Genomic DNA, 72,089 nt, shown 5'->3' on the forward strand with positions numbered 1-72,089 from the left:
GGGAAGAAAATGTGGCATTTGAGGAAGTGATTGTCTGTTTCCAAGATGCATATGAATAAACGTAGATTTTACTTTTTGCCCTAAGAATTTAAGTCTATTATTTTCAGCTTATTATATAAAATTCACTGGCAACTGCCTTTTAATATATAAAAATGTAAAGACTTCTGATGGAGCATGTTCCAGGACTCCCCAGATGGAGTGAACTCGGTGGGGGAGAGGGGAGGAGTATACTGTTTGTAAAGAGGATGTACAATTCTAAGTTTGCTATGCTATTTTCGTATCGTTTTGTTTTTGATCTTTGATTTAAAAATTGGAATACACTGAAATTATTGATAAATTTCAGACTTCTTTACATAGCCCATAATGGAATTTTGACACTGATTTCTTTGAGAATCTTTTTTGTTTACGTATAGCCTAATAACATTAAGTAAGGATCTTTGTTAATGTAAGTTACTTATTTTCTCAGGATAATTTATGACCATTTGACAAATACCTCTTCAACTCGTAGATTATTTTTGGGAAGAAAATTATAATTTTAAAATTTTTTACTTTCTGAAAATGATTTGTTAAGCACTGGTAGATGGGTACTATTGGTTTAAAAAATGTTCTACCATTAATGTTAAGTACTTACAAAATATTTTCAACTGCATTTAGATAACATGGTTGCCATTGGAACCATTAATAATCCACAATCCATTTATTTTATGATTAGGTACCATTCTGAGTTAAGACAGAAAATGCTGGTAATACTTAGCAGACCAGGCAGCATCTGTGGAGAGAAAAGCAGATTTGACTTTTCAGATCCTATGTTTTTTTCATCATTTTCACATGGCTGTAGAATTGGATTTTTTTTTTGTTGAAATTAGTTATGTTCAGATTCCAACTACAAGAATGTTTTCATATTTGAAAGAATTGCTTAATTATATAATTGTCACATCACATTCATTATATTTATCCATATTTCATTGTTTCAAAGTTGTTAGTTAACATGACTTTTTCATTAAAATAGGCCTTGTTAAAAATTGTGGTTTAGTGATGAAACTTTGTCAGCTCATCATCTGTATATATAATTGGAGATGTTAACCACTTGTTTAACCATATTATGCAATTCAAGGATATGATCTCAAATAGTGTAACTTTAGACTGTCTGATTTATTACCACTCATGAGTGTCAACCTGCAGAAATGTTGGGCTTTCACATTGAATTGAATGGTTGGATGCTTTATGTTAAGCTTCATCTTTTCATGATCACATGAAGATGCCTAAACCTGCAACTCTTCTGCCACCTTTGTGAGCCAGGTCTTCACTCAGATGTGGCATGTCACGTGTCTCAAGTAACTGAACCTCAACAGTGTGAGCATCAGCATCATTTTCCTTCTCTGTCACTTGCAACCTCCTGGTGCAACAAAATGGATGACTCCCCACCAACATCTCAGAAAGTAGTGCTGGCCCAGGCGGGAGGCGCAGGGATAACCCAGCTGCTGAATCAGGTTGTGTGCTGGGCCCTGTGACCGCACGCCGAGCAGATGGAGGCGCCAGATGCCCTAGTCCGCACCTGCGCAGTCGCCTGCCCCGCCGGCAACAGAAGGGCCGGGTGAGACGTAGCGCCCCCTCCTGGCCGGCCCAAGAGCCTCGTTCTCACACGCCTGGCCACAATTCTCGCGAGAATACACTGAGGGTGCTGATGCAACATGAACTATTCCCATTGTTACACCAATGCCCCCCCTTGTTAACCACCTCTGGCAGAAATGGGACTGCTAATGGTGGGCAATAACCTCGAAGTTTGGAGGAATTGCCCTGAAAGTAATGCTCAACTCTGCTCTCTATTGGACAATAGTCCCCTATGCAAATAAAGCACGCACGTCACTTCCGTTCTTTCTCGGTCGCCATTTTGGCCAGGGAAGGCTCAGTGAATTATTGTCGGCGAGGCTGAATGTTCGCCCCCCCGTCCCCCCTCGCCGCTCGCCCGTCAGAAACTTGTCGCTCCCCAAAAAAGTTCGCTCGGTCGCCTTGAGGCTTTTTTTCTTTTTAAAATCCGGGCAGCCGCTGAGGTCCGGCGACGTCCAGTTGTCTTTTGTTTGCCCCCCTTCTCCTCCCTCCCGCCCGCCCCCCTCCTCCCCTCTCTCTGCCGCTGAGGAAACAGCTCCCTCTCTCCGCGGCCGCTGGAAGCACCGCCGCCCGGGCTGGCGCTCAGGAGACTGAAGCGGCGGCGGCAGCACGGAGGGAGGCCCTTTGTTTGCGGCTCCGCGCTTCTTCTCACTGCTGCCGCTCCGGCCGGCCGGCTCCCGCTCACCTCCGCCAGTCAGACCAAATAAGAAACAAAAACCACAAGGTGAGGACGTTTCTCTTTTTTTTCTTCTTAACAAGTTTTATCTACATCTATAAAACCCGAGATTTTTTTTCCTGCGAACACAAAATAGTCCAAAAGGGAAGAAGGGGGAAAAAAACCACACCGATTCTAAAATGGGTTTAGAAAAAAAAAGCTGGAATAGTGTGTGTGATGCATGCAAGTAGTTCTCCTTTATCTTCAGCAATTGGCACTTTATTTGTGGACAAAGATGAATCGACCTAAGGTAGAGATCCAGCTGCAACGATTGCTTTATCCTATTTTCTATGGTGCCTATTCGCATGATTAAAAAAAATGCATTAACGCCCGGATTTTTGGTTAATTTGCCAAATGCACAATTTCTTAGCAAACACCAGTTGTACTAATCAATCATTTATAATTGTCAATCATTTGTGTGTTTACTGTACTTCAAAGTTAGGTGGGGATTCAGATATTAGTATAATTTACTATGTATCGATTTGATGTATATATGATAGGTCAAGTCACCCAATCGATGTTAGTGTTACCTTTCTTAATTGTGGATTACAATATTACCTAAAAGTCTTTCTCAAAGCTGGGTGGATAAGGTATTTTAGTTTTTTTAAAAGGAGGCTCCTGTGTTTCGAGGTTGTTTGATCTATGGGTAAATTAGTTCAGTTCATTTCGAGCTCCCTCAAAATCAGCGCTATTCTAGACATTCAAAATATAAAATAGTAATTGTTACCGGTTATTCTCTATGAGGCATCAGTCGTGATTCTGATCGAACATTTGTTTACACGTTTGCTCAATACCTTTTCTAGTGCTCTATGGTCTTTAGACAGCATGTTCAACCAATCCAGACAGCAAGGAACGCCCTAGACAGAAGACGGGGTGGATGGAAACTGTGATTTAATTTATTTGTTAATTTACATATAAGTATTCACGTGAGTTCACTCGGTGACAGTTCTGCATATTTTATGATGCTGATAATATTAGGGATGGGATAAGTTGACGATGATAATGTTAAAATGTGCACCTCTGGACTGGTTGCCGGCTGTGACGTTGCTGTAAAATGGCGCGAGTACTGCTCCACTGCAGACATGAATAGATCTAGGGATCCCCAGTTTTGTAATTGCTTAAGTAGAAATGTTTAGCACGTGTTCTTTGGAGAAATCTTATCGTGATCCAACCGTTATCAGGTCCAGAATGATGCAAAACACAGGACCAGTGTTCAGGAAAAGGCATTTAGAACTGTTAAGCATCAAATAAAATAGTTCATTTTTCTTCTGGGTCTTGTGTGTTTTCATATCCATTGCAGTTATAGTGTTTTCTGTGCAATCTGATGGCAAAACAATTTTCCCATTCTTGCGTGCATAGCCGCCCCCACCCATGTTGTAATGCAGCCATGCAGAAAATGAAAATCAATACTGGGTGCAGCAGGAGGCGCTCTTCAGGAGCTGGTTTGGAGGCTCCAGATGCAGGATGAGGAGTGATCAGGGAAAGAAATGCTGTGTGAGGAATAGGTTGGCGCTCCCAGGACAGCGCCACCTGTAGCTTCAATGCCGAAAATGGTGACTGAATACTTTGGGTTGCATATAAAGCACAGTCTGACATGTGGATTGCAAGAATGCATTTAATTCAACAAGACCTCACCAGATAACGTTTTCACGTCCATTTTCTGGAATGCACAATGATTTACTTATGACCAAGCTCCATATTGAATGTGTCCATATTATTGACACCATGTCTTTGTATAACTGGATGCATTTGATGACAATCAGTACAAGGCAAAATATGCCTTAGTGAAAAATGATGACGGTGAAATTGAGTTTTTGGGTATTACAGATTAACTACTAGCTGTGATTTGTCAACTCAGTCGAGCTGTTTGGTTACTCCCATTGTCCAATCAAAGAGTGATCATGTGAGTTGGATGTTTCAAAAGATGTTTTGCAGTTTTAAATTCATTGATGTAGTGATATATCAGCAGTAATCAAGTGTGTTCTGCCCCTGTATATTTGTGTGCCACAGCAGGAGCAAAAGTATTATTTTGATAGCCCTCTACACTACTCTGTCAACTTAAATAAGACACATCGTCTGAGTTATTTTTCAGGGAATCAACTAGTTTCAGGTAACAGTTTGGTTATCTAAATTTTGAACCATGCAATCTATTTGATTTTTGTCATGAACCAATTTTGCAGAATAATATGTGATCCCATCAAATATCTTGAATCTATTGTATTTGGTGTGGCTCTGTGAGAGAACGTGATATATTAGAATTGTCCACCAACTATTGGAAATGCTGATGGTTTTTATAGTTTGCCATTGGATCCTTTATCTAGGAAGTGAAAGTTTTTATATAGAAATTAGGATTTGGATTGTAAATACATGTTTAGTGAATGCTAAGGTGTAGCTGGATGCCATTTATCTTCAGCCCAATTCAGTCTTTAGTAGCTATGAACATGGTTTTTGTTCTCCCCACCCACTTTTCACTATATGTTTCCAGAGTCGAGAGTTTCTGTGAGGAAAGTCTTTGTAGTTTTTTTTAAGTTATACATTTCTATTTGTTTTGCAACAGGCTTTTCTCTCTTTTGCTTTTGTGGCTTGGGCTAAGCTTTACAAGATTGTCTGGCTTTCCGTATCTCAGCCAAATGGCTAATGAACTTGGCTATACAATTCTAAATCCAGTAACTTGCAAAGATTCATCTTATTGGCAGCTGATATCACTTTTCATGTACTTTCCAACAGAGATTACTGGAAAGTAACTACCCCCAACCCCTCAACCATCAGAGTGAAATAATGGGAAAAGCTCCATTAATGCCTTACTGAGAATAGCTGACTGGTCATCTGTTTGCCATCAAAATAATATGCCACTTGTCTGTGTGTGTATACCTCAATCACACAAATTTACCAACTGAACTATTGTGTGGGCTGAAGAGCTAATTCTTAAATTCCATGTATGCATTATTTTTAACCATTGGACTACTGGCAGCCCAGGAAATTGCAAGGATCCTGGTTACTTTGTTGCTTAATTAGTTTGTGATGGCAGAATGAATCTCAAATAAACAATTAAGAATCTATTCTGTTTGGTAAAAAATTTACTGCTAAATTTTTTTCTGTATTCTCCCCTTCTTTATTCAGTAACATTCTTTTAATTCAATTTAAAGCAATGCAGAAATTTTGAGAGGTGTGTTTACTGTTCAAAACCTTTTAATAACAACTGACTGAAGTGATAGGCTGAAACAAATTTGTGTTGTTTCAGCCTATCACTTCATTATTGGGCATTAATTGGCTGCTGCCAGAGAAATCATATTGTTGGCTCTTGAGATTTTCAACCATTAGATGTGGATATGGCAGTGAAATTTCACCCTGACTAAAATAGTTAGTATTCTCAGGATTGCACAAATGAGCTTAATGGAAACAATTTTATGACCTCTGCTCTTTTAAATTCCAAAAATTAAGCTCACTTATGTGAGTACTAAATTTCTGCTTAAATTATTTCTAACCTTTATCTTGGGCTCAGATAAAGACTTGGATTAAGTTTCCCTTGTGTACTATGCTTCCAGTGTTCTCCTGGAGCATTGTGGCAATCATCAGAAAATGATACCCCTTTAAAATAAGACTTTGTCTTGGTTCTTTCACTTATGACAGGGAAGGATTACTGTAATATTTCCTGTATCAATGTTCTTCGGAGGAATGCAAGATGTGGTATTGTTGGCTTGTGAAGATGTATCAATGTGAGTTTGTACTGATCTGATTAGATCAATGTTGGCAGTGGAACTCAGTGTCAATATAATTGTGGAACTTTTCAAAAGTCCATTTAAAAAAAAATGAGATTGATCCCTTGAACAGTTATTCCAGTGCAGCTTAGTTTATTATGTTGGCCACATTGTTTATGGGCAAAGGCTTTGTTTCCTTTTCAAATCTTAAAATTCTTGAAGGCTATATAGCAAGTCCCGGCAATTAATATGGTTGGAATACGAAAGACTACATTTGTGAAAATAGGGGAAATACAAATGGAGTCCATGATTGGCTGCTGTTTGGCAATTGCACGGTTTGTAGTCTTTACCATAAACTTTGGTAGAATTTAAAGTCCTCAAAAAGGAAGTGAGATCTTATACAGTGTATACTTTCTGCTGGCATTTTGTCAGTACAGGTAGCGATTGTCACTGTAAGTTATCATTGAACTTGAGGTCAATACTTTAGCTTCCTAGGAAGAAACTTAGTATTTTCATTGTTGTGTAAATGAATGTCTAAAGATTTAAATTAGACATTTGTAGGAAAGCTTTACCTACACTTAAAGTAACCAATTTTCATATTCTGAGGAGGTGCTAATGTACACATTCCCAGAGATTTTGAAGACTTTATTAATTTGAGCATAATCTGCATGACAAATCAGTACAAAGCATAAATCAAGAATGTAAGTGGAATGTAACAATCTGAGTGTGCCAATGTGAATCTTTCAATGACTGAAGTCCCTATTTTGATCCCTACTTTATACCACACGAGGTATTTAAAAGTTGCCCTAACTGCTTTAGAAAAGGGTGGGAAGATTTTTGGTTAAATTCCTGATTCAGTGCATTTACTCAGTTTACATGTACATGTATGGCAAAAGGTGAGCTGGTGTTTAGCTTGTGTTTCTGCTCTTGATCCATTGAATCCTCAAGGAAGATGGCAGAATATGGATCTTGGTGAGGTTAAAAACAACCTTTACTCTAATAGTCCTGTGGTTTATTTTGTGACAGGCTGATCATCTGTCATGGTGCCAAAGGATTGCTTCAAAGGACTCCTTAACTTTTCTTTAATTAGTCCATTTGAGGTAGTGACATGGCCATTGGAAGAGACTGCATCTAATCTGTGTAGCATTCAGGGAGAAAAGGTGTTAGAAACTAGCAATGATACCAGAGAATTAGAAATATGCTGGGATAGGGAAGTAACATGGAGATATCTGATAGATGGCACTGTATGCATTGTAAATATTCTAATATGGCATACTTCTTAAGAAGACTACATTGCCTGGGGGAGGAGAGAAGGTTGGGCTGTAGTGTGAAATCTGGAGACGGTCCAGCAAGTTCAAAACCTTGGCCCTGTTGACTTCCATTATTTTAAATGATTTGTGTTAAAATGCATTGTTTTTGAGGTTCAGTTGTAATGCTTTTGCAAATTGAATATATCACATTAGGTGCAAATTGGTCAGTTTCAGATACCTGGTGCTGTGGAGTAGGAATTAAAGTGAAGCATTGATTCCTTGTGTGCTCGGGTTGCAATTGCAGTGAAGGAATTTATAATTTGGAGCTCACATCAGGCTATGATTACTTTCATAGAATAGACTGAGAAAACTTTTAACACTGAAGAAAGCAGTTTGGTCCATTGTTGCTGTCCTGCACAATTCCACCTTCTGGCACTAACTAGGTCATTTAGCCCTGCAGGTCGCAGCTCTTCAGGTACACATCTAAGTACTTGTTAATTGTGATGAGGGTCTTTCTATCCACCACCCTTACACAGAATGAGCCCAAACTTTGGATGATTTTTTTCCCCAGTGTCCAATATTTTGAATCTATGCCCACTGGTTCTTGACCACTCTGCCAAGGTAAATGGGACTTTTCTATTTGCTCTATCTCTACCCTTCAGAATTATGTATGTCTCAAGTAAGCCTCCTGTTCCAAAAACCTTATTTAACCTTTCCTCGGCTAAAATTTTCCAGTCCTGTCTATGTATTTGTTAGTTTCCCCTGCCGTCTAGTGCAATCGAGTCTTTCCTGTAATGTGATTAGAACTTTACATGGTACTCAAAACTGTGGTTCAACGTAACCTAGCAGTTCCCTGCTTTATATTCAATTCTTCGGCTAATAAAGAAAATCATCACTTAAGCATTTATGACCACTTTATTAACCTGTCCTGCTACCTTTGCAGATTTGTGGATGTAAGCTCCAAGATTCCTTTGTTCCACCATATCATTTTGTTCTCCCATTTGTGTGTTTTCCCCATTCCCCCATGCACTTCTCCGGATTAAATTTCATTTGCCACTTTTCTGTTCAATTGACCAGCTCACCACTATCTTCCTGCAGTCTAAAATGTTCCTCCTTGCTGTTAGACACGTGGCTAGCTTTCATATCATGCTGCCTATATTTTAAGTGTGAATTATTGTATATTATGAAAAAACACGAATAGTCCTGGTAATAGCCTTTTGGTTACAAAAACACATCAATTACCTTATAAAAGCTCAAGTTAAAACATGTAAAAATGTACTCTATAGACTTGGCAAAATTTAAGAGTTCATTCTACAGATTTAATTATAAGCCCTTATCTACTTTAAATTACATTATTAATCAATCAGTGATACCTCTAAATTAAAAAAAACCCAGTTACAGGTTGTTCCTGGGTTAGGAACACCCAAATGGACACCCCTACATACGATCGAGCTCCCATAATGTTACTAAATTCAAAAGTCTGATTATATACTTGCATTTGTTCCTATGAACAACAGAACTAGTTTTCTCTCTCCACTTCTAGTAATTATTCTTTTCATTCTTGTGCTTTTGCTGCCATTCATTATAGTACTTGGAGGTGTGGTTAGCATATTGAGCAATTTCCCTGTATTTTCTGACCTGTGGATGTCCGTAACAATGGAACGCGTTCATTACCTGGGGACAGCCTGTATTTTAAAATTTATGTCCTATATTGTTTGCATGTATTACCTAGAATTTTGATTCATTTCTACATGTGGTAAAATATTTGATTTTTTTTTCTCCTTGGGGTGGAGGGGTTTGTATATGTGTGTAAGAGAGATTGTGTGGGGGGAGGAGGAGAGGGATTAAATGGCCCAGTTACTTCATAATAAAAAAAATGTATGTCTAATTTATTTGTTGGCTTTTGCAATTGAGCTTGTCCCTAATCTAATGACTTTCTACAAAGTGGTAAAAATGAGATTCTGCTTTACAGGCAAATCAAAGTTAATTTTTTTTGAACAGCTAACTGGCAAAGGAAGTCTGACCAAAATAAGTCAAGTGGATCTGTAACTGCAAAGCCACTGGGATAGCATGAACTACAGGAATTAAAATATTTAACTTCTGGGGTGTGGTTTAACCTAGTACAAGTCATCTCTGGGTTACAAACACCTGCCTTATGGATACCCCTGCATATGAATGAGCTCCCATAATATTAAATTTAAAAGTCTGACATAAATACTTGCATTTATTCCTATGAACAACAGAACTAGTTTCCTTTCTTCACTATTGGTAATTGTTCTTGTTAGTCTTTTGATATCATTCATTACAATATTGTGGAGGTATGCTTACCATATTGAGTGAGTTTTGTGTATTTTCTGACTTGTGGGCAAAATCGACCTGTGGACGTCTGTAAGAACGGACCCGTTCGTTACCCAGGGACAGCCTAGAGTGTAGAACAGTGGTGTACAACTTTTGCAGGAAAGGCCACCTTGACAATCCAAATTGCATCTGAAGCTTGCTTAGGTGAAATGTTTTAATTCAACCGTACAAAGCCAGAAACTGATATTTGGTTGTATATATGAATATTTACATAATAGAATTCATTAACAAATTTATTTTTTGTTCACAAATTTATTTTTTGGTCAGGTTGCCACTGAACAAACCATTAATCGTTTCATTTCTTAAAGAAAAATACTGCTAATTGGGACATATTTTGGGCTTAACAGCATAATTTTCTTGAAATCAGTTTTGGCCTTGGTCAGCCAGGAGGCTCCGTGGCCAAACATTGTCTTAGAAATCCAACTGAAAAGAACTGGCACGGCACAGATTAAAATCACATAACATGTTGATCAATTTTGCCCATGTTTCTGCGTGTTATTGCCAGGTATTAATAAGGCATGAACATATGAGTGCAATTATTTTGTATATTCTAGCACTTTTTTTGGTGTCCAGCTCAACCACATAACATTAAAGCCCAGGCTCAAAATGAATGTTATACAAAGGTCGGATACACCTCTCTTAAAGTCATAGGCAGACCTGTACAAGACTGCCAAATAAGCCTCGAGTAGATAGACCCAAACTGGGTCCCCAGCTGGTTTCAGTAGCTAGAAATGCCAGAAGAAATCTTGCATATAAACAAGTTTTTACATTTATCACAGAAGTTAGTTTACAAAACAACTGGAGAAAGACTGGTGATTAAAAAGGATAAGAATTATAGCGGGTAATTTCTAGGGAAGTGTCAAATGGCATATGGCCTTCTTGAATACCTACACTTTTGAGAGCAGAATGCTCCTTCTGGCATGTGCAAAAGTCGCATCAAAAATAGATTCCCAGTTTTTCTTGATTTTTGCCATGTATTAGTGAACAGCAATGTGTTACATATGGCATATCTTGGTAAAGGCAGCCTACAAGGATTCTGAGGTGTGCTTGCTAACAGGGTGACCCTAACTCTGACTTGTAGTATAGTATATGCTGAGGTAGTATAGTATATGCTGATCTCCATGACTATTTCCTGCCATATGGTATCTTTGCACTGAGACTGTCTTCTGTGTGAACTGTTTCACCACCTTGTGGAGGTTCCTCTGCACTCTCCCCACCCACCTATTGCCTGAGAGGATTCTGCTTCTCCCTTCATAGCTTGCATTCATTCCAATCTGAAAGAATGCTGGTTGTATTATGTTGTGACTCCTAAGGGCTGCTTCCTGAAGTTAGCTGTGAGGAAAAAGTGTTACGTGGGATATTCACCCTGGCATCCATTTTCTTTTACATGGGAGGAAGTTGCTCAGTGGTGTTTTAGAACTGGTACTATTGAATTTTTTTAAGAGCTTTTTGAGTGCATTAAGGGCTCTGACCATAACCCATTCCCAAATTAAGCTGCACAAAATACTGAACTTATCAAGTAAATAACATTTCTTTTTACGAAGCGCTGAATATTTTATCCTTCCCATCCTAATCTGCGCACCCTTTTCTTAATAATTTCACGTTGAGATTTCTGCACTTGATTCAGCAAGCTTAAAAATGGGTTGACAGAATGAGGGGAAACTAAACATGTACAGGTCTGCTGAGTTCTGCCAACATTTTGTGTGTGTTGCTCCAGATTTCTAGAAACTGCAATCTCTCTTGTACCTCTATAATTCTGAGCCCTTTTGTTTTCGCTAAAGGGGATAGTTTTCTTCCGTTAGCTTCAATCAGTCATGATTTTGTTCATCTCTAGTTAATTTGTTAACGTAATTCTCCTTGCACAATTTTCTTAGTGCTTCCAGCCATCTGTATAAATGTGGTTGCAAGGTAGTGGTTGGCTGGTAAAATGTGCTGTGCCTCTGCTGTAGGTGGTAGTTAAACTTAAATGAATAGTTACGTTTTTGTTGGAGCATTTAAAGTTCAGCATTCATGTAGAAAGCAGCTGATCTGATGAGTAGAACTTCCTATCTATCTGGTGTTTATGCCATGTTGCAGGATCTGGAGAAAGCTGGGAAGAGAGATCTTGCTGGTTGGATGAGACATAGGTAGGATGTTGAACACCACTAGCACTGACCGGCTATACGTTTGCAAAAAGGAAGGCACTGTGATTCGTTCATTTGTGCAGTTTAATTAACAGAAATCTGATTTGGTCATCATATCATGTACCTGATGCTTCACTGTTATTTTAGGAAAGTTGATCTGAACAGTAAAGTGATTAAAAATGGATGAAAATCTCTTGGTACTTGTGATCATTTTCTATTTCATAGGATTGTGCCTCCATTTTGTTATGAAGGAAGCCATTATTTAGTGGACAGATTTTTTTTCAGGTCACAAAGCTAATATATATATTTGGGAAGAAATTATTTTAAACTTAGAGCAAATCAACTGTTTGTGATAAGAGGTTAAGTAGAAACCAATATTATCCTGATGTTGTTTGTAAAGTATGTCCATCTATTAAAAAAATTCATTTATCTAAATTTTATATTGTGCTTATAATGCAAAGCAACCATTGAAAAATTGAGGAGTGAATAAATTTGCTAAAATTTCCCACTGACAGCAGAAAAAACATTGCATGTATGATTGATAGTAACAAGATAGGGCCAAATTTACATGTCTTTCTTTAGTTTGGACAATCTTTTAGAAAATTTTACATTCTATAAATAGATTGGCATGGTTATAAAAGGTATATATAGTTGTTAGGCAACAGATCTTCAAACTGCTCCCTGAGGTGGTAATGATTTATTTATGACTTTTACTTTAAATATGATTAATTTGAAATGGAGATTTTCAATCATTTTTTTAAGGTGATGAAAACACAAATTAAGGAAGTGGTAATGTTCATAAATCCTTATGTTTGTACACATCTAAGTATACAATAGAAATTTGTTTTGATATAAATTGCAGATAATAGTGCAGCTGAATCATTGAGATGTCTGTTGTGTTTTAAATGTATATTTGTGTTTCAGTGTAATTTTATCAGAATTATTCTGGGATTAGGGATATTCGAATTTTGATAAATGATATTTCATTCATGTGTTCCAAAAATAGATAAAAATGCATTGATAAAATCCATTGTAAAGCCACTTGCCATATGCATGATTTTAACATGGGAGCAAATAAAGCTGAGCAAATAAAATAAAGATTGTCACTGACATCAGACATGATGGTGACAATCCTTATTTTCACTAGGGTGCTTTTGCCTCCACAGATGCTTCTTGACAATTCCTCCAGCAGTTTTTTTTTTTCACTTCCATGTTGAGTTATATTGAGGTGAAGTTTCTTGCACTCCATAACACTGTTGTAATCCACATTTTGGCAATCCATTATAGTAATATGCAGTTTTAAGATTGGTGAAAGAATTTATGCTTTTAAGTATGGACAACTTCGAGAGCTGATTTTTGCAGAAAGGGTAAGATGAACCTTAACGTCTCCATAAGCTTAGTTTTGAACTTTACACAGCATTAAGTTTGCCATTTTGCAAATCTTTTGTGGATAACTGAGGCTTTAAATGTTCTGTATTTGGAACATACCTGCACTTTGAATATCACTCTAAACTATGCTGGAAAACATAATTTGATTTACTTAGGAAAAGTATTATTAAGATGTTTTTAAATGACTGAATTGAAATCTCCGTTAATTTAAATATTGTGCCAATAAATAGTATCAGATATCAAATTTGTTTTAATACACTTGTATGCTGGGAATAATAGCATCAATTTTTACGAATGTATAGAAAAACACCTCAAGTTACTTAGAGATACTGAAAATCTGCCAAAGAGAAAGGAAAGTGGACCAAAAGCTAGGCTTAAATTAAAAGCTTTAAGGACATGGCTATACAAGATGTTGATATTACGATTAAGACTGAGTAATCAAAAAAGACATTTTGGGGATGGTGAGTGAAATGTGACAAAGAAAAATTTTAACGATAGGATTAAAAAGTAAATTTGAGGGAGTTGGGGGTTGGTGGCGTGCTGACATATGATGCTAGGGATTAGAATGTCACCTGAACTTTACATGGAATAGTGTATGGTTAATGAACTATAATATGCTGAAATTAACTGCTAATTTGAGGCAGAGGTATGGGGGAAGGTGTCTTACTAAGGTGGAAGTAAACCAGTAATATAGATCGCAACAATGCTTTAAGAGACAATCAGGTTAATACCAAGATGGTGATTAGTTAAGGCAGTTAGTGAGAGTAGAAATTTGTAGCGATGGTCGAAGCCTGTTACTTTGATTCTCCTACTATATAGTTGGAAGAAATTATTTCTCATCAAGGTTGCATGATTATAGTAATAGAATTGGAAGGTTTAGAGATAGTAGAAGTTGAAACCAATGTTGCTGGGAAAAAAAGCAGAAACTTCTATAAAGTTTTGACAGGTCATGCAACATCTTTGGAGGGAGCAATGGTTGATGTTTTCAGTTGATCTTTCATCAGAACTGCAAAAAGTCGCAAGGAAAAGCTGTTGCGAAATAGAGTAGATCCACGATGGGGTGAAAACTAGAATGCTGGACGTATAATTTATAAGGGTGGAATGGCTGATTTTATTTGAAGTTGTTGAATTCGCTCTCAAGTCTGGAAGGCAATGGTATGTCTACTTAGAAGAACAACCTTTTCCACAAGCTCATTTTGAGTCTCATTGGAATGAGGAGCCATAAGCAGTAGGTCTGCATGGGAGTTGGATGGAGAATTAAAGTGACAGGCAATAGGAAACTCAGGGTCACTCTTGTTGACTTGAATGGGGGTCCTCTGCAAAATGGTCAACCAATCTGCTTTTGGTTTCCTCGACAGGGAGGAGGCCACATGGTCTTTCAATGTTCATCATAAGACACAGGAGCAGAATTAGGCCTTTCTGCCTATTGAGTCTGCTCCGCTATTCGATCATGGTTAATTTATTTAATTTATTATTCCCTCTCAACCCCGTTCTCCTGTCTTCTCCCTGCAACCTTTGACACCCTTACTAATCAAGAACCTATAAGCCTTTGCTTTAAATATACCCAATGTCTTGGCCTCCACAGCGCTCTGTGGTAATGAATTCCACAAATTCACCACTCTCTGGCTAAAGAAATTCTTCCTCATCTCTGTTCTAAAGGAACATCCTTTTATTCTGAAGTTGTGCCCCCTGGTCCTAGACTATCCCACTAATGGAAACATCCTCTCCACGTCCACTCTATCAATATTCAGTAGGTTTCAATGAGGAGATCCTCTCATTCTTCTGAACTCCAGTGAGTACAGGCCCAGAACCATCAAATGCTCCTCATAATATATTGACTCTTTCATCCTTGGGATCATTCTCGTAAAACCTGCTCTGGATTCTCTTCAAAGCCATCCTTAGATATGGGGCCCAAAACTTCTCTCAATACTCCAAATGTGGTCTTACCAACCCCTGATAAAGCCTCAGCATTATATCCTTGCTTTTATATTCTAATTCTTTCAAAATGAATGCTAACATTGCATTTGCCTTCCTTACTACCGACTCAACCTGCAAGTTAACCGTTAGGGAAAAGACTCTCTGCTTCCTAAACACTACCTGCCCCACCACCTATCTTTGTATTATCCGCAAACTTGGCCACAAAGCCATCAATTCCATCATCCAGATCATTAACGTATAACGCGAGAAGTAGCAGACCCCACACTGACCCCTGAGGAACACCACTAGTCAGTGGCAGCCAACCATAAAAGGACCCCTTTATTCCCACTCTTCGCATTCTGCCAGTCAGCTAATCTTCAATCCATGCTAGTACCTTTCCTCTAATACCATGGGCTCCTATCTTGTTTAGCGGCCTCATGTATGGGACCTTGTCAAAGCCCTTATGAAAATCCAAGTAAACAACATCCACCAACTCTTCTTTGTATATCCTGCTTGTTACATCCTCGAAGAATTCCAATAGATTTGTCAGGCAGGATCTTACTGTAAGGATACCATGTTGACTTTGACCTACTTTATCATGTGCTTCCAAGTATCCCAAAACCTCATCCTTAATAATGGACTTCGGAATCTTACCAACCACTGAAGTCAGGCTAACCAGCCTATAATTTCCTGTCTTTTGCCTCCCTCCCTCCTTAAAAAGTGCAGTGACATTAGTGATTTTCCAGTCCTCTGGAACCATGCCTGACTCTAGTGAATTTGAAAGATCCCTGCTAATGCCTCCACAATCTCTTCAGCTACCTCTTTCAGATCCCTGGGGTGTTGTCCCATCTGGTCCAGGTGACTTATCCATCTTCAGACCTTTCAGCTTCCCAAGCACCAGCTTAGTAATAGCGACTACACTCACTTCTGCTCCCTGACTCTCTTGAATCTCTGGCATATTGCTGATGTCTTCCACAATGAAGACTGACACAAAATACTTTAATCAGTTCATCTGTCATTTCTTTGTTCCCAATTACTACTCCAGTGATATTTTCCAGCGGTCCAATGTCCACTCTTGCCTCTCTCTTACTATTTATATAAAAGTAAAAAAACTTTTGGTATCTTCTTTTATATTATTAACTAGCTTACTTTCATATTTCACCTTTTCTCCCCTTACTGCTTTTTTAGTTGCCTTCTGTTGTTGTTTCAAAGCTTCTCAGTCCTCTAGCTTCATGCTAGTTTTTGCAGTATTGCATGCCCTCTCTTTTAAAAAGGTTTACTGAATTGGCAAAAGAACAAGTATATTGTTGCTTCAGCTGGAAACGGTGGTTGGGTTCTTGGAAGGTGGAAATGGAGAGGATAAAAGCATGCATTTTGCATCTCCTGCAGTTGCTTGGGAAGGTGCTATGTGATCATAGCTGTATAGCCATTAATGTTGCTAAGGAAAGGCATGTGAATGAAGAAATGAAAGGTGAGTGAGGAGAGTTTCAAGAATGGATCCTAGAGGAAATCTGAAGATGACCTATTATATTTTAAATTGTTTGGACAATGCTGATTTACAATATTGTTTTTAGAAAACAAAACAGCACAAGCAGATTGAACACACAGCTGCTGAAGCTGATCTACTGAAGAAAACAAGCTCCAAGTAACATTGCAGATTTTAATTTTATAATTTTAATTACAGCGTGGTAACAGGCCCTTCCGGCCCGAGTCCGCGATGCCCATTTTAAACCCCAAATTAACCTACCCGTACGTCTTTAGAATGTGGGAGGGAACCGGAGCACCTGGCGGAAACCCACGCAAACACGGGAGAACGTACAAACTCCTTACAGACAGCGATGGGAATCAAACCCCGATCGCTGGCGCCGTAATAGCATTGCACTAACCGCTACGCTACCGTGCCGAACTGTACGTGTTTGAACTTGGAGAACTTTTTGCTACTCAGAGAACTTTAATCTCTAATCTCTAGTTTTTAAAATGACCTGTCAGATTATAGACATTTCAAAATGAAATGTTCATGTAAAAAAACATGCTGTTTGTCCCGATAATTCTATTAGCATTTTTCCTCTAAACCCATTATTCCACTCTACTGTTTCAAGTAGTTACCTCTGTCACTTTCCTGATAATTAACTTCAAGGCAATCCTACTTCCAAACCCTCCAGCATGTTGGTTCTAGTATTTGAATGAAAGCAGATAATTTTGCAAGCCAAGGTCCCCAAAAAGAAGTGATCGTTTATATAGTGGCACTTGATACATTTACCGGTTGTGAAATGAATATTGTAGAATTAAACAAGGGTTGGGAATCTTTTAGGTCTTTGCTTTAGCACTCTTTGATGCAGGCACTTTTTTTAGAAAATGAGTTCGAAAAGAATTTTGCTGTAAATAGTGTTTGGTTTATGATTTTAATGACACAGACCATTCAACCTATTGAGTATACAAGCTGTAAGAGCATTCTCATCAGTCCCATTATCCCACTTACTTGCCTGTAGCTTATTCTCTCATTTGTCCATCAACTATTTCTTGCACCCCCTAATTCTCCTGCCACCCACCTACACTAGGGGCATTTTACCGTAGTGAATTGATGTACCAGCATGTCTTTGGGCAGACAGCATCCAAGGTCAGGGTTGAGCCTGCATCGCTAGAGCTGTAAGGCAGCTGTGTTACCTGCTCTGCCACAATCTCACTCTTGTTGGTAAGCAAGAGGACCGCAAGTAATGTCCTCATTCAACTCTAAATTGGAAACTAAAGTGCAATTTTGTTTCTCTCTTGCATCTTGTACCAAATGCACAATGACGAATTGACTGCTTTGGGGTCTGAACTCATTTTGGGTGTCTTTTACTCGTCTATTTCATTAGGTGTTTAGTATGTAGACCACTGCTGAAGATGGAATCCTTCTGTTATGCTTCAACTTGTACCTCAGCGTAGTATCTTTCTGCCACTTCTTTGCTATGCTTCCTCACTGCACCGATCTTTCTTGTGACATCAACACTAATTGTGAGGGAATTTTTCATGCCAAAAATGAAGGAATGGTGTAATTCTACTTGACAGTCCATGCCATGGCTGAGCTGTTTTATATGTTTAGCAAGCTGTAAAACAAAGTAATTTTCTCACTCACTAATAATATTGGTGTGCCTAACCTATAATTTCACTCCTACAGCTTGATGCTGCTTGTAATATAATTACAGTGTCGATGGCAAACTTCTGGTATTTCACCCAAGAAAGTGTTTGGTACCCGTGAGATGTTGAGTTCTATCTCAATAGCAGTGTAAATTTAAATGGAATGCACAAAGGAAGAGGAAATAATGAGATATATCTTGCCTAAATCAACTTGCAGGGTTGGCCAAACTGTAGCATGTAATATCAAAATGGTGTGCTTTTAACTTTTTTAACATTAGAATTTGATATCTACTTTAATTTATAATAGTATTGTGTGTTGGATTTCCTGTAATATTTGACGGGGCACTTTTAAAGTGATACTCAAAAGTGTGCTTGCAATGCTGCTTGTTCTATAGTCTGAATTTTATAGAAATAATGTCTGAGTAAAAATAAAATACCTATAATGTTGACAAATTGGGGTGTACATGATTAATTACCTTGTGAATACATCTGTATTGTTACATAGTAAAAGTTTAGGTTCATAGTGATGAAAGACATTGCAGATAACAAATGGATGCTTACTGAGATTCCATAAGATATAGAGCTGAATTGGGCCATTCGGCCCATGGAGTCTGCTCTGTTGTTCCATCATTTTCACAACACATCCTACCATTATCTTTTACTATTAATTCATCATCCTAAATTTACTTCAGAAATTTACTAAGTACACATGTATTCACACCATTGTTAAGGACTAACATAAACCATTTTTTACCCTTGTCTGATACCCACTTGCTAACCAAAACTCATGAAATAGGTTTAATATGTACAAATTCTGAGTATACATTTTATTAGTGGGTTAATAAATAAGTGTTAAATGGACATTCACCTATTTCACTTAATGTAAATCTGCAGCATGGTACCAGAAGTAATCTAGCAACATGATAAATGGCACTAAGTATAAAAAGTGCAGATCATATGACTGCTTTGCAGATCAGTCCCAAATGTGAGCTTAAGCATTCAATCACCCATCTTCTAGACAACAATTATAACGGCTGCTCCCTTATGGCTCCCATCATTCATTGTATGCATCCGCTCTCATTTTTTGGCATTAAATTCCATCTGCCTCTGTTCTGCCCACCTCATCCTCGAACCCAAGACAATCCTCCTCACTATCAACAACACTAAATTTCCATGTCATTTGCAAACTTACTAATCACATCTCCTATATCCATATTGTTAATATATAGTACAAGCAATAAGGATATACCACCGGAGACAGGCTTCCAATCACAAAATACCCTCCATCATCACCCTCTTCCTCTTATTACCAAGCCAGTTTTGGATCTAATATGCCATCTGGCTTGGATCCCATTGGACTCTAATGTTTTGGACCAGTTTTTCATGTGGGAGCTTGGCAAAGGCCTTACTGAAGAACAACTAGATTACATCAACAACAATACTTTCATCAATACATTTTGTTACCTCTTTGCCCATACTGACGTGTCTATCCACGGCCTCCTCTACTGCCACTTTTGAGGCCAGATGCCAGGTTGGAGGAACAACACTTCGTATTCTGTCTTGGTAGTCTTCAAGCATGTCAATTTTTTAAAATCAGTCAGCAATTCATGAATTTCTTTAAAGTTTTTCCTTTATGTTTAATTTTCCAATTTATGAAGTTGCTTGGCCATTTTCTTTAAGTGTGGCTTTTGGTATTGTGCATCGTGTTGGTGCTTATGTTTAAGTGATGTATTAGTTTTAATATGGACGGATAAGCTTGCCCTATTAATATGCTGGATCTGATTTTACAATATTTCTGTTAGTACTGCTGAGCAGCTCCAGTGATGTATTTGAAGCCTCCAGTGTATGGATATATCTTCCGTTATGCACAAAGTATGCAAATCAAAATCTGACACAACATATTGTTCTAAATTGAACCTGCTCTTGTGAGCTGCCTTTAATAAGATGGTGTTTATAACAGTGCAGTTAGAGGAGTTGGTTGCTTTCTTTATAATGGAGCAAGTTGTATGATGAATCGGTCTTCAGTTTGCGTCCTTAAATGTTGCATAACATTTTCATGCTTGTTTTATGAAATCGTTTTTTTGTGCATTTAGTTTTGTTTTGATTTGGCTAGAAACAGTAACTTGGACAGGGTGCAAGTAACTCCTTTCATAAATTGCAAGAAGTTTGCCTCTTCATACATTGCACCCAAATGCAATATTTAAAGAAATGCAAAGAAAGGATGAGTAGTGTTTCAAAATGTCAAATTTACTTTCGATTTGAGTCCAAATATATTAAGGGCTTTACAGTTGTGCAGGTTTTATGAAGTATTGTAAAACAAAACTTTGTCAATAAACCAATTTTTTCAGGACATCTTGGGTTTAAGGACAGTTCTAACTTGACTGGAACATTTAAAATTTATGTCTAAATCTCATTTACCTAGACTGCTTGGTTGGAAAAAGCTGATCAGTGGCATGATACAGTTGAGGTCGAAGGAAAAGAAAAATTGTGCACTGAACTAACATCTATTGAAGGTATACTTTCCTTTAGTGATTTACAGTGTAGAATTGTCTAATTTATTTGAATTATATGGATAGCTTAATTGGGTAACTTTTTTCAAATAAACTTTTAATAAATGCATAAAATGGATTCTTTGTTATGCACTAAAACAGATGGAGAAGAGTGCTTTCCCCACTGTCTTGTGAACAGAACACTGTGATCATTACGTTCTGAGTGTTGATATTTATAATTGTTCTTAGTTTTTTTTTGTTTCGTCATTATCTTGATTGCTAACTTGTGATAATTATGGAGTGCTTAACTTGGGTTACAATTTTTTTTGTTCAGTTAAATCACTTGCACGAGTTACAAGGTCTTGCCAAGTTTAAAATTCCCCAAAGCTTCATGGAATACACAGAAGCAGCATTTTCATATGTTTGATCATGGATCTATGCTGTTCTTATAAGAATGCATTATCTATAGAATGCATAGTAACAAGAGGTTCAGGGATGCCTAAATGTTGATAATTGGTGTTTTAACTGATGTAAGATTCTGTATCTTACCGGCATGGACGAGTAGGCTTGTTGCTAGTTTAGGCAAGATCACTGCTCATTGAGATGGCTTGGCATTGCTTTGAGCTATTTGGACAAAATTCTAGTCCCTAGTGGAAGTTGTACTGCATCCAAAAATGTGCTAATCAATCATGATTGCTGCCCTGTGAGTAAAGTAGATCCAAAAGATCCCTTACCTCATGTGACCACGCCAGGTAGCTTAATCAGTTTTAATCATTGCTCAGTTGGTGGCCAAGGTCTTGTGTCCTTACTGAGATGCTGGCTACATGATGCCCGATTGAATGTGACCCAGATGGAGGGAGTGTTCTCCAACCCTATCAAATTAGACAGCAAAGTTGAATATGAGAATACATTTTCAAGCCCATCTCCAGTATCAAAATATTTTTGTCCTGAGTTCGTTATCCACATCAGTTTTCTTGACAAAAGAATACTAAAATTGTGCAAGATTGATAGTTACTTTCCATGTTCGAGGTGTAATGCTATTTATCAATCACCCAAGGTCAGATACGTGAAATGAAGAATATGGTTAAATAGAATAGTCCTGGAGCCTAGTAATTGGTAGTGAGCTGGACTCCCTCTCTCTGCAATCATGAAGCTTTGTGCCAAAACAAAAGCCTTTGTCTCTGGTTTGGTCTGAATCTTACTATGGATAAGTAAAATTCTTTCATAAAAGCATGTGGATTGAACCTCTCAAGAACTCCCAAGACCAGTGTTTGAGTATAGTGACAATTCTAGGAATTCCTTTTATCTCATCTGATATCTTTTGATGAATACATTTTTCATCATGGTCTTGAGTTAATTTGAAGCATGCACCCAATCTCACTTTAACATCACTTAACATATCAGATGTACAATCTTAAATACCAAGTGAGCTCACCAAAATGTTTGTTGGTGAAGCACCTCTCAGGCAGTAAATAGGTTGTCTCAAACTAGTTCCATGTGCCTATTATTTGAATGCTTGTTACACATTTCCTTCTAGATTAACTTTTGAATTTTCATACAATGGTTTAGTTTGTTTCTCATCTTGTGCTTCATTTTTTATTTTGATATTAGTCAAAAGTTCTACTTTATTTCCAGCAGAGATCCCCTTCATCAACAAGCTGTTAAATCTGGGGACAAAAGTTCAGGTGAGATGCTTTACTTAATAGTTTTAACTTCAGCCTTTTGCTGATCCAGGTATATTACATTTAATGAAATATTCTCAATTTGAAATATTAACTTGTGTTCCTCCTCCACCAATACTACCCAACTGGAGTATTTCCACTATTTTGTGGCTTTATGATTGCTAGGATCAATGGCATTTTTAATGTATTGTTTATGTGTGGTCTCCAGGGAATGCAAACTTTTCTACTTCTGATTTCTGTAACTTCCTAGCAGACAAATCTCTCCTGGCTACAATTTGCAACGTATTCATTTCCCATTAATCAGTAATCATGGATAGTTCAAGAACATAAAATAGGAGTAGGCCACCAGGCCCCTCAAGCCTGCCCCACCATTAAGTATGATCATGCTGGTCTCAACTCCCCTCTGTGCTGGTTCCCCATAACCTTCAATTCATTGATCTTTCAAATATTTATCCATCTCCACCTTAAATATATCTAATGATCTGGCTTTCATCGCTGTCTATTGCAGAGAATTCCAGAGATCACTACCACCTGAGAGATTTCCGTGCATTTCAGTTTTAACTGATTGTCCCCTTATTTTGTAGGTGTGTCCCTTGTTTGTGATTCTCCGCACTAGTGAAAAACATCTCAACATCACCCTATCAAGCCCCCTTGGGATATTGTATTTTTGAATAAGTTCACCCCTCATTCTTCTAAACTCTGGTCCTCCTGATATGGCAACTCTCTCATCCCAGAAATTACCCTGGTAAATCTCTTTTGTACTGCCTCCAATAGTGCTATATTTAAGTAAGGGGATCAAAATTGTGCGCAGTATTCCAGGTGAACACCTTTGCAATGAAGGCCAAAATACTTTTGCATTCTTAGCTACTTGTTAAACCTGCTAACTTTTTGTGATTCTGTTGTATGAAAAGTTGTGCTTTTTTTTAAAAAAAAATCAAATTAGTTTCCTTTTTTAATAAACTCTTCTGGTATTGTTAGATATTTTCATTCTCCGTAATCAGTTTAAAGTGCTCTGTGTTGTTGCTTATTTGTTTATATGGGCTCCATATGAGGATCTTTATCGTGTAGCCGGAGAAGCCATCTAACATTTGATGCAATATTTTAGTTTGTGTATGTTTCAATGCCCTTCCGATTAATCTCAAAAGATTTCTTCAGCCAGAAGGCAACAGTACTAAACCTTCATTTTTAAACCTCAACCTTATGAAAAGTTAAATGGGACAGACTTGCAAATGAATAATTTAAGCACAAATTGCACTGGGTTACCTTGTCTTTGAGGGTTGGATTTTGAGCAAAGTTGCAAGTTGTAAAGAGGTGTGTTGAGGGAAATCCTAAATAGGGTGATCTGAAGGAAAGAATCAAAATTACAGGGTGGATAGATTTGTAATGTTTTAGAATGTACATATTTTTACAATGTTTTATTTGCTTTCATATTTTGTGATTTAACCAAACAGGAATAAGTGAGTAATCTTTAAATGTGTACCTGGCTAGAAATCAGTTTATTTTATAGACCAATAAGCTAATTTAGTTAAAAACACAGCAAGATTAATTCTAGTCTTCAATTTTCATGATGCCTACAATACTTGGTTTCCCTTTAACTATTCCAGAAGCTAAAAATAAATGAGGTTAAGTAAATGCTGCATTGTGATTCTATTTGGTCTTATCACGTGAAGTGTTCTTTCTTTTATAAAGATAGAATTATTGATGAAAGGGCACATGAGAAGCATGAAGCAAGAAAAGGCTATTTGGTCCATGAAACTCGCTTCTTCCACAGACAATCTGCCCTAAACTGTACCCTGCCCATTTAATCTGAGGGAAAGCTCTGTTTAAATATTCCTTCATTCTATAAGGTAATCAGACAAAACTACAGAATATTCCTCTCTATCTATATATTTCTACCACTGAAATCATAAGCAGCTGAGCCACAGCAGCATTAGGAGTAATCGTTTCCTACAAAGTTGTTACAGATTTTATTTTATTCTTTGGATTCCAACCTCAATGCCTATCACATTTTTTTATTTGTAAGTACAAATATTTTTTGGTTGCTGAGAACTTGTTTGATGCATTCAATGCTTTGTACACCACAGAACAATTGTGTGGGACTTTGCTCTCAATCCTGTGGTGGAACTGCTGTGAGCCATCTGCTCAAGATATAACAAAAAAGAACAGCGAAAAAGTCCAGCCTCTGCTTAGTACTACATTCCAGCAATGCAGCTGAGATGAAAAAACAGTCATTGCAGGCATGGAGTTCTTTCAACATTGTGAATCACAACATATTAATGGTCACTGTCCATCAGATGTATCTAAAATGAAAATTGTATTCATGCCATAGTGATGTCATAGCTTCATCCCCATTTAATTCCATATTGTCAGAACTCAGGGTTGTACAACTTCTGATTCCTGGCTTTTATTCAACTCAATTTGATTGATTAGTTTGCAAGTTAAGTGGGCTGACCTGAAACCTGTATGAAATTAAATTAATTCTTTGAAACTTTGAAAATAGTTGGTGATGGAATGGGATGTTAAGAATTTAAAATTATACACAACAAAGAAAAAAATGCATTTGTACATTACCTGAATATTACCTTCATTCTTGTGGTAGTTTCACTGGGTTTGCTTAATGATTAAGGTGTTCTGGGTAAGTCGTAGCACACTTGATGATACTTCGAAAATAATTCCATCAGGGCTTACTTTTGCTCTTTTTGGTTTGAACAGAAACTATGTACCAACTTCCTGTTAACAACCTTGCAAATCTAAGAAAGGCTCGTAAAACAGTGAAAAAGATCCTTACAGATATTGGATTGGACTATTGTAAAGATCATATAGAGGTAAGTAGAAATTTATTTTTTGAATGGGTGAACTGAATTGAAATCTCATCATATCCTGTTTAAACTTGCCTTTTGTTAGCTTTTTTAAAATGCATGGTAAGTTGAGGCAATTATTTTAAGTGCATTATACAATGATCTAAAATATGCTGTTCCCAAGCTGTAGAAGGTAGCTAATGTGGGGAGATAGTTATCCCGACATGATAAAGGATGCTCTTCTTGATTAGGTGTGATGAATTGAGAGCTTTAATCTGTTTATGCTTGATACTAGCGGCATTATGGAAGACATTGTATCTAAAGTGCTAGTCAGAATTTGGAGATTTTCTTGGTATTTTGTCATGTCATTTGGCTGTATACTTTTAGGTAGAATGGTATTCTTGCTGCCTTGTGAGCAAACTGTATTTCCATCTGAAACTGAATCCATGGGAGCATGCAATAACTTGCTTTTGCATTTATTATTTCTGGCTTAATTAAAAATACATCTGCTTTGATTCAGAAAAAAACATTTATTGAAAGGTGCTTTCCACTCTAAGCTTTAATATTAAAAATAAGACATAATTTCTGTGGATTTTTAATTGGGGGTTTGTAAATTTCAGTGAGTTCCAGACGATCTGAAATGTCAACTGCTTCTCTCTGCAAATGCTACCTGACGTGCTGAGTATTTCCACCATTTTCCATTTTCATCTCAGATTTTCAGGATCTGTAGTATAATATTTTCAGAAGAATGTAGTTTATTTTTGACATCGGTCTGTCTTTTAACACCTTACTATATGTTATGAGTCTGCATCCAGGATAAATGGTGGAAATACACAAATGAGTCTAGTACATTATGAAAATACTTAAATCTGGTTATTTGGTAGGACCATTTTTTTTGCTGCTTTTAATTAAGAGTTTCTGTCTGATGTGAAGATTGCAATACTTGATGTACCAAGAAAAAAAATTAGGCCCTGACTTGGAACTCTGCAAAACAGAATTCAAGCCAATTCCTTTCATGTTAATTTAAACTAAAATATAATAATTTTCTGTGGTAGCTTTTTGGTGGATTCAATCAAGGACCTAACTTTTTTGTCTTGAGCCCAGAATAAGAGGCTAATTTTAACCTCATTCATTGTTGCATTGTACGTGCGCTATGGTATACCATACCTTAACCACTCTCTTGACAAAGCCCTCCACCCTCCCCCTTTAATGACCCATTGTTCCTTTACTCCTTAGTCAGGGGACATGTCAGAGGACTGGTAAAAGGCAAATATAAAATTTCCTTTATTTATACAGCATGGTAACATGTTATACCTTTGCTCAAAAACAATTTGCAAGAATGTGCCAGACAAATACAGGCGAGTCAATTTAACTTAGAAGCAATCAAGGAAACAATAGGTTCCTGGAAAAGTCTGAATTCATTAAAGAACGACAGCATGAATTTATTAAAGATATATTTGACTAACCTGTTTGATAACCCATATGAAAGGTTAAATAGCAAAATTAATACCCATGGAATTAAAGGGTCAGTAGTAGCCATGTTAGGAAATTGGCTTAAAGGCAGAGTATGGTTAAATGGTTGTCTTTCAGGAAAGAGGATGGACATTGATGTTACCCAAATGTCAATGCTGGAATTAGTTTGTTCAACATAAATGAGCTGGAAGTGGATATGTAGGGTAAAATTTCAAATAGTTGCTGATAGCACAGAACTTGGCGTTACATTAAACAGTGAGGAGGAAAGTAATAGTCTGCATGAAGACTGGCTGGCAGAAGAGAAGTGGCACATGAAATTTAATACAATAAAGTAGTGCAATTTGGCAGAAAGAATGGGACAGAATAGACCAAATGGCAGAGTTCTTGAAGGAATGCATAGTTATAGGTGGCATATTGAGGGAGTGGTTAGTAAAGCTTATAGCAAAGAATACGAAAGCGTGGAAGTTGTATAAGATCCTACAAGTTGTATGGTGATCCTGTATAAGATACTGGTTTGGCCCAACTAGAGGATTGCATCCAATTTGGGGCACCTCAATTTAGGAAGGATGTGAAGGTCCAACATTGTGCATATTTAAAAAAAAATTAGTATGATTCCAGGTATGAGGTATTTCAGCTGGAGAAGCTAGAATTGCTTTCCTTAGTGCAAAGCAGGTTGAGAAGAAATTTGAAGGAGGTGTGTAAGATCATGACTTTTAATAGGGTAAGTAGAAGAAGTTAAAGAGTAGAAGGTAACTGCTTACCAGCAGATGCCTTAAAGGCAAGGTGATACAGACTTAAAATTTGGGCAATACAATAGGTACAGTGGAACCCTGTATAAGATAACTGGTTAGGCCACAACTTGAGCATTATTAATTTGTAGCAATGTCACCTCTGGTGGATAAGTAGTCCGGCTGTCAGTGAATAATATGGCATCAGACTGAAGTGTCTGTCTGAAAAATTAAGGAATTTATAATTGTGAGGAGCCCATTCATCTGCTGCTTCTGTGTCTTCTGTGTGAGTGGATAAGAGTAAAAACTTTTTTGCACAGTGGATGGTTAAGACCTGCAACTTGGCACCTGTAAGAATCATAGGGAATTAGACTGGCACCTGAGGGAAAACGATTTGTAAGAGAATGGGGCTGACAAGATTGCTCTACTAGGAGGTACATTGTTATTTGGCTGAATGGCCACTTCCAGTGCTCCAGCAGTTGAATGATTCTGTATTGAGTATGCTGTCATTGAAGAAATCACTGCTGAAGGAATACTGCACTTTATGAGGTGGTGTCACTTGGCCTGCTTAGTCAGTTTTAAGTGATTGTGATTTAGACCAAGTGTTTATGTAGAAAAAGGAAAAAAATTATCCTTAGAAAGTTTTGGGTGAAGTTTTTATGACTAATAAATTCAATAGCAGTATTACTCTTAATTTTCCTATGCAACTAAAAATGTTCTTCCAGGATTTCAAGCAGTTTGAACCAAATGACTTCTACCTAAAGAACACTACGTGGGATGATGTCTCACTTTGGGACCCTTCTTCTACAAAACTACAGGTTGGTTTCATTTCAAACATGGAAATGTTAACTCTCAGGTTTTGTTTAGGACTTGAGAGTTGTACCTAGTTATCAGGAAGAGTTTTATTATTAAATTACAACAGTAAACATTTATTATCTTGGTCTTTTTTAACTAACAATTTGATTAAAAAATCTATAGTTTGGTTAATCCACTGTGCTGGCAATTAAAGCATTTGATTTATCTGTGCTGATTTGTATATTGAATGTAATAAAAATAATGGGAGGGTGTGGAATCATTTCATGGGAAAGTAAGAGTATTTTTAAAAGATGGAGTGATTGGAGTGATAAAGCTTCCCCCCCCCCCCCCAAAAATATAGTTTCCAAAACAAGCAATCTAATTTTGGTGAACAGTATTGTTAAGTGATTTTTGACCTTGGTCTGTCAAGTGAGGTGCTGTCAGTTTTTTCATGAAATGAATTAACACTTGAGATTGGTGCAAAACTTCGGTTAACCAAAAAGTTAAATATTTTGGATTGAGAATTACTGTATGTTTGTGTAGAGAATAGTTCGGACTATAATTGCAGAATGCAATACATTTACAAAGCAATATTGATCCTCTTTGCAGATGTGACTTGTGGTTAAATGCAGTTGAAGTAATTTGTTCAGATGCTTCCAGCCTTCCCGCTAACTGGTGTATCAGCACAACTTGTAAATATGAAAGTAGTATCTGTACTACTCTTGTGTAGTTACTAAAACTATACCATGGCTAAATAGGGTGCTATGTTACTGATTTAGAGCAGATTTTGGTAATACATTTAAAATTCAAACATATCGAATGCACAGTATTTGGACAAATGATTATACAGTACTCTACAGGTACTCTTGTTTGAATCATAAGTAAAATTAGATTGCCTTACATTGCATAACTGAACAATAACCACTGTTGTTTTGCATTTTCAGGATTATCGTACAAAACCATTCTGCTGCAGCGCTTGTCCATTTGCATCCAAATTTTTTTCTGCCTACAAAAGCCACTTCAGAAATGTTCATAGTGAAGATTTTGAAAACAAAATCCTGATTAATTGCCCTTATTGCCCATACAATGCTGACAGAAAGACCCTGGAGACCCATATCAAGATATTTCATGTCCCTCTCTGGAAAGTACCTAGTGGAGGCAAGAATGCACACCATGAAAAGTCAAAGCAGGATAGCAATCTTAAACTGAAACATGCTGACAGTGTGGAACAAGCGGTCTATTACTGTAAGAAGTGTACTTACCGAGATCCGCTTTATGATGTTGTCAGGAAGCATATTTACAGGGAACATTTTCAGCATGTGGCAGCCCCTTATGTGGCAAGAACAGGAGACAAATCAGTGAATGGAACATTTTCTGCCACTAATGGAAGAGAGGATGGGACTGTGCATTGTAAACGTTGTCTCTTCATACCCAAAACTTATGAAGCCTTGGTGCAGCATGTTATTGAAGACCATGAACGAATAGGATACCAAGTAACAGCAATGATAGGGCATACTAATGTAGTTGTTCCAAGATCAAAACCCTTGATGCTGATAGCACCAAAGCCACATGACAAGCCCTTAGCTGCTGGAAATTATCAGAGTGTGAAAAGCTCAATGCAGCAGAATATGAATCGTGTATCCATGTCCAAAAACACACAGAATTCTGCTGTCAATCTTATGTCGAGTAGTGGTCGTCTGCCACCAAAATATGCTGTTTCATCAATGGCACATAACTATTCTTTGGGTCAGCAAATGAGGCTCCCTTTGCCAGGTGGCTTACCAGTTTCTCTTCAGCAACGATCGCAAACTGTAAAACAATTAATCTCTGGTGGCAATGGACGGCAGTATGGAGTTGGTGCTGGTGAACAGAGGCGACCATCTCAGATGCAATATAACGTTCAATCAGGAAGTTTGACTGGTAATAGTGGATCCAGTCAATTATCAATGAAACAGTCACAGTTCAGTATTTCTCAAGCACAAAGGATGCAAGGATTATCTACTTCATCAGTAAAGTCATTAGCTTCCCCAACAGGTCTAAGTAATTCTGCTAGCCAGAGTCCTGCATTGGCTGGGTCTGCTGCTCAAAAGTGGAAGATTTGCACAATGTGTAATGAGCTTTTCCCAGAAAGTGTGTACAGCATACACTTTGAAAAGGAGCATAAAGCTGAGAAGATCCAGGCTGTAGCTAATTACATTCAGAAGATCAATAGTTTCACAAGCAAATGTCTCTACTGTAACCGTTATTTACCAAGTGAAACGCTGCTCAACCATATGCTCATACATGGACTCTCGTGTCCCTACTGCCGTTCCACTTTCAATGATGTTGAAAAGATGGCTGAACATGTAAGAATCCTTCATATTGATGAAGAAGTGGGACCCAAGACTGAATCAACGTTAACTTTTGATTTGTCTACACAGAAAGGTAGCCGCAGTAATATACAGCTCCATGTTACTACATACAGTACTTCTGAGAGTGCCTCTGTGGAGAATACAAATTATCGGCCCCAGAATCAGAACTTGGCATTTAGAAAGCCAGAAGGGCAGTTGCAGCAGCCAAAACCACAAGTCAAATCTAAAATAAAGCCAGATTTGAATTCTATACCTCAAACCCAAATACCCTATAAAAATGATGTTGGCAAAACCCTTTGTCCGTTGTGCTTCTCTATTTTGAAGGGCCCAATATCTGATGCTTTGGCACACCATTTGAGGGAACGACATCAGGTGATACAAACAATTCATCCAGTGGAAAAAAAGCTTACCTATAAATGCATTCATTGTTTGGGAGTCTACACAAGTAACATGACAGCCTCTACCATAACGTTGCATCTGGTGCACTGTAGAGGTGTTGGAAAAGCACAGAATGGCCAGGATCGAAGTCTTGCTCATGCCAAGGTAACACACTCACCAAGTGTAATGCCCATGAAACGAGAATATGAGTATGAATATGGGGACTTTGCTTTAATGAAAAAAAGGAAATTGGATGGTGAGGAAACTGTTCAGAGCTTTACCTTGGGAGAGGATAAACCAGAGGAGCCTGTAGTTTTAGCTATTGATCCCAAGGGGTATGAGGATGAGTCCTATGAGGCCAGAAAGATGTTCCTTACAAACTATTTTAACAAGCAACCTTACCCAAGCAGAAGGGAAATTGAAAAGTTGGCAGCTGGCTTATGGTTATGGAAATCGGATATTGCTTCCCACTTTAGCAATAAGAGGAAGAAATGTGTTCGAGATTGTGAGCGGTACAGGCCAAAGGTATTGCTTGGATTTAATATGATGGAGATGCGAAAAGTAAAGCACAATATGGACTTTGGGCCTACTTGGAATTTGCTAAATAACAAAGAAATAGATGGCAAGGAACCTGTTACTTTAAAATCAAGCATGGAAAAAGTAAATCAGAAACTGGAGAAAGAGAGAAGAGATTTGAGTCTGGGATCAGAAAAATTGGAGGGAACTATTTTAGATTTGAGCTCCCAAATGGAGGAAAATTCAAATCCAAACTTGGGAAAGATGAAAGGGAGAGCTGTGAACCAGTGTTCAGAACGCATGGAGGGAAGTGCTTTGGACTTGAGCACTCAGATGGAAGAAAGACATTCAAACGCCAGCTCTGCGATGGTGGAGGGAACACCATTAGATTTGAGTGCTCAGATGGTAGAGGAAAGTCCTTCAATCAAGAGCACTGAGATGGTAGAAGAAAGTCCTTCAAATGTGAGTTCTGAGATGGTGGCAGAGAGTCCTTCAAATGTAAGTTCTGACATGGTGGAGGGAAGTGCTTTAGATTTGAGTTCCCAGATGGTGGAGAAAAGCCCTTCAAGCATGAGCGCTGAGATGGTGGAGGAGAGCCCATCTAATATGAGTGCTGAGATGGTGGAAGCAAGCCCTTCAAATACGAGTCCTGATAATATGGAGGAAAATGCTTCAAATACTTGTGGTGGTGAAGATTTGTCATCAAGTGAAATGAGTGGTTTGCAGAGTAGGGAAGAAACTTCTGAAATGGTTCCTGAAGAGTTCAATAATGAATTGCAAAAACCTACATTTACAGAAACTGCATCATTAAAGGATGATGTTTCAAATATGGATGAAGAGCATTATCCTGAGCCATCTTCAGAATCGAAAGATAAAGAATCAGAAAGTGAAGATTCAGAAGAACTTTCTGAATGCAAAGATGCTGGTTCACCAGCTGAGGATGGACTAGTATCTCCACAAGCATCTGATCAGGAAGATGTTTCATCTGAGCTGAAGCAAGAGTTTTGGATCAAACGACCATGGACAGATGATGTATCCCAAAGTGAAGAGGAGGAAGAGCCCCCTCGGACCTCTGAACCAAAAGCTGCATTGGAAAATGATGAGCAAAATTGGGGAGAGGGGCCAGGTGAATGGAGTGGAACACCATTCCAAAATGAAGGAGAAAAGTGGGCCAAAGAACGCTCTGAATGGAAGAATGTTTCTCCAGAAAATGAGGAAAGTTTGTCTAATCCATTGTTAGAATGGCAAGGTAACACAGCAGATAGTGAAGGCGAGGAGCTTGATCAGCTCCTTGATCAGTCAAATGATGGTCTCTCGGATAATGTGGCAGAACCTGTTTGTGGATCTTCATCAGGTGTTGGGTTAAGTAGTCAACCTGCATAAAGTTTGACTGTGTTTGGAGTCTTGCTGTGAAATGTGTGCAGTATCTTGAAAGAAGCCAGTGTATAAAATCTGAAGGACTATTCAAAGGTACAGAATTACAGATGGGGGTTGGGGGGGCAGTAAAATGTAACCAGTTTTGTTGCATTTTGCCCTCGGGTTGCTTTACAGTTGTACAAAAGTGGCATTGTAATTTACTTTCTAAATGTTTTCTCATTTACCTATGGTAGTGAAAGGCCAACATGTACTTACTGGTTAACAGTGTACTGTACTATAGATTTCAATAAGACCTTTAAGTTTGTTATATTCATTTACTCAGTCTGCGTAGCTGGAATGTATATTTCTACAGTTTTAGAGCCATTCTAAGTGAAGCTTATCGTATAGGTCTTGTGTACTTGTTCTAGATTTACTGTATGATTCACCTTTTTTTAGTGATGCCCCTGCTGTCAAATAAATGCAGCATTTAGTTCACTTGATAACTGCTTGAAGGAGGTTGTGCTGTAGTGTCTGTCAACATTATTATAAAACTAGTTTTTATTGCACATATCCTTATACAACTTTGGTAGCATTTGGCCAGTAGCTTACTGAACATAATAACTGGCCTTACTGTAATATGGCAAATTGCTGTTTAATGTATCCTTTGCTCCAATATTGATGGTTACTGGCATTTCAAATGTTAATGCATTTTTAAAGTCTCCCTTCAACCTAAATTACTTACAGAACTAGGAATGAAATTCATAATATGCTGATTTCACTAATTTGTGTTTTGGATCAGCGCACATGGTGAATTGGGTAAAACATGGCAAATATTTAGAAATGCCTAGTTTTGCCTATTTCAAGGTTATATGTTAGGGATAAACACCATTATGGTGTTTGTATACATTGTATCATCTATGTAATAGTGTCTGTGTAGTAAATTTCATTTTTGTGATCTTTATTTTCCTTTGTACTTTTCATTTACACTTCTGGAAAATAAAATGCTTTATCGTACTTTATTGTGTATGATATTTACATGCATTTTACATTATGTACTTGACATAGTGGACAGTTTTAAATAAAATGTAGTCCCCTATATCAGTTTCATAAAGATCCATTTAATTAAATTTAAGTTTTTTTTAAACTTGCAAAACGGCCTGTATTTTGAAGGTTTATTAAGTTCTCTAATATATTGGATATGTTTTGTAACATTTCATCATTTTGAAGCTACAAATATTCAGCAGAAATGATCACTTTTAGTTTGGTAGGGGTGCAACTTGAATTACTGATGCATTCTTGGTTATGTTTTGTGAATTTAATGTGTGTACATTCAATGTGCATGCTGTGAGCTTTAATTGCTTATAATGTTGTTTCTTCATGACTAATTAGTTGTAATGATTCAGTAATCCAGTGCCTGTGTAAATCTCTGTAAAGTTGGATACCATGCAATCTAGCATGGTTAAATGTTAATGCATTAATTTGTACTTCAATTTTGAAGATAGACTAATTCAAGTCTGATTGGGAGTCTTCCACTTTTTTTTTGCAGGTTCTACTAAGATGTTGATCTACATCTTTGTTTCATGTTATTAAGATTGTAAAAGCAATTTAATTTCAGATACCCCTTTGAATTTAACAGATACTGGTCTGTTTATACATAACTATTCTTGTTTGTTTATGAACTGAGTTTTTGCAAGGGAAACATTTGAATAAGAATCCTGGCAAAATTCAAAGTTTAAACAACCTTACTTCTGAAGTAAATGTTTTTCCTGATAAAGGTATGTGCTTCTGGTAGTTTAGCATTTATTGCTCTTACCTAATTGCCCTTGAACTGCATGGCTTGGTGGGTGAATGGCATTGTTATTGGTCTAGATTTCTTCTTAGACCAAACTGGCAAGGGCAGCAGATTTCCTTTACCTGAAGGGGTTTGGTTTCAATCTCACCACTAGTAATTAAAAAAGATTCATTTACTGGAGTAATTTAAATTCGCAGCTGCAATATTGGAAGCTCCAATTGCCAGATCATTAGTCAAGGCTTGAGGATTATATTTCTGAAAAAAATTTAATGGATGTGTAAGTTGCACCACATGGATAATGCTGGCTTTTGGGACCTACTTTCCAAAGTCGATTATAGTAACTGCTAATACAGGAGTTGCTCTTTTATATTTAATAAGAAATTTGAATGAAGAATTTGTAATGTCATTGGTTAATTTAGCAATGGAGTATGATTTATTCTATTTTGTGTACATTTTAAATTCAAAATGTGATTACAATGCATACTTATACTTTCAGCCATTTAAATCTTTACACTTGCAAGTTGTCCTAATTCTCTTGCACTTGGTGACATTCATTTTAAGTTTTTATTTGCATTGAGGCATAATATGCTGTGTTGTTACATATGATGTACAGTATCCTAGTTTTAAAAGACTGAAATGGTGTATTTTGTGTTCCCCTTTTGTATGTTTTGATAATACATTTGTAAACTTAATTTTTTTTTAAATCATGAGCAATGCTGTTTGGAATGTTGCACCTTTTTAATGGCTGACTGCTCTAGGGGATAGAATTTGTATGATTCCTAAATAGCGTCAAAGTCTTTTGAGCTCAGTTGCTAACATTTTGTTCTCTGACTAAAAAAGTTCTAGATCCACATTTTTTTTGAAGCATCAAGGCATGGTCCAATTGCAAAGAACCAACACCGATATGAGAGGTTGAATGTGCACTGAATATGTGATTGAGGAAGCAATGCATCTGAAATAACTCCTTAATATGCTATGCAGAATGCTTACATAACTTAATTGGTTTAACTTAATAAAATTATTCTATAAGTCAGCCGTAGAACAGGCTGCAGCTGCAATGTGAATTTTAAGAAAATAACTAGCTATATCTTGGTTTGGTAACGCATTCCAACTCCTTTTGCTTTGATAAGAGCTGCAAGGAACTGAAATCAAAAATTAAATATAAAGTACATCTATTTCTTTGCATAGAATATTCCTGAAATAGTTCTAATTGTTATCTGTAACAAAGGAAGTTATACCGGATCAATTTTTTTAAATCTTTATTTTAAGAGCTACCTTGTAGGCTTGCAAAAGATTGCATTTCGAATAGTAACAATTAATTTGCCCTGGTGCTATAGCTTGTTTTTGTGCTTGGTTTTATAAAACTACTAAATATGATGGTGGAGTCTCTGCCTTTGGTATAATTTACAGTTGAAGTTCCTCAGTCATTTGTGCTGGTGTAGTCGATGGCAGACAAATTGTACTGAGCACACTGGCCAGACGTTTCTGCTTGTGTGTGATACTGTTACCAACTTTGCAAGAGCACTGTGAAATTAGGATGAAAATACCTAATCAATTTTAACCACAGAGAAGGTGCTGATATATGGAATAAACTGACAGAAGGATTATATAGCTGCTCTAGTAACTGGAGGGGAAAAAAGGTGACAATGTATTTGAACTAGCTGAATTAATCAAAGTTATTTAATCTTGGACATTTGTAAAAGTCCCATTCTTTAGCATTAAACTGAAACTTTGCATATGGTACACTGTAAGAAGCAAACTTTTAAGCCCTATCAAGTTATCTTTAATATCCTTTAGCCAAAAGATGCCTCCCTTAATCAACAAAGCCAAAAGCATAGAGAGAGAGGCAGATCTCATTCCAGTCTTGACTCCACTTTCCTGCCTGGTTCTCCATGCCCTCATCCCCAAAGTTTGAAAATCTACTGAACTTCCATAGTTCTCAATAAATAAATTCCAAAGATTTGAGTGAAGGAAATATCTCCTCTACTCTGTATGACCCTGGTGCTGATTTCCCATAACAGGAAAAAGTCATATGGCATCTACCTATCTAACCATCTTGGGAACTTGTAGGTGTCAAAAGATCACCTCCCATACTTGTAATTTCCAGATTCTAGGCCCAATCTATTGAACATTTCCTTGTAAGGATGTTCCCTTCATATTTGGAACTTTTGGCAAGTGCCAGTTTGGGAATTACATCTGTACAGACAACTCAGAAGAATTATTGGTTTATTATCTTTAATTCTCTTTAAGTGTTTTTATTATCTTTAATTACTAGAATGGTCTTTTTTTAAATTATAGATATATAGTGGCATCTCACTGCATGTCATTTGGTTGTCCCTTACATCATTGGGTGCTAGATAGAAATATCTGGTGCTGCCAGAATATTTTCTGCATCTGTTCTAGCATCACGTCTTTATTTGCACAGATGCATGTTCTTGGGTAGGCTGTATTGAAGTACAGGGAATGAGTGTCATAGGTTGACTATAATGCATAAGGAAGAAAGGTGAAAATTTCAAAACTCCCAGGAGGTAATATCAGCAGCAGGTCCAGATTTCAAAGGTCCACGCTGTTCTTGTGTGGGTGCTGGAGCTGGTCTCTGGGTGCTGATGATAAATCCATTGGATTTTCCAAACAATACCTGCAGTGTGGAAGATATGGTTTGACATGGGACTCTGATGAAGACTCTGTTTACTTGTCCCTAGCTATCAGTACATGGATACAAGAGCTTTTATCACTTGAGATTCTCCTTCCCTGGAGATGCTCAGAACTAGCCCTTGTTGGGAGTCATAGCTGTACTTTCCAATCAAAAGCCTACTACATAAATTATGTTCCTAATGTGTTTGTACTTGCCTGTCATTTGATTTTAATGGCTGTGGTGCAAGAAGAATGATCAATGCCTTTGGGAATATGTGAATGGCCAAATTTGGGATAAAGCTTTAAGCTGGGGTCCTTGATATCCTCTTCCATCCTAGTGGTTTCCCTTCCCTGATCCTTGATTTGCTTGCACTCTAAAGATTGCAGAAATCGATATCTGGTACAATTTACCAAGATGGTTGGATGTGGTCAGGATATTGTAATGCACTAGGCCTAACCCTTCTGTCAAAATGCATCTGGATTGTTAAGGAAGCAGAATGAGTTCTGATGCAGGGTTTTGAAACATTGACAGTTCCTTTCCTCCCACAGATGCTGCTTCACCCGCTGAGTTCTTCCAGCAGATTGCTGTTCCAGAGATATTGTCTTCACCACTAAACATCTCTAAGTCCCAATGTGCTCACTTACCCTCACCAACAACTGCAAGTAAATAATAAGTTTGAGGTTTAAAAATGTTGGTTGCCTTTTCTGCTACCTCCTTTTGAGCATCTCCTAATATCTGCTGACCTGTTTTGATTACTCTATTTTTATATCTCCCTTAAAACCATAAAACTGCATAGCACAGGAACACCCCTTCAGCCACGATGTCTGTGCTGAGCATGATATAAAATTAGACTAATCCCTTCTGCCTGCATGTGAACCATATCCTCTGGATATTCATGTGCCTATCTAAAAAGCTTCTGGAACACCATTATGTTTGCTTCCACAACCACCCCTGGCAGCATGTTCCACACATCTACTGTTTTCTGTTTTTTTTAAAAAAAAGATCTTAACCCACCCACATCCTTTGAATTCTCTCCTTCTCACCTTAAAGCTATGTCCTCTAGTATTTTACATTTTCTATCCTGGAAAAAAAAGATTCTGGCTGTCTACCCTATCTATGCCTCTCATAATTTTATAAACCTATCGGGTCTCCCCTCAGCCTCTGATGCTCCAGAGAAAACAAAGTTTGTCCAACCTCTCCTTATAGCTACTGCCCTCTAATCCAGGCAGCATCCTGGTAAAACTCCAAAGCCTCCACATCCTTCCTGTAATGAGGTAACCAGAACTGCATGCAGTACTCCATGTGCCACCTAACCAAATTTTTATACAACTGCAACATGACTTCCTTACCCTATTCCCCTACTTGGAAGGCAAGCATGCCATACATCTTAACACTATCTACTTGCCACTTTCAAGGAGCTATGGACTTGGACTCCAAGATCCCTCTGTACTTCAGTGGTGTTAAGGATCCTGTTGTTGACTGTGTATGTTCCCCTTACATTTGCCTGGATAAAACTTCATCTGTCATTTCACCACCCATAAGTAACTGATCCATATCCTGCTGTACCCTCTGACAACCTTCTTCACTGTCCAAAACTCCATAAGTCTCCAAGCTTATTTTGTCTTGACACAAACCTGGTGCATTTTCCAAAATCATAATTATGCATTTGCTGCCACTTTGTACTGTACCTCCATCATAAATCAACTCTTCAAAAAAAAATTTACCCTCGACTGACCTGTCTCTACTCTCCTCTAATTTGTGAATATGTAATTGCTCTGAAATCTGTTTGCATTAAATATGGAGTTATAATAGACATACATGTCTGCTTCTGATTTATGTTTCATCTCAAATTCATCTTGTTAGGCATTCAATTGTAGCTAGATAAGCTAGACATATCTGCCAGGGGACAACTTTTCAAACCCTAGACCATTAAGTTTAGAGTCCATAAATATGCCCTTGATTCCTTCCTCATCAGTGTAATGGTTTCATGTACTTTGCTCAGTTCTGCCTCTTCTCCCATCAATCCACCACTACCTTAATGTTGAAAGACTTTACCAGACCTGCAATATTTGATGAGCCACAACTTCCTCCAGCTAATAACCTCAAAGACTAAAGCTGCTGTCTTCATCCCCAACATATGCTCATTTTCCTTGAGATCAATTGCAATTTGAAGCAAGTTTCTCACCTCTTATCTCAATCACAATTTCTTTAAAACTACCTTTTATCCATGCCTTTTGGCCAATCTGCTGCTTAAACTTACATCCAACTTTAATGACCTGCAAGCTTGATTTATTAAATGCTACACTGTCAGGCCTCTTCCATTTCATCTTTCAAAATGTATGGTTTTATCTTGTTCTTTATCAAGACACTTGTGTCCTTGATGACTAGATCTCACCTCAAAAATAAAATACTCATCTTCAAATTATATCATGGTAACATTTCTTAACACTGGAAACACCTTTTGCCCTGCAAGCGCCATGTTCCAAACTATTTTTCTCCACATCTGATGTGTCAACTATCTCACTTTTGCCCTCAAATATCTACACCTGTTCCTCCCCTAACCAATTCTTTACACAGTCACTTGTATCAGCAACTGCCTTGTAATATTCTAAAAATGAATGGACACAAAATCATATGGGAAAAATGTTTAGTTTAATAAAGGCAATTATTTTGAAATGCACACATAAAATTTTAAGGTGTTATTAGAAATATCAATGGAAAAATATGCTTTCTGGAGGAAAGTCTCTCAAAAACAATCCATCCCAGTGAAGATTAGTAAAGAAAATCAGAAACTGATGGCAAAAGCTACTGTTTGCTAATTTAATGGATGTTTAATAGCTTGAAGTGCTTTCATGCTAAATTGCCATATTTGCTTGGGTAATTCAGCATCTATCTTTCAAAGTCTCAGAAAAAGCAGAAACTCCAATCCTTTCATACTGTGCTTCACTGTGCTGTTCTTGAGCTCCCATTGGAGTATGCTGCAAAATTCTCAAAACAATTTACTTCAAAATATCTTTAACTTGGTGATTTGACTGATTACACAGTGATCAGTAATTTCAATGAAGAAATTAAATTTGAGTGGAATAAAAGTATCACAGGTCATGCAGTGCAATTTGTGGACCAGGGAGTATCACCAAATGTGCTTTGAGTACATGTTATTCTAGAAAGCACAACTAACTGCAAGGTGAGTAACTGCATATGAGATGGGCTAAATGTTACAAAATGTTTCATCTTGATAATTTTACACAATTGAATAATTTTTCATTGCAGTTTCTCTTCCAGTCAAGGAATTATGAAGTGATGGCATGAAAGAGAAATTGGGCAAGTCGCAACTCAACCTAACAGTTCATACTGGATCTACTATTCTAATGTGTCATATTTGTCTTGAGTTAACCAGGAATGTTGAGGCTAAAGCTCATTTCATGTTGTATCTTTGTTGATTTATTGGTGACCTTGAAACTGGTGTTTAGAAATGAATGCCCAATAATTTGCTTCCTGCCCACAGTTCTTTGTCAAAGGTTAACCTTGTCATAGGCACAAAAGTATTCATCTGAAAAGCTACCTTACCAAAAATGCTTTCCTATTTTAAATGATTACTAATCAGTGCCAATCCAAATATAGCAATCCATTTAGGTTTGTTTGTATTGTGCCAACATTGAAATAAGAATCAGTTTAACACTGGACTATCATGACAGCTGGACTGGAAATGCTGTCAGTTGTAAAGATTCCCATTAAATTAGTACACTAAAAATTGCTTCTTGGGATAAGAATTTAATCACTTTTCTAGTAGCTTTGATTTCCTTAAACTATGTGTGCTGTTTGGAATAATGTGGAAACATAACTAAATGGATAATTTTCCTACTTTGAGTTTGTCTTGCCTGTCAAAAAGACAGCGTTTGAAGTTGGCCATTAAAAGTTGTGGTTGTTAATTCCTGCACTGATTGGAAATACTAAAACTAATATAAATTCCTAGATATCTGCTACAACTTTCAGGGAAAATAAAATCAAGTGCATTCATGATCAGAGGCTTCTGGATATATGGTAATATGTGGCTTAGGAGCATTAAGAATAAGTGGAGTCTTTGATCTTGTATGGATCCTTTATTCTGAGAGATTTGCATGGGGACTCGTAGGTTGAAACTAATGTAATAGAAATAGGAAACTTTAAAACTTGGCTGTAGATGGGCATATTAAATGAAAAGGATTAAGTATGAACAGCTTGGTGTGGAGCTGATACGTAGGCCAACCATAATTTTTACTACAATTAGAAAATGCTACAGTAAATTAAAAATGCACTGTACAATTTTTTTAAAGCTATCTAAATAACTGAAGTCACCTTAAAAGTACCTATTATCAATGGAGGTTTGTTTTTAGCATGATTTAACCTTTTCTACTAAGAGTTGATATTATTGCATTTCTTTAAAATTAAGTACCACAAACTATTAATAAAAGTGTGCAAAATCCAATAACTTTCCCTTTGATTATTTGACAGTTGCATTGAGCAACTTTCAAGAGTGGAAAGAAACAATACCAAGAGATGAGTACCAGTACATCAATATATAATGTAGATAAATCTTGATACATCTTAAAGTATTTTTTCACCAACCTAATTGACAGCTAATAACTTAAAATAACCAGTCTGCATCAAAGTTTAAAATAATGCCAGACATACAATTATTACAAACTAGTGAGTAACATTGATTATGCTGGATTTGATAATTGGAATTGGGTAGAAATAAAGGGGCAATTTAAAATGAATTACACAATTGATCATACAATTTGATACTCAATAGTTCTATACCTTTATTTTGTGTGTTATACCAATACAGTGGTAAGAGTAATCATTCTACTAATTTCTGTGCAAACATTTGACACTTCATCAGTTTACAAAGTACCCTACATCTCTGGTCCCCATTACTCAAAGAAATATCAGCACAAAATGTTTGCTCTGCAATACAATATGTAGAAAACAAAATACTAGAAATGATAACTCTCATACCACAGGCAGGATGAAGTCTTAAAAAAAGAGATTTGAGCAATATGCTGTTTTAAATTCCACACAAGTGATAATTTCAATCTGACAAAAATGTTCAGTCTTTAATGAATTAATGCTCTAATCCATATTCCTGCAACAATGACCATTTTTTCTCTTAACAATCCCTTTAAAGTATTTAAGTTTTTAAATTGTGCTTTGCTCTATTTTACCATCGATCAATAGAAATAACAGCTGCTGCCAAAGCTTTGCCTATGGCTGCATCACTTAACAGGAAGAGATGCTTTCTGTACCTCTGGGCAAGAATTAGATGTTCAGTTGACAGGAAGTGTGCTTTAACAGATAATTCTAATGCAGTTTTTCCATGATGTAAAACAGTTCCTATTAAAATAATGCCTTATGGAAGATAAAAAAAACATTTGAGAATTGTACAAAAAAAGTATGGTTTTGGTTGGAAAGTCTGCAATTAACTCATTTGCTTTCTAAAATATCTAATTTCCTAAGCTGCTTATTTTTTCCACTATATTCCTATGTTGATTTTAAAACTCAGGGCATTGTAAGATTTACATCCTATAACAGGAAGCATATTTTTGGAAATGAAAAATGGCAGTTGACTTTGTTTTTCTAGCAAATAAAATGCCTGATTTCCCATGGCAGGAAAAGTGCTGTATTCATAAGCATGAAATGATCAAAGCAGATGAATATCAAGTCAAGATAGCATAAGAACATGTCATTATATGCAAGGAATACTTGATCTAAATTAGTATTTATTTGGTACTTAAGCATACATGTGAAATTTGTGGTTTTAAGACATCTTTGACATGAAAGTGCACATACTGTCAATTTTGACACAATTTCAGAATGTTCATAATATGGTTGTCTTTTTGCATTATCACAAGGGAAATGCAAGCCAAAAAGCATAATATTGAATTGCCTTGGCCATGGAACAGCTTTGAGACTTAAGTTCCATTTAATGTGCTGCCTTGGTGGGTTGGAGCTACAACTCTAGGTATTTTTATGATTTCACTGATAACCTACAGTATTCAAGTAACACCATTAATCCTAGAGTTTCTTCATGCAAGTCCATTTGTACTTCAAGTTATTTCACAGGATATCTCCATGATTCCAGTAAAGCACTTTCTAGCTTTCGTCCAAGTGGAACTAGGTGACATCAACTGTACAAGACTTGCAGTAATGTCATGTTCTTCTTGTTCATGTGAATGGTGTCCCCCTTAGGCAAGGGCAACAACATTACAATCACTTGCTTGGTTTAAAGAATGTCCTATTGTGATTTGCAGGAAAATAGGCTTCAGTTCGGTATAGGTTGGGTAGCTCATATGCTAAATTCTGTTGGCTGAGACAGCTACGTTTCTTCTAGAAGAGAAAAATAATGTGAAAGTTTGGAGAAAGTAACTGAAATACAACAGTTGGAATATTTATGCCTTTATACAAGCCACTACACTGCAAATTTCTATTGTATTTAATTACAAAACTATTTCAGGAACAGTCGGCTGCCACCAACTTATCCCACCCTCATAAAAAGTCTAAATGAGCCAAAGCCATTTTCCCTTAATACCTGTTGATAATGAACACATGCTTAAGCAACTGAATTGTTAATTTATAAATAAAACTTATGGTTTATGTGTGGTTTTGTGCTTTCACTTACATTCAAAAAAGGTGCATTTATTGAATGCAGAAATTTGCAAACACCACGAGATCTGTTGCCACAGTCCTTTTCTGCCTGAATCACTTGTTCCTCCAGCATAGCTGCACTCTGTTCAACCATCTTCACAAAAATCTGCCAAAGATAAACTTTTGGGTACTGTAAGACATTTATGGTAAAGAGTCTAATATTTTTCATCTAAAAGCTGTATCTAGCCTTTGTTGCAGGAAAGATCTTACTAATCAACACGATGTTGGAAAATCTGACAGGGTAAAAGTAAAACTTAAAACAAAACAAAATTATCAGAACAAAAAGGATACAAGTCAATTAAACACAATTAAAGATTCCATTCAACTTATGGGATAGCAGACATAAATAAATGAAGTCACTGTATGTCTAAATATCCACTATGCCCAACTCTTCCATTGTGAATTGTGCATTAACCTGAAATTTGATGGGACAAACTGCCTCGCCACACTTTTTCCTATGTAAATAAGCTATGACATTTGCCATTTCTCCTATCCATTTTACTGAGTTAGATTGTGGGCAGCAGGGATTTGCTCAGAGAAGCAAGCATATCAGGAAAGTTGGGTAAAAGATCAAAGAATGTAAACAAAATACATATCTTAAAAGGGTGAAGAAGTTAGTTATTTTTGCACCAAAAGGGAGTTTCTGTTTAACCTCAATGCTAACAAAAACACTAACAGACAATAGGAGGAAATACAGGGAGTTACTACAGTTTTTTAGTCAAACTGTATGTCTGGTCTATTACATTGCAAGGCAAAACATAAACTGCAAGAGGGAATGAATTGAAAGTATGGGGAATCTAAGGGGTGGCTGGTGTTATTAAAAGAGGTGACATTCTTTTGAAAGCCAAAGCCTATTTTTCTCTATTATAAAATGGCCTACTGCCAATGTTCACCTATGACTATGCTTGTCAGGCATCTTTTGCCCCATCTGTGGCAAGGTGTGCATTTCTAACGATGGCCTCATCAGTCACCTCAGAACCCACAAAACTAGAGTGGAAGCAAGCGATTGCATTGATTTTCATCTTGAGATGATGAAAATGGCAATGGCTGCCCTCTATGGCTCTTGCAGTCAGTTCCAAATATCATAGTCTTGAAACAAAATCAAGAGCTTAGCAAGCCCTATAGAATTAATTAGTTGACTCCAATTTCATTACTCTGCCATTTCATTAGAGTTCTTAAATTATACAGGCTTTAACACACCATCTTTTCAAAATCTTTTAAAAAAATTGTCCATGGAGTTATTAACTGAATTCTAGATGACACTTCAAGATTTCCTATGTTAAGTGCCAGGAACTAGAAGGGATAAATAGGCATCTTGACATTTCAATTTAAAGAGCATAGAATCACTGAAGAATATCAGGATTTGGTATTAGAACATTTTCCAATTGGGGAACCTTGTATTATCAGTGATTTCTAGATCAGCTATAACAATCAGATCCAAGGCAATCAGGCAGAGCTGCTAGAGGAAAAATGAAACTCGCTCTGATCTCCTGCAGCTTCAGACTTTTAACCCCCGCCCTTTGCAGTCCAATTTTTCATTTCTAGAAATGGATAAAGTCTGTTGGAAATTAGTGCCTATTCAGGGCTATTTCATCTCACATAATTATTTCAATTCAATATGCAGAGATGTTCAACTACCTCAGATGCATTCACCCAACTTCTACCATAAATTTATCAAACCAAATTCATTATTTGAAATTATTGCACAAAGAAAATATTCGTGAATAGTTTTTCAGAATATGTAACAGAATAAATTGATAGCAAAAGCAGTCATGGAACTAATGGAGCAATCCAAAGTCATATGTAACATTGCAGATGGTAATATTTCACACTGGCATTACAGGATTTTTTTGTTTTGTAAAAAGGCTGCTGGCCATTAATGCACAGATTCAAAGGACTAATTAACAGGGTACATAATGTGGTTGAAGTCAAAGTCTTAATGAGAAACCTGGGTTCTGTCATGGAGTTACAATTTTACATTTGTCATTGATGGGTATTCCATTTGTACAGAAAGGACTCTAGATTTAGGTTGGTTAGATCACAGTACCAAAGTTTTAGGTGGGGGGAGGAATAAGGAGGACAAATCCACCAGAGTAGGCCAGCATACTGGGAAAATTCAAATTCCCAATCACTTGAGTCTTTTTAAAAGTATGTGTCAGAAAGAGAGTGGGAGTTGTTTCCACTGATAGGAGAGACTAGAACTAGGGGACATAGCCTAAGATTCAGGCGCATAGATTTAGGACAGAGATGAGTAGTGAATCTCTGGAATTCCCTACCCAGGGAAGCAGTAGAAGTTACCTCATTAAATATATTTAAGACATTTTTTGTATAGTAGGGGAATTAAGGGTTATGGGGAAAGGCAGGTAGGTGGATCCAAGTCCACAGCCGGTTCAACCATGATCTTATGGAATGGAGGAGCATGCTCAATGGGCCAGATGGCCTACTCCTGCTCTTTTTTTGCAGCTGTTTCTCCAAAATGCCCAAGGATGTTCAGTTGTTAAGTATATTCAAGGTTGATATTGACAGATTTGTGGAACTTCAGAAATAGAGGAATACAGGAAAATTGAGCAACAAAGCAGAATGGAGAATAACCTATGATTTGATCGAAAGAGCAAGCTCAAGGCCTAATGGCTTCCTCCTGTTCCTATTGTGTTCTAGAAAAGGATTTAAAGAACAGAACCAATGTTTTTAGAAACTGCAAGCCATTATTAGAATCCTTTCAATATTTTATTTTGCTTTTCCAACCTATCACATTTTTCTTCAAATTTGCATGCTTAATGAATCAACTAACATGGGTCTTATAAATTGAAGAATTATCTGCAATATTATCTAACGGAGTCACATCATCGCCTATCTAAACATGGTAGTCAACAGTATAGCACAATGGAGAACCTCAAAGTGTAATGATATCTAAAACTGGTATCCAAGAACCTGAGAAACCTAATTCATGTAAGATTCACACTACAAATCATCCATAACACTACACCATCATCTGAAGTGTCCATATCCATAAGATTCAGAATTGTAATATGGTATCACAAAAGCACTTAAATCATTACAAACCTCCATTTTATCAATCTTTGCATACACCTCCTTCATTTCTCGTGCCTTGACCTTTATTTTTGGTATATTTTCATCCAGAATTTGAGAGGAGTCATTTCGAATCTGAGAAATAGAAAATTTAAGTTATTGTATTTAGCTACAGAGTATTTTTATGAAATTGCTTTATCAAAATACATTCTTTTGAAGCCCTTCCCTCAAATTCATTTCTTCATTCAAATTAATGCCCCAAGGCCTATAAAGTTCTGAACACCTCTTGCATGGAGGTAAATTTACAGTTACACATATTCACACAATGGAGGTTTCAAATCGACTTCTGGCAAGCAGTTTGCCTCATTTTCAATAACTGATGTGCTTTCCAGAGAATAAAATGACAGATAACATTTCTAATCTTCATGACTAGTCTACAACTTTCATACCCTGTACATTGGTCACCAATTTCCAATATGCAGCTTATCAGATGGTTGTTCTTTAAAAACTAGAAACATTTTATTCTGTGCAAAGAAAATCAGGATTATTGACAAATAACACAGACAAGAAGGTAGCAACAAATTTCTGGTACTATCTAAGAAAATGCTTACTTTTAAACACCTTGTATTAACCTACAGAATAAGGTCACCTGGATTTGAATTTTAAAGCATTGCAAAATGAGGCAAACTGTGCTAACTATAGATCAAGTAACAAACTCCAGTGCCTAAACACATCTAAATCTGGTGATCAAGAAGTTAGTGTCCGAGTTATCCTCCTCTTCCACATGATACAATATCCATATATCTGCAACAGTATGTTGGGTACTTACCCACTAAACATTTCAGAAAAGGATAAGGTTTGTCCTTCAAGTGCATGTAATTTTTAATGTTTTAGTCTGGTTACCAAACAAACTTCCTGGCACTGTTATCTTAGTTTTACAAGTGTGGAGTTTCATTCCTTCAAATGCTAATTATTGTTGGTGATAAAATAAAAAGCATCCCTTTAACTTTCCTTGAATCTCATTTTACTTCCCTTCTACTATATTTTTAGAACCTGCTTTTACATTGAATGAAATATACCTAGTAATACTTCCTGATTTAAACTCCATGCGTCTCACCAAGGATTCTCCAACTTGATTGGTTAAAATGGTATATAGCCACTTTTTCTGCTCACATGATGTAGATCCCCAGTGAAAGGTTCTGCAGTGTTTTGACTCTTTAGTAATCACTCACCACAGTGAATGCAAAATCCAGGCTCTCATCTGTAATTTAGTCACTTGTTTTATGCCAAGATATTTTATAGGGAAGCTATTCAGGCGTGTGCACACTCTGGGTAATTACGTAGATACCAATGTACCGGAAACAATTATCAGATTAAGTAGTTACATTTAGCTGTGGATCTTGTTTGATGCAAAACTAAACCAGAAGATATTGTGATTTGCCTCCACAGATGCTGCTCAACCTGCTGAGTACTTCCAGCAGTTTAATTTTTGCTCTAGATTCCAGCATCTGTGGTTCTTGTTTCTCCTAGTCAACTGTACAGTTTATACTCTACGTTCCTATGAGGATAGGAGTATGCAATAATTCAATCCTGTCCATTTCAAATACCAGCAAACTTCTTGAAGTCTCAATACAATGCCAGGACTTCCAAAGTGCAGAATAACCAATGTCCTTTGCTGTGAATAATACAATTACCCTCCTATAATTGTGAAAATAAATTGGCTACGTACTGCAATTCTACTACATTTGGTTTAAAAAGTAATGCTGTAGAACATACCATGTCAAGCATTCCACAAAATTCATCCAATCGGATTAACATTTCTTCAATGCTCTCATTAAGTTCCTTGGCCTACACATGGAAAAAACACAAATTAGATGAACCAATATTGATAAAAACATTTGATATCCTAATTACCTCCCAGTGATGCAAATGATTATGATTTCTCAGGATTATTTCATTTTCTAGTTATGAAAATAGATGGATGGACCATGATTTGAAACAAAATACAAAGAGACCTTTTAATAACAAATAATTGTGAATTTGTCTCTCAATGCAGTATATTGAGTACATAATCTTGGCTGGCACTTAAGCCTGGCACTATACTGCTTTCCAAATGAGACATTAACACAAAAGTCTGGTCTATCAAGTACATACACCCAAATAGAAAGATCATGAAGTTCTAAGTGTTTGAACCAACAATCTTTAACCGATATTATCAAACTACTCAAAAACTTGCAGCTCTATACACACAAGCAATAGTGGTTCCATATTATTCTCTGAAATGGTGGAAGAGGCAGAAACAATCAGTACATTTAAAAATCTCATGGATGTACACCAGATGCCATACAAGGCAACCGTCCAACTGCTGGGAAACGTGATAAAATTAGAGAGCTTTCTCACACAGAATGGGTGCAAGAACAAAACAACTACTTGCTCTGCCATAAATTTCTATGATAACTATTCAAAAGAAACTGAGTTAAGAATTCTGCAATAAGTAAGGATATGAAACAGTGCCAAGTAAATGCATGTAATTCATGCATTCATTTTAATTTAAACTTGAATTTTGATCATTTTAACCATGTAACAAATTGGCATATGCAACATGCAGTAAAAAGAAACCTATTCTAGATAAGTTAAGAATTTAACAGCTACATAATCCAAAACAGATTTTGCACCTTCATGGACTGAAATATCAAGGAGTTTCACTGGTCACAAAGTTTAAATTATGCAATTTTTTTTCAGTCTGCAGTAATTGACAAATGTGAATGCCCTGATTTAGTTTATTTTTTTCTGATGATGCAAGAACAGCCCCATGCCAAACATTTAGGCTCATAAAATGAGTGAAAACAAACATACCAGGAAGCTGATTTCCTGAAAGTCAAGAATTCATGAAGCAAAGACTGAGTCTGATGGGTTTGCCTTTTATAACATCCCAGGGATGATAACCTTAGAGGTAAAAGGTCTTTTCTAGAAGAATGATCCCAAACAATTCAATGAAAAACTTTGCAGCCAATGCTCTAATTTGCAAACAGACGCTGCAGAAATATTAAAGATCAAGGTAAAATTAAGGGTTACCTACACTGTTTGGTCATTTGTAATCTGCAAAATATCCAGTTTCTTTATTTGCCATGGAAATGCTATTATATTAGGGAAACCTGATGTGGTAAAGCAATGATCCCCATGTTCAAAAGCCAAAAACAGCTAAAGCAGGAAATCAGTTGTTTTAGAGACCTTAGTTTTCATCTAAATACAGCAATTTATACAAATAATAAAAGGTATGTCTGGATTTATTACTTTTGTGGCGACTCACCGTCTAGTTGGGCGAACCAGCTCGGCAGTCGGGTCGCGCGGCGTCGGAGCGACGAGGCCCAAGATGGCGGCGGGCCTCGTCTTTCCGAGCGACGGGGAGAACCCGCGCGCGGGAAAGTCCTGATGACGTAGGACTTACGTCATTGCCGGTTGTTTTGGGCGGGAACATTCTCCCTTAAAGGGCCCGCGCAAGGCGGGAAAATAAACCAGTTCTGTTTGGCAATCCTCTGAGTAGAGTCTTGTTTTATTCCGTGGTAGCAACCGCTACACTTTGTTCATTCTCAACCCCCCTATGATCTATTTTAAAAAATAACTAAACTTTTTTTAAAAAAGCCCATTCACTAACTGTGCAATTGGACAGTCCAGAAATTTGGACTTTCAATTTCAAAATGGCAGACTTTTCAGTAATGCAGAGAATCAGCTCAATTATTCAATTTTGTTTTTAATTTAAAATGGCAAGATAATCTCCTGCATTGCACTGATTTTAATAATTATCATTTTAATTAGACCTGACCAAAAGAAAACAAAGCCAAATTTGAAATTGGAGAAAAAATTGATTTTAAAATAATTAACATACTTTATGCTTTTTAATGACATAGCTTGTTTTCTGGTATTCTAGCACCAGATATCTAGTGCACTGGCAGTGGGGAGAAGGCAAGAGAAACAACAAACTGGGATCTTGTCAGTGTTCTAACTAGTTTTACACTGTGCAGTTTGCTATTACTGACAAGGGTTTAAATTTGTATCTAAAGCATGCTGAAATTATCATTTCTGGAACCATTTTACGTGTTCTAAAAATACTGATTGAGAATCCACTGAACATTTGTAAGTTGTTAGTCTTGTACTCTTGGATGTGGGAGAGATTTGTTATGTACCAGCAACAATAGAAACACAATGAAACATGTTTAAATGTTAGAATCTATTTATTGATAACTACTTGTAATAATAAGAGAAATAAAAATGTTAGATATCAGACATTGAACCCAAAATAAACCCGAAGTGTTTGTGTGGCAAGTTCCCAAACCCCAAGTCTAGGAACAGTTCTCAAAGTTCAGTTCAGCAAGTCACAGAGCAAAACGATGAGCAAAGCCTTCTGAAAACCACAGTAAAATGTAGAGAGAATCGAGATAGCAGTTTACGAATTCCACAATGGAACCAATATGAACCTCAATCACCAAAGAACCCTGTTGCTTTGTTCCAAAGTATCTGCCACATCGAGGGCACTCAATATGTGGCCACCACACAAATACCTGCTTTCTAGTACAGGTTAACGACAAAGTGGACTCCACAGATTGCTCCAAAAATCCATACATGGATTGTATAGTGACAGTCACAACTATTGTGCTTCATCCATAGATACAGAGACTAGCAGTCAGTGCTACCAACTCTGACATCTCTCACTCTGTGCAATTGCCAGCACGTTCCAATTATAGTTGCTTTTTTTTCTACTTGCAGTAGTCAGAAGAAACCACACACACTACCATTCAGCATCTTAAAGGGACACTCAACAAGTAGCAACCTAGGCTTGTAACAGATTGACTTTCCCCATATTAGTGCATAAGATATGAAAAGTTCTAATTCCTAAAAATTTGGAAGAAACTTGTAGCAGTGATTGAATAGTCACTTTTGCTAGTTAATAAATGTGCTCACTCCAAAAGATGATAGGCCAGATCTTGCTAGGCCCAGCCCACTGCCTGGAACCTCTGCACACTCTCCTGGGATAAGAGCGGAGGGTTGATGTCACTGACGGAGCACCTGATTGGCTTTGAAAGAACATAAACAGAGGACAGAACTTTATCTTCCGTCAAAGCTGTCATGGATCTTTAAAATTTTTTAAATGCCTTGAACAGTAATAAACAAACAAGTTAATTCAGAATACCTAAGCACTTGGAGATAATTAAAAACATTAAAGCCAAAAAAATGATCTGCAGATTTACTCTCTCTATTTAAATTATGTTGTCTCCAATATTACACCAGGTTTGGCTTGTACACGATCCAAACAGTGATTCCCTTAATGTAATGCTAGAGAATCCCAGAAGCATTGGGCCTGTGGAATGTCCAGCAAAGAAGTGGACAGACAGATTTAGCCTATTGAATCTAGCAGTAAATCCTGAACTCTTGGGACATACACGCGAGTTCAGAACTTACTTCAGTTCAAGTGGCTTAAGAAAAAGCAAAGACTTATCAGATGTGTCACTAGCAATCATGAAGAAGGCACACCAGCGGCTCTACTTCATTAGGAGTTTGAGGAGATTCGGTATGTCAAAGACTCTTGCAAATTTCTATAGATGTACGGTGGAGAGCACTCTAACTGGTTGCATCACAGCCTGGTATGGAGGCTCCAACACACAGGACCACAAGAGGTTGCAAAGAGTTCTAGACTCAGCCAGCTCCATGATGGGCACAACCCTCCCCACCCTCGAGGACATCTTCAAGAGGTGGTGCCTCAGGGCGGCGGCATCCATCACTAAGGACCCTCACCACCCAGAACATGCCCTCTTCTCGTTACTACCATCAGGGAGGAGGTACAGAAGCCTGCAGACCCACACACTATTTAGGAACAGCTTCTTCTCCTCTGCCATCAGATTTCTGAATGGTTCATGGACACTACCTTGTTATTCTTTTTTTGCACTCCTTATTTATTTTTGTAATTTATAGTAATTTTGTGCCTTTGCACTGTACATTTGCCACAAAACAACAAATTTCAATTCATACAAGTCAGTGCTAATGAATCTGATTCCGACATTTAAAATGTTAAAGCATATACATCAACTTAGATTTTAAAAATGTCAAAAATGTATTAATAAGCCATCTTTTAAAATATAATTGCCCTATTATAACTAGATCAGCTTGTACCATGCATGAACTCGACAAGTTCCAAGAATCGGTCATAATTGCTCTGCAATCAACTAATGGGAGATGCAACTGCAGCTTAGGAAAAAATTCACTGCTCTTTAAACGCGATTACAGAGAAAGTTGATGACGGGAATTCAGTAATTTAGTGAATGTCACCTCCATGGCATTTCATAAAGTCACATACAAAGGCTGGTTTCCGAAGCTGAAGCCATGAAATTAAAAAGCATTTAGCAGTATGTAAAGGAAACTGGCTTGCAGAAAACAGTAGTAAACAGTTCTTTTTCAGATTGCAAGATGCTCATGATGTTTCCCAGGAGTCAGTGTTGGAACCCACTACTTTAGGTTGCTTTACTTACGGCTTAGACATGGGTATGCAGAGTAAAATTTTACAAACGTTTGGGTTGATGAATGTGCAGGAAATGGAAGGATATGGACATTGTGTAGGCAGAAGGGATTAGTTTAGTTGGGCATTTGATTACTAATTTAATTAGTTCGGCACAACATTGTGGGCCAAAGGGCCTGTTCCTGTGCTGTACTGTTCTATGTAACATGGGGCTTGAGGCATGATTTTAAAAAAAGCAAAGATAATGTAGATGGGCATTTGAGTGGCAGATAAAATTGAATGCAGCAAAGTATGAAGTACTACACCTTTGTAGAAAGAACGAGTGTCAACGTGGCCTAAATTATATTGTTTTAATTTGTGTGCAGAAACAGAGTGACCTGGCGGTATATGTGCATAAAACTTTGAAACCTGAGAAGTTCTCAACTTTAAGATTTGATAGAGATATATAAGGTTTCAACAGAGCAAACATAAGAAATCTGTTCTCATAGATAGTCCAAGGACTGGGGTACACAGATTTAAAATTTTGGCCAAATGATACGAATGCAATGTGAGGAGAACCTTTATTTAAAAAAAATATGCAGAGCTGTTATGATCTGGCACTTACTCTCTTTTGGGATGATGGGAACAGAATCAATCAAGGCTTTCAGATGGGAATTAGATGGACACGAGGGAAAATCATTTGCAGGATCATGTGGAGAGACTTGGATCTTGCACAAATCTGACTCCTTCGGTGCCATAACACTTATGATTCCATGATTCATTCTTGCTCATACTTTGCTAACCAATTTCCAAAGAAACACAGGAAAAAAAAATTTACAGAACCAAAGACAGCTTACAATTGATGATGCACAGATGTCCAAAGCACTGCATTACTGCACATTCAGCATTTGAAATGCATCTACCGTAAAGTGTCCCCTTTAATTACGAATCTTTACCTCAAAAATACCAAAATCACCAGCACCAAGTGCAAATAGGTATGACATTTAAATCTAGCCCTGATAATTCTATACATTTGCAAATAGTTATAAGATGTGGGCTGTGGGGGTGTGGTGGTGGACTGATGGTTAGAAAGGTGATGGAAAGAGGAAGGCTAAATTGGCCAAAACTTCATGCCAGCTTAAATCTGAAAATAGATGTGCAAATAGCCTAACCAGCATAGTTGTACTGAACCAAGCACTGTAACCGCCAATAATCTGTTACATTATCTATAGAGTATGTAAATTCTCTGTGGTTGCATGGGTTTCAGTGGCATCCTCTGGTTTCCTCTCATGCCCCAATGCTATGCCGGTGTAGGTCAATTGGCTGTTGTAAATTATCCCAAGTTAGCCAAGTAGAAAAAGAATTATAGGAGAGTTAATGGGCAAATGAGAAAATAAATTGCATGGTTACTGGAAAGGGGGGAAAAAATGGGACTGAAGGGGTTGTTCTGTTGAAAGCTAGCATGGACCCAGTGTAACACAGCATAACCTCCTGGGTTAGCAAAGCATTAGCAAGTTCTCCAGTCAACCAAGTCAATATATACAAGAGAGAAAAAAGTAAATCAGATGAAAATTATTCAGATAAATGTTTTTTTTCAGGGTTTTCTCAAGATAAACTGCTGGAGTGATCTGAAGTTGTTCCCCTATCATATCCAAGGTGCCCATTGTAAGTTATCAAGTCTATTGTGCTAAGCTATGAGAGCCAGGTTTTCCTTTTTTCCAGCCTTTTGTATTTTCTGCTTTCCACACAACGCAGGCACAGGCCCTTTAGCCCACAATGTTGTGTCGAACTGATTACTCTAGTAATTAAACACCTAACTAATCCCTTCTGCCACAAAAAATTCATATCCCTCCATTCTCTGTACATTCATGCGCCTATCTAAGAGCCTCTTAAATGCCTCTATTATATTTGCCTCCACCACCACCCCTGGCAGTGCATTCCAAGCACCCACCACTGTGTGTAAAAAATTCCTTTCCAAATCCTTTCTCTGTCTTCCAGACTCCTTTCCTAAATCCTGACTTTTCACATCTAATTTTGCCTCTTTCCCTCTGAAACTGCTTTCAGGTTCCATCCACTGGCAAACAAGTTTAAGCCATCCTCACTAACACTAGCAAACCTCCCTGAAGGAAAAGTGTGCCTTGTCCCTTCCCCATTTCCTAAATCGATGAGTGATCTCTGTTCTGGTGTGGAAATGAGGGTTGAACAATTTCCTATTTGTCCTGTAAACTAATCTTGTTGGTGGCACTGCTAGTGGAGCCACTACTTCAGAGTGCCAGAGACCTGGGTTCAATCCTGACCTCAGGTGTCCCCCCTGTGAAGTTTGCATGTTCCCCAGTGAATGCATGCTCCGGTTTCCTCCCACACTACAAAGATGTGCAGGTTAGTAGGTTAAATCAGCCACTGCAAATCACCTCTGGTGCCTCTTGGAGTTAATGGGAACTCGGGGCGTTGGAAGGGGGGGCGAGGGGGAGAGAGAAGTGGGATTAATGTAGGATTAATGTAAATGGGTGGCTGATGGTTGCCACAGACCCAGTGGGCCGATCAACCCGTTTCCAGGCTGTTCCACTCTACGACTCAATGAGTGAGGTGAATGTTGCAGCAAGGAAAGTTGAGAAAGTAGCCCATGGTACAGCTGACCCAGTCCACACTGATTGTTTTCGTTAGAATTATGGTTTACTGTGTGGCACATTACATCACAATTAAGCACTCCAGTACAAGCTCATGATCTACACAGCAGCATTGATCACCATCTTCCTGCTTGCTTCAGAGGTGTGGATAACCAACAGTGGGCATCTTGGCTATGAATAGAGGCACAATTGCAGGTCACTAGCAGTTTATCTGGGGAAAACCCTGGGAATACATTCAGCTGATTAATTTTTGATTTACTCCCAGTTTTTTTTAAACCAGGAGGCCAGAAAAAATACTTAAAAGATGTTTTCAAAATCTCCTTGGAAAAAGGAACGTAATATCCTCACCAACTAGCAGGAATCTCTGCTCCAAGACCACTCAAAATTAAGCAGATGCATCTGAGAAGGCACTGAGCTCCAGTCTGGACAATGGGATATTGCAAAGCCCATGTACTAATAATGACAGAAGTACGTGACATCTTAAATTACCCATCAACCCTGTACCAGCTGCCCACCCCATGGCAGTGTCTTCATCATCTCAAAACCCACTGAGCTTGAGGAGAAGCAAAATAATCCTGATCCCGAGAGACTGCCCGAGAAGATTTGTACTTGAAACTTTAAATATTACTTAAAGCTACAGAAAAGATTTTCTTCTAAGACCAGGCCCACTACGGTCTGGAAGGCATGGCAAACTCAAAAGCCCCAGGCAGATGAATAAGGAATGCCACCATACTAGAAGCATGTGACCAGGTGGCTGGTGTTTAGGAATCTGTGCCCCAAGGGATTATGTTAAGAAAAACAAAGGTTAGATTCAAAAATACCAGCTGCTATACTCAAATTAGACACTCATTAGATCTCAATAAATTTTCTTTGCAAGAATTTCATCTTATGATGGAGAAGCGCCAGAGTCCTGTTGATAAATTCCATTTTGCCACTGTTAACTGATAATATCGTAATATTGTTATAGAATTGCATCCTTTAGTTTTTAAATTTTATGACAGATAATAAAGTTAAAAGATTAAAATGGCTCATATAACCAAATAACATGAGAATATTACCTATGGGTTATGTTTTCTGCTCCAACCAAAGGGGGAGAGGGCTGCACATTACAGTACAACACTGAAGACAGGCAGATGGAGAGAGGGGCTGGGGTGGCTCTGTTGGTAAAAAATGAAATTTTAGTAAGTAGTGATATAGGATCAGAAGATGCAGAATCCTTGTGGGTAGAGGTAAGAAACTGTAGGGGTAAAAATGATGGGAGTTGTATACAGGCCTCCAAATAGTAGCCAGGATGTGGGGTACAAATTACAACAGGGGATAGTAAAGGCATACAAGAAGGGCAATGTTATGGTGGTCATGGGGGATTTCAATATGCAGGTAGATTGGGATAATCAAGTTGGCACCGGATCGCAAGAGAAGGAATTTGTAGAATGCCTACAAGATGGCTTTTTAGAGCAGCATGTGGCTGCTAGGGAGCCCACTAGAGCCACTAAGGAAAAGGCAATTCTGGGTTTGGTGTTGCGCAATGAACCAGATTGATTAGGGAGCTTAAGGTAAAGGAACCCTTAGGAGGTAGTGATCCTAATATGATAGAATTCACCCTGCAGTTTGAGGGGGAGGAGCTAAAATCAGATGTATCAGTATTACAGTTGAGTAAAAGGTAACTACAGAGGCACGAGAGAGGAGCTAGCCAAAGTTGATTGCAGGGATGACGGTAGAGTAGCAATGGCAAGAGCTTCTGGGAGTAATTCGGAAGACGCAGCGTCATTTCATCCCAAAAGAAGCAGCAGCATTCTAAAGGGAGGATGAGGCAACTGTGGCTGACAAGGGAAGTCAAAGACTGCATAAAAGCAAAAGAGAGGGCATATAATATTGCAAAAATTAGTGGGAAGATGGAGGACTGGGAAGTTTTTAAAAAAAACAGAAGGCAACTAAAAAAAGAAATAAGGAGAGAAAAGATGAAATATGAAGGTAAGGTAGCTAATAATATAAAAGAGGAACCCAAAAGCTTTTTCAGATACACAAGCAGTAAAAGAGAGGCAAGAGTGGACATCAGACCACTGGAAAATGACGCCGGAGAGGTAGTAATGGGGAACAAAGAAATGGCAGACGAACTGAATAAGAATTTTGTGTCAGTCTTCAACTGTGGAAGACACCAGCAACATGCCAAAAATTCAAGAGTCAGGGGCAGGAGTTAGTGTAGTTGCTATTACTAAGGAGAAGATGCTTGGGAAGATTCCAGAGTCCATTATTAAAGATGAAGTTTCAGGATACTTGGAAGCACATGATAAAATAGGCCAAAGGCAGCATGGTTTCCTTAAGGGGAGATCTTGCCTAACAAATCTATTGGAATTCTTTGAGGACGTAACAAGCAGGATAGACAAAGGAGAGGCAGTGGACATTGTTTACTTGGGATTTTCAGAAGGCCTTCGACAAGGTGCTACATGAGGCTGCTAAACAAGATAGAAGCCCATGGTATTACAGGAAAGGTACTAGAATGGATAGAAGATCGACTGACTGGCAGAAGTCAAAGAGTGGGAATGGGGGGGGGGGGGGGGGGGGGGGCGGTGGAATCTTTTCTGGTTGACTGCCGATGACTAGGGGTGTTCCTCAGGGGTCAGTGTTGGGTCTGCTACTTTTCACATTATATGTTAATGATCTGGATGACAGAATTGATGGCTTTGTGGCCCAGTTTGCGGATGATACAAAGATAGGTGGAGGGGCAGGTAGTGTTGAGGAAGCAGAGAGTCTGCAGGAGGACTTGGACAGGTTGGGAGAATGGGCAAAGTGGCAGATGGAATACAGTGTAGGGAAGTTAGGGAAGTGTATGGTCATGCATTTTGGTAGAAGGAATAAAAACGTAGACTATTTTCTAAACAGGGAGAGAATTCAGAAATTAGAGGTGCAAAGGGACTTGGGAGTCCTGGTACAGGATTCCCTGAAGGTTAATTTGCAGGTTGAGTCGGTAGTAAGGAAGGCAAATATAATGTTAGCATTCATTTCGAGAGGACTAGAATATAAAAGTAAGGATGTAATGTTGAGGCTTAATAAGGAGTTGGTCAGAGCACATTTGGAGCATTGTGAGCAGTTTTGGGTCCCATATCTAAGAAAGGATATGGTGGTTTTGAAGAGTCCAGAGGAGGTTTACAAGAATGATCCCAGAGATGAAAATAAGAGATTATCAGGAGTGTTTCATGGCTCTAGGCTTGTTCTTACTGGAGATCAGAAAGCTGGGGGATGGGGGGCTCTCATTGAAACCCACTGAATATTGAAAGGTGGGATAGATTGGATGTGGAGAGGATGTTTCCAGTAGTGGGAGAGTCTAGGACCAGAGGACACAGCCTCAGAATAAAAGGACGTCCCTTTAGAACAGAGATGAGGAGGAATTTCTTTAGCTAGAGGATGGTGAATCCATGGAATTCATTGCCACAGACGGCTGTGGAGGCCAAGTCATTGGGTATACTTAAAGCAGAGGTTGATCGGTTCTTGATTACTAAGGGCAAAGGTACGGGAAGGCAGAAGGAGAATGTGGCTGAAAGGGAAAAATAAATCAGCCATGATCGAATGGTGGAAGAGACTCTGAGCTGAATTGCCTAATTCTGCTCCTATGTCTTATGGTCTTATGAATGGAATGATTCTCTCAAAAGGACAAGCAATAATCTTGCCAACCATTAAAAACAAAACAGAATGTGCTGGAAGTGTTTCAGATCCAAGGCCTCTATCAAAACTGGATCTGAAGACATGAATTCAGTTTCTCTCTCTACAGATGCTGTTTGACAGAGTATTTTCAGCCTTTTCTGTTTCCAGCATCTGCAATTTTAAAAGCTTATTTCAGCATTTCCAAAACTAACCAAATTTATTATTCCATCAATAGTGAGAGGAGAAAATGAATTTTCAGCAACCATTGCTTTAATTTGCAGCAGTTAAAGGAACATGGCACAGGGGACCATTCAACCTTTGTCCCTGCTGTAAACAACTCCCACTTACTAGCTCTCTGTTCACAGCTTCTGGATTAAATCTCTTCAACTCCTCAATGGGTACCTTTTAAAATGTAGGAAGGTCACTGCCTCCACCATTTCTTTCAGACAGATTTCCAGACTGCCACCACTCTTTGGCTAAAAGATTTCCTCAACTGATCTCTAATCCTTCCAACAATTAACTTAGTTTGGTGTCCCCTGGTGAATTACCTCACTCCTGATGTTAATTTGTCCTTCCTATTCACTGCCTATGTCTCTGTTAATTTTGTGCGACTCCATCAACTCTCTTAGTGTTTGCTATTACGAAGAAAACCACACTTGCCTATTCAGTCTCTCCTCATAACTCCAGCCCTGGCAACATTCTCCTGAATCTCCTCTGCACTCTCTCTGGTGCGATCACATCCTTCCAGTAGTGGTGACCAGACCGTACAATGTAAAATCCATATAGATGATAACAAATGCAGTAACCTCATCAACATTACTTTCCCCAAAAAGTTCAATTGTTAGGAAGGTGGTGTACCTGCTGGAAGTCTACAATTAACCCGTACTATTCCATAAGCTGATTTATACTGACCATCAGAATTCTTCCAATAATTTGCTCGCTGCCAATGTGTTGTAGTCAGTCTGCTCCCTTCTCATTGTTAAGTAACAGTATCACATTCACTACCTTCCAGTCCACTGACATCCCACCTGGAACCAAAGAGGATTGGAAAATGACTGAGAAGAGTCTATTTCCTCCAAAGCTTTTTTAAAAAATTAAAATAGAACCTGGGATGCACTTTGCCCAGGTTTGACAATTTAACCATTCAAGAGATTTCTTAATATGCCTTCTTTTATTTTACCCAATACTTCACATTCTTTCTCAAAGCTAAATCTGAATCATTCCCAATAATTTGTGAAGGTAGAAGCAAAGTATTCATTGAGAACCATGCATATGACTTCTGCTTCCCCATAGAGGTCATTCTTTTGGTTTCTAATGGGATTTTCATCTTCCTTTGATATCCACTTTCCTTTCACAAAAATATTTACCTGCCAATATTTTTCATGCACCCTCCATCTTCTTAATTTGCTTTCTAATTTACACTGGATTTTCTGTATCCCTCTATTCCTTCTGCAGTATTGAGCTCTTGATATTTGTGGTCAGGTTCCCTTCTTTTGCTATATCCTACCATCTATATTCATCAATATCCATGAGCAGTGAGTGGGAGACCTAATTTGGGAGCTGTTTTCAGGATTTGGTCAGAACCCTTACTATCTCCTCTTTGAAAGTCTCCCGCTGTCCCATCACTAACTCATGTTAACATACCGGTACACTTTTACTAAATTGTATCTCAGCCTGGTAAAATTCACTTTACCCTAGTTTTGGAACTTTATTACTGATGTAAGCTTGTCTTTTTCCAGAACTATGCTAAATTGAACAATGATCAGAGCCATCACTGCCTCCAAAAATGCTCTTCCACTTGTCCAGGTTCATTCATTAAAATGGAATCCAGTAAAGCTCCATCTCTTGCTGCATACAGACTTAAAAAGTTCTACAGAACGTTGTGCATTCTATACGTTTTACTATGCTACAGTTCTGGTTACAAAAGTTGACATCCCCTATCATTACTGCACTTCTCAGAAAACATGTCAATGTATTTGCTCTTCAGTTCCACCCACACAGCCTCAATCTTGAGCATTTTAACATGTTGTACTTACTTATCATAATTATTCCTTCAACCAATATTGTTACATTACCATCATGTCTATAACCCTGTAACTAGGAGTGCCAAGCTGTCTTTCCTGCCCATCTTCAAGTTATATTTCAGTAATAACCACAATATCACACTCCCATCTTTCCGTGCTCCAAGATCACCACATTTCCAAGACTCCTTGCATTAAGGTATCTCTTGCTTCCAACTTCAGTTCTGTAGTAGTTGATGAGGCCAATGTGGGATCTGCAGACGCTGCTGCAGGTGGGCAGGTGGTGCTTGAAGAGGCAGCTAGGTAGGTGGGTAGCTTGGAAGGTGATGTGCTCCTTCCACCATTTACATTGGGCTTCTATGCATTCCTACTGATCAAATCCTACTCCTCCATTTTGAGAAGTCATGGGCCAGGATCCTCCCTACCTCCAAACTCTGATCAGTTTGGGGGGTGGGGGGGGGGGCAGGGGAAGGTAAGGTAGTGATGTCAAACTTTTGTTCAGGAGGACATTCTTGATTCATTTGCTTTGCCTACCTGGTAATCTCTTACCATGACAAAGCTCAGAACACAATGTTCATTTCCAGCATCTGGTGCTGGCTGTACAAATAACGTGACATGCTCAGAGTTAACTGAGTACAATTATAACCCCAATGTTGAGGGTGTTGAACCTGGGAGAGAATGATCATTTATCCTAGTGGATTTGCAGGATTTTGTGGATACAGTATTAATGTCATCTCTCCAGTATTTTGAGATGCCTATGGTAGGTACTTCATGACTCAGGCATGTAGGAGGGCAGATCTACTGTTGCCTGGTAGACCACAAGATTTTTGCCGGGCTTGAAGTCTTAATCCTCACACTTTTTTTATTGCCCAAATAGCCAAAGGTTGGGGTGGTTTCATTGATGTCTGCCTTCCTTGAGAAGTGGACCCTGAGATATGGGAAGCAGTCCAACTTTCCGGTGTCTCTTGGACCGAAGTTCTCTTGTCAGAGGGTGGTGTTGTACAGCAGAAGCAACTTGATAGAGGACAGATGTTAAGTGTAAGGCCCATTCTCTTCTCTTGCTTATCAAATGAGTTGATGATTTGGAGCTCAGTCTCCAAACATGCACAAAAGCAAGCATCATCTGTGTACCTTGGTTCTGCATTGGAGGCCAAAATTGCAGATTTTCCCATGTGTCCTGTAAATTAGCTCCAGTCCACGACTATGATTCAAGTTCACACTGAGAATGAGTCTGTGGTGTACCCACTGGTTCAGAGTTTGGCTTACATGTCGTCATGTACAAGATGGAGATGAATTTCTGCTGACAACCAAATCTAAGAAAGCAGCTCCACAGTCCTTCTCCATTGTAGGGTCAATAAGCTTTGAGGTCACTTTTCACATGTAATTTTGCCTTTCTCCCTCTGAAACCGCTGCCAGGTTCCCATCCCACCAGCAAACAAGTTTAAACCTTCCCCACTAGCACACCTCCCTTCAAAAAAAAATGGTGTTTTGCCCCATCTGGATGCAACCTCTCAAGTTTCTGGAGGTCCCACTGCCTCTAGAATTGGTCCAAATGCTAATATCCTCCTATCTCTGCACTCACTAGGATTAGCACCAGTAGTACTTGTGATCTGGAGATTAACAACTCTGAGATCCTTACTTTTAAATCTCATCTCTGAAAGAATTTAAACTGAAAAACATTGAACATTGTTATACTATCTAATTGTACCAAGGGCCATACCTTTGGCTGTTCACCCTTCTCCCTCAAGGATACTCTGCAGCTTCCCAGTGACATCCTTAACCTTGGTAGCAGGGAGGCAACATACCCACCTGGAATTGTATCTGTGACCATTCAAATACCAATCTGCTCTTCTAGCTAATGAATGTCTTAACTCAATACCTCACCTCCCACCCAGCATATTCATCTGTCATCCAAGGAGCCATTGCCTTCTCCACTATAGACAAACACTCATTGGAGAATGTGATATACTCGGACAGTACCCGTGAGTCCACCTGGTCTGCCTGCAAATGTTTAAACTTTGGTTGACCATCTCCTGAAACACATCAAATAATACTCAAGGTCCGAAATCTGTAGTTGGCACCACTGCCTGCCCACAAGAACATCCTACATTTCCCACAGGGCACAGGATGCACTTCCAACGTGAGCCCTGCCTTTCTTCTACTTGCTATAATAATGGAAAATTCCAGCGGCTCAGGCCAGTGCTCAACAGGAGACTTTGTTGGTCTTTTCAATGAAAAAAATACTTCCTTCTTAAATGAAATAGTTATTATTAATATCAATCAAATACCTCTCTCCTCCTTTCCAGAAAATCCCCTTGCTTCACAGTGTTAGAGCTAGACTCTGTGCTCGAAGAATTAAGTGCAACCCTTAATGAAATTAACTTCTCACTGTAAACTAAGATATATAGGCCCACATGCATTTAGAGTTTGTCAGCATAGTTCAAGTTCAGCATAGTACAAGTTCAAATCTTGGCAAAACTCAAGTGGGAAGGCACCAAAGTTCTCAGTTGTTTATGGTGGTTCAGCCCAGATTTCCTCTTGATCTTAATTTGTTACTGATGGGCTTCCTCTACCAATGGAACACACACTCTTTATTGTTCATCATTCTCTTCCCTCATTGCTTATGTAGATTTGTCAAAAAAAGTCTCTTCAATGACCACTTGACCTCCATAAACTTCAGCTAGTTCACAATCAAGCAAGTCCTAATTAATCTCTACTGCTCAAGCAGCCGAGGTCATAGAACTTCATTAATATCTTCTATTCTTATCCACCACCTCAACCTACTGGTTTGGGAATCCTTCAGCTGTACATCCTGCTCACCCAATGCCGCAAATCATGGTTTGCTCCATTTCCTCTTTTGTTACATTCCACCAGCTGGATTTTTTATTCATATGACATGTTTTATTACCTCCTTTCTTCTTTGAAAACTTACTCTACCTTTAAATTTCTTATCTTCTCCACTATACAATTTTGAAGGATACAGAATATCATAACCATAAATTTGAGGTCAATATATTTGAATAAGGCTCCTGGCAAATAAAAATATTGCTTATGCTGGATAGGGTGAAGATCGTGGAAACAGCAGTAGATTAAACAGTAAACAGACAAGCTGACAGTGTTTAGAGACTTCATCACGACTATAAGAAAGAACACATGAACCAGTATAAGCTGCTGGATGACCCTTGAATCCGCTGCTAGTCCCAGGATCACAGGGCTCCCAACAATCTCGAGGCTTCAATGCCACAACTGTTCTGTGAAGTGGAGTTGTCCACAAGCAGTAAATAATCCAGATTTGTGGGCTTTTTTTTCCAGTTTGCAAGTGCCTCTGATTTCAGAGACATTTAGAAACAGGTGAAAATTTTTTTTAAAATTTAAGTGTGATTTAGAAAAATATTTATAGACATGTTAACAGTCTATTAAAAATTTACAGTGAAACTCTTAATTTGGCATGATTAGGACTTTGGTGCCATGTGAGCAGATTTTCCAGACTATCAATAGTCCAACACATTTTTAATACACCTTTCTAAAGATATAAGATTCTGCTGTATAACATTTTCCAGCAAATCCAGTCATTTTCAGGAGACCATGGGAACCAGGGTCCCAGTGATTGGGAAGGGAACACGGTAGCCTGGGCTCATAAATCTGGGCCCCAACAAGTGAAAAGGAGTGTGGAAACCAGGGACCTGGTATGTTAATGAAAGCACAGGAATCAGCACGTGGTTAGTTAGTTGCTGAACCACTGGGGATTTCCGAATAGTCAGAGGGCAGATTATTAGAGTTTTACTGTGTAAAAAAAAACTTAATGAAGCCAACCTTTAAAAAGTCACTGACTCCATTGAAATGAATGGGACTGTATTAGATGTGCCAGCTATGACTGATATGTGTATCTGGCCCTTTAGCTCAGCAATACACATAATGCCCAGGGAATCAAAGGTGATTTCACCTCCAGCAAGTGCTTTGCATTCTAACATTAATGTGATTGAAAATATGTTGGCATATCTAAAGGAACTATCTTCCTCCTCTTTCCACATATACTGCATAGCTTGGTGTTTTTCTAGCACTTTGTTCATCAGCAGTATGTAACTACCTTCTTCAGTGCTCCCACATTCCTGCCCTCTAGTTCAGTCAAGGATATGCATTGACAAAGTATCTTTCCTGACTTCAGGTCATCAATACACAGCTTAAATACTTCAATGCACAGGCACAGTTCTTCTTAAGCGATACCTCGGGTCTGAGGCGACATGTTTCCTCTCCATTTCTGTGGGTTCCAAGATGGCTGCTGAGACCAGTGTGGAATCCATAACTTCTACCACATTTGGGGTAGGAAGTGCTTGAACGGTCAGGTGCAGTCTGGGAGGTGCTCTGCTCCTTCCCCCATTTTTGCTTGGCTTCCATGTGCTCTTACAATGAAATCTAGCATTCTAGCCTACTGGATATTCCTTCTTCATTTTGAGGTTTTGAGAACATCTTTATTGCAGTTTCCCCACCTTTCCTGGTACTCTCTTGTCATGATAAAGCCAAAAGCAGAATGCCCATTTCAGGAATCTGGTGTCAGACATGTGGTTTATGTGGCCCAGGTGTGATTATATCATGATGCTGGGGATACAAACATATAAACATTTGAATTAAGAGTAGGGAGGAGGCTATTCAGCCCCTCAGGCCTGCTTTGCATTCAATAAGGTCAGGGCTGATCTCATTACAAGCTCAGATCTTCTTTTGCCCACCCCAGTGAATTTCATTCTCTTGCTAATCTAGAATCTACCCAGCTCTATTTCCAAAGGCTCACTACTTTGAGGAAAAAAATACTTGATGGGGTCTATTGTTTTGCTGCTTTGGTTTGTCTTTTCGATCTTTTGCTCGCTTGGGCTAGTTTTAATTTTCAAAAATAAACTTTATTCATTAATGTACACAAAATGCAAAAAAAGTAACGGTTTGTTTTTTTTTACATAGTGTCATTCAATCTATACATTCATAGTGTTATTGGTTGTGTTAGCACATTCTATATACGGTACCATTATCACACGTGACCCTCTTGGATTATACAAACTTCAAGTGTGGAAAAGGCTTTTACACCAGGCTGAACCCATCAATAACTAGAGGCAGCAGGACCTTAGACTGTGGTCCTTCACCAAGCTTCAGTGCATTTCTTAGAAAGTACCCCTGCAGCCTGGAATGTGCCAGGCAGTAGCATTCCCTTATGGACATATTGTACTGGAACACCAACAAGTTTCAGGCAGACCAAACTGTGTCTTTTGAGTTGATTTTCCAGCAGCATTTCATAAATTATCTCGATAATCCTGGGATAGTGCTAGGGCTGTGATGGACTGCGGGCTAAAGAATCAGAGGCACTTGTATTGAAGTCAAGAGTCCTGGTTGAGGAAACCTTCCAGTGGCAGTGAGTGCCCTGCTGACCAGGATGAGCTCTCCTCGGTTTATTTGTTTGCAATGAAATGAAAATATCCTAAATATTCAAATAGGGTAGCATCTATAGAAGTTCTAATGAAAATGAATTCAAACATCAATCTATTTCTCTCTCCATAGGTGCTGCCTGATTTGTGTATTTCCAGCATTTTGTTCCCCCCCCCAAAGATTTCCAGCATCCACACTACTTTGCTTCTAATTTTAAACATAATGCAACTAAATTAGAGATCATAACTTTAAAAGTCTGTAATAATGACAAGGGTTTTGCTACATTGATAGTTAATAGTTAAAAATCTGGTGTTATCTACATCAGGCCAAGCCCAGTGGTGTCTGACCAAACGTACCTCTCGGCAGGGATCAGCTCTCAGACTCGCCGCCAGCTCCTGCGCGTCCTGCTGCACCACCCAGCTCTGCATCTCTCCGGCCGCCGGCTCCGGGCTCCCGCTCTCACCGGCGGCAGGCGGGTCCGAGCCCGGGCCCCCGCTCTCACCGGCGGCCGGCGGGTCCGAGCCCGGGCCCCCGCTCTCACCGGCGGCCGGCGGGTCCGAGCCCGGGCCCCCGCTCTCACCGGCGGCCGGCCGGTCCGGCTCCGGGCCCCCGCTCTCACCGGCGGCCGGCCGGTCCGGCTCCGGGCCCCCGCTCTCACCGGCGGCTCTCTGCGGACTCACCTCCATCCTGAAACAACTCGGCTCTGCGCAGGCTCCCCGCTTTTCTGCCGGTTGCCTCGGCGACGGCAGGATCACGTCAACTTGGCGCCAGTACCGGATGCGCAGCCCCGCAGATCCCCGGGCGGCTGCGGGCGGCGCTGGGGGCGGGACGGGGACACCACACGGCCATCAGCCAAGGTGTCCAACAAGGCTTCTTCCCAGGGCGACGATGGCTAACACGAGGGGGACATAGTTTTAAGGTGATTGGAGGAAGGTATAAGGGGGATGTCAGGGGGAAGGTTTTGGTTTTACAGAGTGGTGGGTGTGCGGAACGCACTGCCGGCAGAGGTTGTGGGGGGAGATACAGTAGGGACATGTAAGAAACTCTTAGATACACACACGAACTGTAGAGAAGTGGGAGGGAAGGGTTAGCCAGATCTTAGAGCAGGATAAAATGTTGGCACAACATTGTGGGCCAAAGGGCCTGTGCTGTGGTGTTCTATATATTCTTATGATGCACCAACTACCAGTGGAAGTAGCTGCAGCAGGTTTGCATACAGCAGTTCACGTCCTCTCTGGTTAGAGTAAAACAACCCAATCCCAAAATTGCATGCATAATTACTAGCATTGTTATAGCAATAATCAAATGGTTACACAGGAAAATAAATAGATAAAGAACAAAACATAATATTTAAAAAACTCCAACATTAAATTTAGGGTACAGAATTCTACCAAATGATAGACAACTTCCAGTTTAAGACAGACAGTTATTGCCACTTGCCAAACCATTAACACTTCAAACTAACAAAGTCCCAAGATAAATGAAAATAAAAAAAACAGAAAATCAGAAACAAAAACCAACACACACCAGGCTATGCAACAGCCTCAAAGGGAAACTGAGTCAACACCTCCAGTTTGAGGCCTTTAGTCAGAACTGCCAAGGGCAAATACTTGCTGAGAAGTCTCCTATGATTCAGTGAAAGTAAACCTCCAGCTGATTAGCACCCAACACCCTCCAGCCTGACAAAATGAATACTTGGCCTTGAACATCACTTCAAAGACTCATTGAGATTAACAGAATGGTGTTTGCCCATCCATTGTGCAATGCCATTACTCAGGAGTGGCTCAGTATTTTCCAAGATGACAAATTAGTAGTGCTAGAGAAGTTGGTAATGATAAAAGCCAATAAATCACAAGGACCTGCTGATCTATATCCTACAGTTTCAAAAGAGGTGGCTGTAGAAATAGTGAACACTGGTTATCATCTTCCAAAATTTTACAGATTCTGAATTGTTCCTTTGGATTGCAAAGTAGCAACTATGACATCACTGTTTAAGAAAAAAGGACAGATAAAACTGGGAACTACCCACATTGTTAACCTGATGTAATAAGGAAAGTACTGAAACCTATAATGAAGGATGTAACAGCAGAAACCTTGAAAATAATATTAGGATTGAGTAGAGTCAGCATGGGTTTGGGAGGCAAGTCAAATTTGAGTTGTTTGGGAATGTGACTATTAGAATAGATGAGGTGGAACCAATGTAGTGATGTATGTGGATTTTCAGAAGGCTTTTGATAAAGGTCCCACACAGGTTGGTTGGTTAACAGGTCTTTTCCTATTTACTCGTGGTTTATTTAGAAGTGTCACTGACTCCGAAGAGCTGATTACACTCCTTAGCAGGGGCAGTGATGCTAAACTTAAAGACCCTAATGATTTTGTAGTTCTGAGAACAGTTCATATTGGTCAGTTATTGAAAACTTTTTCCACATTGGCTTTTGTCAGAACATAATTCCAGTAATTTGTGGTGAAGTAAACAAAAATAAGCCTGGATAATCAAGAAAAGCTCATCTTAAGATATATTGATGACTGAATGCACTGAGAGAGCAGTCTCAGGTTTTAAGACTGATTATTGCATAATACTAAATGCTTAGTGGGGACAATTTTAATTTTTTTTTGAAAGAAGTGTTTTCCTACATTGGTCACTGCCCCCAACTCAAAAATCACTGAATACAATTAAATTTAAACACAAAATTAACCTTTCAAAATGGGTCACTCAAAATAGAGTATAAATGTATAGTCATAATGCAGCAGGACATTGGAATTATATTAATGGCACATGACAGTGACTTTCCATCTGTCCCTCTGACCTCTACCTTCTTCACTGTTCCAATTAAGCTCAACACAAAACCTGAACACATCTTCCAACTAGCCTTTTGAGCTTGAGGACTTCAACAATTTCAGATGATCAGCATTTCAAACATTGATTTCCAAAATTGCTAATTGAAACAATTTTGCTTTTTGTATTGATAGGGCTTCCAGATCATTTGTCTTGCAGTCACCCCTTTTTGCCATTTCATCCCTTATCTGCTAATTTATCATAGAACCTCCCTTTGTTCTCTCATCTCTTCCCCATTCCTGCATCTTAACAACTGTTTTTCAGTTCTGATCTAAAGCCAAAGTAAAATGTTAATCACTCCAGTCTCCACTTAATGAACATTTACATTGTTTTGTTTTTAGATTTTCAGTATCCACAGTATATTGTTTTGTACAATCCTATGTCAATTCTAAATACATCTTAAAAGGTTGCAATGGAAAGCCAAATGAAGCAATTAACAATAATCTTCCAAGTCTTAAATCGAAAAAAATACAAATGATCCTTTAATGGAAGTAATTTGTCATATGGGAGGCAATCAAAAAACAAATACCCATTTCCCCACCCAATAGTCATTATCACAGTCCAGTCTCACCGACAGTTATATTTGATGATTATTTTGGAAATAATAAGTGCAGTTGCAGCCAAAACTAATATCAGGATTAGGGAATAATCCAATTGTAAAATTTCTTAATTCTAAGGAAATCAAATTCATTAAATATTTTCCTTGATGCACTACTCCCCAACAGTATTTAATTTTTTGGGGGCATATATCCCTGTTTAGGAATCTTATAAATAACAAAATCTATCATAAGAGGAGTTTTTAAAATGGGCTTCTATTCATGCTGAAAATTAGCCTGTTTTGAATTAAATGAATCCTTTACTGAGTGATTTTCTTTTTTTCTTTGAACAGAATTATACAGTTCACTGAATAGCAGAAGTGAGCTTGTATGTGTGTGAAGGAGTCAGAGATGGTGGGGGAGCAAGAGAGAAACATGACAAAAGTAAATACATTATAGTTGGTAATACTTTTTACAACATAGCAGTATATTTATTAACAATTATGCACTTCAAATATTAGGGCAAAGGTAAGGAGTTGATCATTTAGCATTAACCCTTTTAACAGCTGTGAAACAAGAGAATGCTGTAATTATGCAGAAACAGCATTTTTTCCATAATTGAATGCACAGCAGTAATGCCCATCTTTATTACAGTAATATGAAGTTCCATTAGCTTGTTTTTAAATGTAATCTAAAACAATGCTGCTGTGCAAGTGCTGGTAATTAGGTTTCTAACTGTGTAATTGTTTTTCCCCACAAAATAACACCAAGTCACATGCCTGTTATCCACCAGAAAGAATACTTCACATTTGAATTTAAAATTTTGCATTCAAGCAATGTTGTGGTGTTTGGTCCAACACTGCACGTTCTACATTTTCTTTTGGAGAGCAGTATATTCTAAAAGCACAACTGACTAGCAATTTGATTATTAATTGAAAACCACATCAAAACAACTAATGGGTTTGTCATATACTTTGGGCACCAGAAACAAACTACACATTATCTGGAGAATAGAGCTTTATCATGATCTTATCAAAACTGTAGAGTTGTGTTCCCAATAAATTGAAGTCACAAGTTACTCCTGGAACAAGATTAATATTGGAGTATCATTGCTTGTGTGAAATTTGAATTCTTTATACATAAATATCAATCTCAGTTCCCCATTTTCCAAACTGCAAAAACACATGAAAGATGGAGAAAGGGAATTTACAATTTATAGCACACAGAATTTCTTTTACCTTCCAATTTTAACCCAGGCCCCAAAATTTCTCAATGAAAAAGTAAAATGCCTTTTGTTTTGCTTTGCAGTAGTTATCATTTATGCAAACACACAGCTCTGAAATACACTGGATTAGAAATTCAACTCATTTCTAATCAAGGGTTACCTTTCCAATTAACCAGCTTTGAATGGCATTGTGATAGGTTATGGATTATATAGAATCAAGTAGAATGTAATTTAATTTACAATGTGCAAGCTATCTTACATGAACCAGTGTCAAAATTTCTAGAGTACATTACATGTTGTCACACCATTGTAGACTAACTATTCTAGACATAAAATGTTCCCAGATGACAAAAGCTTTGGCATGTATTGGTTTTTCTTTGAAGAGTAAACAAACTTATTACAAAAATAAGACAATAATTTGTTTATT

General features: G+C 38.1%; 3 protein-coding genes across 12 annotated transcripts in view; 1 reads left to right on the top strand and 2 right to left on the bottom strand.

The window, feature by feature from the left end:
• The first annotated feature begins 1,869 nt into the window (after positions 1-1,869).
• adnpb (activity-dependent neuroprotector homeobox b) lies at positions 1,870-33,758 on the top strand. Of its 10 annotated transcripts, none has more exons than XM_052031480.1 (7): positions 1,870-2,332; positions 20,598-20,688; positions 22,300-22,349; positions 24,036-24,193; positions 25,059-25,171; positions 28,071-28,163; positions 29,085-33,758. In XM_052031480.1, the coding sequence occupies exons 5-7, from the start codon at positions 25,064-25,066 to the stop codon at positions 32,766-32,768; spliced, it is 3,885 nt and encodes a 1,294-aa protein (XP_051887440.1). In that variant the 5' UTR covers positions 1,870-2,332; positions 20,598-20,688; positions 22,300-22,349; positions 24,036-24,193; positions 25,059-25,063; the 3' UTR covers positions 32,769-33,758. The 10 variants fall into 10 exon arrangements, with proteins under 10 accessions (XP_051887440.1, XP_051887437.1, XP_051887436.1 ...); XM_052031477.1 differs by having other exon boundaries at positions 22,303-22,349; XM_052031476.1 differs by lacking the exon at positions 24,036-24,193.
• Positions 33,759-40,440: 6,682 nt separating this feature from the next.
• On the bottom strand, positions 40,441-67,751 carry LOC127579029 (biogenesis of lysosome-related organelles complex 1 subunit 4-like). Its single transcript, XM_052031664.1, has 5 exons — positions 67,422-67,751; positions 48,659-48,730; positions 46,916-47,017; positions 43,827-43,958; positions 40,441-43,534 (listed from the first exon to the last, which is right to left on the bottom strand). The coding sequence occupies exons 1-5, from the start codon at positions 67,749-67,751 to the stop codon at positions 43,418-43,420; spliced, it is 753 nt and encodes a 250-aa protein (XP_051887624.1). The 3' UTR covers positions 40,441-43,417.
• A 3,196-nt stretch (positions 67,752-70,947) lies between these two features.
• The window catches only part of LOC127578918 (partitioning defective 6 homolog beta-like), a 54,335-nt gene continuing 53,193 nt past the window's right edge, over positions 70,948-72,089 (bottom strand). Inside the window, exon 3 of the mRNA XM_052031493.1 lies at positions 70,948-72,089. This exon is cut by the window's right edge and continues 7,579 nt beyond it. The gene's annotated coding sequence lies outside the window, so the exon portion shown is untranslated.

Source organism: Pristis pectinata, chromosome 16, assembly GCF_009764475.1.
Source record: "Pristis pectinata isolate sPriPec2 chromosome 16, sPriPec2.1.pri, whole genome shotgun sequence".
NCBI lineage: Eukaryota > Metazoa > Chordata > Chondrichthyes > Rhinopristiformes > Pristidae > Pristis > Pristis pectinata.

What these genes read in the sequence shown, in the direction of transcription:
- adnpb (XM_052031480.1), top strand. Translation starts at nt 25,064, where the DNA reads ATGTACCAACTTCCTGTTAACAACCTTGCAAATCTAAGAAAGGCTCGT. An exon ending in ATTGTAAAGATCATATAGAG is followed by an intron (nt 25,172 to 28,070) that starts GTAAGTAGAAAT and finishes ATGTTCTTCCAG; the next exon opens with GATTTCAAGCAGTTTGAACC. An exon ending in CTTCTTCTACAAAACTACAG is followed by an intron (nt 28,164 to 29,084) that starts GTTGGTTTCATT and finishes TTGCATTTTCAG; the next exon opens with GATTATCGTACAAAACCATT.
- LOC127579029 (XM_052031664.1), bottom strand. Translation starts at nt 67,751, where the DNA reads ATGGAGGTGAGTCCGCAGAGAGCCGCCGGTGAGAGCGGGGGCCCGGAG. An exon ending in TTTGTGGAATGCTTGACATG is followed by an intron (nt 47,018 to 48,658) that starts GTATGTTCTACA and finishes TCTATTTCTCAG; the next exon opens with ATTCGAAATGACTCCTCTCA. An exon ending in TAAATGCACCTTTTTTGAAT is followed by an intron (nt 43,535 to 43,826) that starts GTAAGTGAAAGC and finishes TTTCTCTTCTAG; the next exon opens with AAGAAACGTAGCTGTCTCAG.